Source organism: Urocampus carinirostris, chromosome 8 (genome assembly GCF_059441175.1).
Source record: "Urocampus carinirostris isolate Australia breed hairy pipefish chromosome 8, RoL_Ucar_1.0, whole genome shotgun sequence".
Classification (NCBI taxonomy): domain Eukaryota; kingdom Metazoa; phylum Chordata; class Actinopteri; order Syngnathiformes; family Syngnathidae; genus Urocampus; species Urocampus carinirostris.
Window position 1 is genome coordinate 27,916,484 of NC_142356.1, and position 72,089 is coordinate 27,988,572.

Below are 72,089 nucleotides of genomic sequence, written 5' to 3' on the forward strand. Positions count from 1 at the left end.
TTGGCCCTCCAACATACCTGATTCATTTCATCTGTGCTTTTCTTTGTTAATTTTACCGTTCCAGAAAAGAAGAATGGTTATGGGCCAAACCAACTTAAAATATGGCAGGGGAGAATTCTCCCGAATGGTAGAACTCACCTAATCTTCTACGATGTTGGTCTTATGATGATTATGGCCAAATAGCTCACTAGAGAATAAATACATGAGTATGTTTAGAGAGTGCAAGTGACAGATACATGTCCAAAATATTTTTTCTTATTCGGCCAGCCCAAACCCAACTTTGACATGAGCTGCCCCTTCGGGAAATCTCCCGTTCTTCCCGATGTGTTACTCCGGCATCATGCATATCTATGAGGTTCAAAAACGTAAAATAAAAGGGTTGGTAACAAGTATGTGTTGATTATGACCAATGGCTTAAAATGTGTTCCCCAAATATCTTCTGAAACCTACATCTTTCCATTCATGTTCATTTACACATCAACAAAACTAATTCTCTTAGTGCTCATTTGTGTCGAATGAAACATTTATTTACCTCCAAAAACATTCTTAGAATAATATATTGAGGCAGGTGTCCTGAAAAGTAGCCAATTTTCGAACTCAGGGAGTGAATGAAAGGGAACACCTTTAAATGTTTATGGAAATACTTTTGAATAAATAGACTGAGTTCTTAAAGTTAATATTGACATGATGACGTAACTGATAGACAAATGATCTTTTAGGTAGCGTTATGCATTACATAAACCGGAAGTAAATTGACACCAACACCACTGAAGCCACAAATTGTCAGGAACGTAAAATAGAATTTCGTGCTCAGTTAAAACACAGTTGGATCGGCAGTTTTGTTTAACAGTCAGATGGTGAGATGAGAAGATCCAAATGCAGGACACAAGGGATGTGGTCTAACCACACTAGGGGGGGGGACGTTTATTTGAACAGCAGACAAATACTTAGCAAGAAGGGGTGTAGGACAGGAATAGCAGATAAGGAGATCTTGAAAGGGAGGCTTGCAAGGGACACCAGTGAGGTTGTCTTGGGGTGAAATAAAATCTTGAGAAGATTTGGGATTATATCTAAAGAAAATGGCCTCCTGGGTAGATGATTGTGCGACAAGAAGGGAGGCGGAGGAGGAGATGGTGTGGTCTTGGAGTGGCGAAACTGGAACACTTCCCTCTTTTGGAGAAAAGAAGGACTGCAGGCAATGATACTAATATGTAGACAAAATGGCGTATACCAGGAGGGCAGGCTATGACAAAAACTTGAAGAAGTGGAAACAATCTACTCCACACCAGGCAAGTAATGCTCAAACTCAAGGACTTCTAACTGCTAACTTATAAGCGACGTGTGAAAAAGTTTGGAGACTAAAAACAACGGAAGGAATAGAAGAGTAAAAGAGTCAAGTGATTATATCAAGAATAAAATAATTACACTTAAATATATGAATAATCACAGTGCATTAATTCCGACTAAATAAATGAATGAAATATAAATGACTGAAAGAATAAAAAGGTTTTTGATGAAGAACCCTTGCAACAATGCCAATATATGCCGTGACCCATTTAAATATTCCAACAGTTTCAAATCATGAAAGCATGTGACATTTGTTAGGGCCTTCCCATAAAAATATGAACTTTACCCAGCTTTAATAATGTGCGTGATAAAGTGCAGCACGTCGACAGAGACCAAATTTCCAATGAAGTGTTGCGTTTGGGTGGCTTGAAAACATTGAGTATATTTTAAATACTGGTCAGATACATATATTGTCAGGACCAGAACGGAAACAAGACCCACTCGCGTGACATTTACCACAAGTTTTATTGAAGAAATGAGGAAGAGGTGCGCCCACGATCCGGTGTTCGCTCTCGTACTCGGCTTGTGATCCAAACACAGAAATGGATCTTTCGTAGAAAGCGATGACAGTGTCAGGGGCGGAAAACTGGTTGGTAGCCGGGACTGGGAGAGTAAGACGTGGTCGGGGTCGCAATATGAGTCAGAACGCAGGAACGGGAAAGCAGACGTGGTAGGAATCAAAAACGGATCGTAATTCCGGACGGGAGAGCAGACGTGGTCGAGATCAAAACAGGTCGTAGCGGGAGACAAACAGGAGCAAAAAACGGGACAGGCGTGAGCCAGGGTCGAAAAAGGGCTTGCCGTGTAAAAACGGAGATTTACAGACGGACTGACAAAAGGGGACAGATAGGAGTGGATTTTTAAAAAGGGACAGGGAGCCAATCAGAGTCTGAGGCAGTTGGCACCAAAGGAGCGGGCACAGGTGATTCACATCGGTAATCATGATATATTTAGGTAATATCTGGTGTTCAGGAACCCCAGCAAATGATTGCAATTCCCTTTATTAAGCAACAATAAACCTTAAACACAAAGATAATTTTGTAAACTATTTTATTTTACTTACCAAATAAACAACACAAACAATTTTATCAGCATATTTTTTAGTTATTTCTCCTCTTGCAGTATATTTAGTGTTGTTTGTTGATTGTAGAAGTGCAGGATTTCAAACCCCTATCTGTTCTTCAGATGATTTTACTCTGTGGCAGAAACTTACACAATTTAGTTCAATTTGGAACAAAGATGTCGGAGAATCAGTTTGCATTGTCATCTTCATCTCATCTCATCTCATTAGCTGCACCGCTTATCCTCAGTAGGGTCGCGGGGTGCTGGAGCCCATCCCAGCAATTATCGGGCAGTGGGCAGGTGACACCCTGAACTGGTTGCCAGCCAATCGCAGGGAACACAGGGACAGACAACTCGCTCGGTCATTCACACCTAGGGACAATTTGGACCAGCCAATCCACCTGAAATGCATGTCTTTGGAATGTGGGAGGAAACCGGAGTGCCCGGAAGAAACCCACGCAAGCACGGGGAGAACATGCAAACTCCACACAGGAAGTCCGGTAGCTGGATTTCAACCCACACAGGAGGTTCCCAAGACCTAATAGATAGTTCTTATCACGTTATTTACATCCAGGCAACTCGAGTAAGGAACTGTGCCGCACACGCGCTAACCACTGCGCCGCCGTGCTGCCCATTGTCATCCTATACTTTGTATTTTCTTTCCTCAGATGAAAACGCTATCACGGTCTGCTTTAGTGTGGAAAGGGCCAAGCAGAACTTTTTGAATATCTAATGATTAGATATTACACTTCCTTATAATCAATGGAAGTGAACTATGTACATTTTCACGAAAATCAGTTTAGCCGTTTCGGAGCCTATGAGTCACATACCAGCTCCACCACACACACTCACACAAACCGGGATTAAAAAAAGTAGTTTGGATTACCACCTGTGATCGAGACGATCTGGATTAGAGCCTGACTACAAAAAAACATCTTATTTTTTTTAAATTGTGATTTATTTCACCGTTTTCATATGGTGCACAGAATTTGATATGTATAATATTTATATGGGGCAGCACGGCGGCGCAGTGGTTAGCGCTTGTGCGGCACAGTTAATGTCTCGGGAACCTGTCGTGGGTTCAAATCCAGCTCCAGACTTCCTGTGCGGAGTTTGTATGTTCTCCCCGTGCTTGCGTGGGTTTCCTCCGGGCACTCCGGTTTCCTCCCACATTCCAAAAACATGCATTTCAGGTGAATTGGCCGGTCCAAATTGTCCCTAGGTGTGAATGAGCGAATGAGCTGTCTGTCCCTGTGTGCCCTGCGACTGGCTGGCAACCAGTTCAGGGTGTCCCCTGCCCACTGCCCGGAGATGGCTGGGATGGGCTCCAGCCCCCCCCCCCCGCGACCCTAATGAGGAGAAGCGGTACGGCTAATGAGATGAGATGAGATAATATTTATATGCGTAACGATGTTTGAGCTGTGTCAAAATTCCTGAATTAGAATTGTTCCCTGAAGGCAGCGCGCGTTGACCACGCCCCTCCTCCACTCCCGGGACTCAGGTAACTTTCCTCAGGACTCGCTTCATTCGTGGGTTCCTTTTAGTTAGCTAGGCCGACGGGCAACTGCCATGGCTGAATCCCAGCTTGTGTGCATGGAAGACGGCCGAATCGGGGTCCCGGTGCCGGAAACCCGACCGGAGTTCTATTACAGCGAGGAGCAGCGCGCCGCTGTCGAGGAACTGCTCAAAAACGGCGACGGCGCCTTCAAAATGCGCCTAAAAGACGACAACATGACAGACTTTTTATCCGCCAGGGAGGTAAAAATTTTGAACAACAACTTTAAACTCTACCAGGAGAACGGAGAAGGCGACAGCGCGGCTGCGAATGAGGCTGGGTCCTCTCCGTCGTCCGACTCCGGTGTCCACTCCACCTACTGGCCGCAGATGTCCGACACTGAGGTGCCACCACTGGACATTGGCTGGCCCAGCTGGAACTTCTTCAAGGGGGTGACCAGGGTGGCCATCCACACGCATCCCCCCAAGGACAACGGGCCTCATATTAAGGAGGTGGTGCGCAGGCTCATCCAGGGAGCCACAAAGGTGAGTTTTACTTAGAGAATGGGTCCCCAAACATTTTATCTTAAAGGCCTTTTAACTTTTCCTTTCTCTGATGAAAGGTCTGGGTCAGTTTGTAACGGTGAAAGTGTACTTAAATGTAAAAAAAATTGTCATGGTACCTGAGACGAATGTTAATTTCTTTGTGCGTTCACGTGTTACTATGATGATTCTATTCTAGTCTAAGCATACGAAAATTATTTTCGGTACCATGACTAAAGATAGTGTGATAAGGTGCTAACACCCAATGCCTTTTCTTGCGTCATCTATATCCCTGATAGTCCATTGGAAATATGTTAGTGCCTTCACTGCTGCGAGCTGTGTTCAAATCCCATTATAACCGATTCAGCGCACTCAGACTTAATTTTTTTTTTTTTACATTCAAGAAATATTCATCAAAACGCTCTCTGGTATTGTTCATGGGGCCGGACATAAGATGGAAGCGGGCCGTATCTGGCACACAAGCCGCAGTGTGGCGATTACTGATCGTTATAATTTTATCTAAAGCTTCACAATCCGCATTGCAAATCTTCTGAAACTAATTCATTTATTTTAACAAGATGTGTTTCTTGCGAAAATCCCTTCATCAGAATCTATTCAACACCGATACTATATATCTCAATAATCAGTCCTGTATTCAAAGTGTTTTTCTCGTTAGAAAACAAATCAAACAAAATAAACTAAACAAAAAACCTAGGGATCTAGAATACCAATAACAGTATAGGTATCTATGCCCATAATAGCTCAAGGGTAGTTTCAAGTGGCCCATTTAGTTGATAGTTCTTATCACGTACCCTACATCCAGGCAACCCGAGTAAGGCAGTCATATTGGATGGGTGTAAGTTTACCCAATTATATTTTTCTGATTAACATTCGAAATATAGCGATCAATGGCAGTCAAAATTAACCTCAACAATCTTAACTGTGGGAGGTAGTCACACTATAAGAGCACTGGAAGAGCAGCTTCAGCGATAGACTGCTGTCAAAGTCTTGTTCCACAGATGGACTGAGGAGATAATTTCTTCCTCATGCCATGAGGCTCTTTAACTCCACCTGGGGGAGTAAAAGCCCACATTAAACCCCACCCCCACATTTGTATTTTACCCTATTTTTATTACAGTGTGTATTTCATGTAGCACTATTTAAATACTCTATATCAACATGTTATATTGGGTATTTATGTATTTTATTTCTTTCATTTTATTATTATTTTATTTTCAACACAAGGATACTGCTGGAAGTGTGAATTTCCCTTCGGGCATGAATAAAGTGTCTCTGTCTGTCCATCTATCCATCTATCCATCTATCTATCTATGAATAAGTGGGATATTATTTTTATATGTGCCACGGTTCTGGCTTTAGCATTATTATTTTACATTTTATGTATGAAACTGTGAAATTAATTGTGCTGAAGAATTACATTTTGTCTGGAGATAAAGTTTGACAGCTTTGTTGAATTTTGCCTTGAACTATATGGCGTGGCTCGCACTAAAAAATAAATAACTAAATATTGATATTTTGCTTTCATGGCTCTTTGAGTTAAAAAGGTTCCCGACCCTTGGTATCTGGTATCAGTATTGATGACTACTTGAGATTTGGGTAATTTTCTGGTTAAAAAAAAATTTGCCTAAAAATGACAATTAATATTTACTCAAAAATAGATAAAGGTAGCCAGCAGATTTTTCAAATACATGTCTAATGGTTTATTATTTGCAAATGTATTATTCACAATTATTATCAATTGCGATCAATGTTGACAATAATTAAAAGTAATTTTGATAATGGGTGCAACAATTATTTCGTTAAAATCTAACTAATTTTAGACTGAATAAAAATGTTTTGTTTACTTAATATATTTTGTTTCTAGATATTCTGAGAACCTTCTTAAGAGTGAACATTCGGCAATATCTGCTCTCATCTATGTTAAATTGTTTTTTTGTTCATTTTGAATCAAAATAAACACTTTGTTGTAGTCAAAACAAAATCCTCCCAAGTCACCATTTGGTATATTTTTTCCAAACCTATAATATTGGTCTACATGTATTTCTCTTGCAAATTAATATAATATATATAAAATACTTAAGTTTGAACATGGAATGTTTGTGATTTGGAAGGAAAAAAATAAACATTTATGGGGTATCCTAAAAAGCTGACCATTTTGAATAGGGAAGTTCTTGCTCCAATATTTTTTAATGATTGACATTTTTGCATAATTCCGTCTGTTACCTCCTTAACGTTCCTGTACAATTAACCTAAAATCCAAATCCAAGACGTGCCCACAGTAAATCGAATGCTGTTCTTGAACCATTTGGAGAATAACCACTGTGGTACTAACATTGACTAATCTGAGTTGGAAAACACAATTAAATGTTTGCAGAGTGTAGCATGGGGATCCTAGCTGGAAAACTAGTGAGACAATAGCGTGAAGCCTTACCTAGTACCATGCCACATTTGATCACAATCAGACAAAACAAAACATTATATTTTACATATTTTTCTAAGAATAGGTATGGCACTTCTAAAAGTGGCCATTTGGAGACGACCACTTGACTACACTAAAACATTTGCAAATTTATATTTTACTTTAGCCATTTTTTTAGACATTGTAAAATAGTTGTAAGTGTTTGACTTCTCTTTCCAGAAGTCAAATCAATGAACGTGTACACTAGTGTGTAATAATGGTACATGAAAATGAATCATTGATTGCCTCATGCACTTTTATTTTCGGCTGTGATTTGAATACACAACCTGAAAATAGCATACAATTATGTTGAAAATTTCCTTTGCAAATCAATGTGGCAATCATCATTCGATTTGATTACTACTGGCTAAAGATATTCGGACCTATTGGAGGCGAAATCTGTTTTATCAAACATGCTTGTACTGGCTAACGTCGGCTGTGGATTGTGAAAAAAAGCCTGCTTTTGGCAGAGAAAGGTGTCAATCGAACAGGGAGAGCTATCCATTTTGGGAATGATTTTACACGTCCATTAATTTACAAAGGGGAGTTTTGGAGCAAAACAAACGAATTTCATAAAGCAACGTCCAATGAAGCAGAAACGGTTTTGGGCTGATTTCTATTTATTGTGTGTTTTGGAGTAGATATTTTACACTGTTTGATTCAATGGATAGTTTTCATGTATCTCGTTTTAGACTGAGCGTGATGTTTCTGGGATGAGTATTATTAGGAATCATATCTTGAATCTAAAGAGTTTAAGCTTTCCAATGATATCAATCATGACATATTTCAGTGACCTTGTACAGACACGTACTTGTTTATCAAAAGCCAAGCGGCCCGCCGTTGGAACTTTAAGGGGTTAAGGACCTAAGGTATCTAAACTACAATTGTATGTTTTTACAATTTTAATTGGAAAGTTTTGGAGTAGAAGGTTTGAAATTAAAATGATTATATTTGGTCTGATAAATTTACAAAAGCGTTACGAAAGAGATTAATTCCATTTCCATGGTTGCGTTTCATTTTGGGACAAAATCGTGTAAGTCTATGTTGCCGTCTTGATAAGCTTCAATTTAAAATCTTCCAATGAGCTTAATCTATTTGCAGAGGGTGTTTTTTATGAATGAGCGGGTTTAGGTAAATAAACACTTGAGCCATTTGCAATCGCACCCCGGACCAAGAAAGCGCTTGTTGAACATCTACACGGATGCTCATCCTGGAAGCATTTTTTCACTGTTGTTGTTCTTTAATTTTTAACGAAGGTTTAGTTATGTGCATTTTTTATTAATTGGAACTTGGTCCCAGGGTTAATTAAGAAAAAAAAAAGAAGATATTCTTCCATGGGGTGGTAAGGATGATATTGTACTGCAGGCATGTATGGCAAGTAGGCCAAGTGTGGCTTTCTTCATGAGTACATCTGGATCTCGGATAAAATCCACCTTTTTAATGCACACCGTGTTTCTACCACTAGGGGCAAAATCGCTGTAGCCCCTTTTTTTTACCTTTAACGCTGGTGAGAAAAAATGTCAGTAGGACCATTTCCGTGTTCCAAGCCAATTAGACACATCCTATAAAGATACCTATATGAGTGTGACGTCTGCCTTTTACAATTTCCGAAAAACATTTTCAAGCATATAGTTAGCACAAGTTGAGAAAAAAAATATCAACAATTCGCATGGCTATGGTTTCTAGATTGACATCCATAAAGCAAAAATGGAGGACAAATAATTACCTCTCAATAGCTGAAGGTAACTATTTCCGTATCCTTCCCGTTTGCAGTACTTAAGAACTCTGTTTGAACCTTGCTTTAGCTAACTGCGATGTTAAGTGGCATATTTGTTCATATAGGGTTGAGAAATTATTTCATATATATATATATATATATATATATATATATATATATATTATTCATTCATATATTTTATGCAATCATTAAACGTCACACAATACAATGAACAATAAGCTTCTATCTGGAGATCAGGTTTCATGGCTTTTTTTTTTTTTTGTCTTAAAATATATGGTGTGGCTCATACTGGAAAAAAATCTAAATATTTTGCTTTAATGCAGGTGTCAGAAACCTATGGCCCGTGAGCCAAATATGACTATTTTAATGAGTACATGTGGCATGGAGATAAAATGAACTTGTGCAATTATTCAATGTATTGTTATCGTTATTATTGACACACACACGATGCTGAGACAGTGTTGATGCTCAAATGGTTTGGTCCAGTAAATATAAAACACAATTTTAATAAGGGTTTACAGTCAGGGTGTCACACCAACAGATCCCAATGTGGCTGTAAATTGCTTAATAATACTTTATATCAGGGGTCAGGGACTTGTGGCTCTTTAGTCCATATAGCTCAGAGACAAAATTGTTTCCGCGCATATATGCTCCATGCCGCTTCAAATATGAATGAGGAAAGTCAATTTTGGTGCATGCGAAGCCAAACCAACGTTTCAGGGTGCACTCTTTTTCTCGCCCAGCACCGTTTGCACTGAAGGTATATATGTTACTATCTTCGTTTGCAGTATTTCTTGACATTTTTACAAAATAGAAACTGCGGGACTGGTCTATTTATATTCATATGGGACACAGGCTCTGGCATTATCAGTATTTCATAGTATTTATCAAACATCACGCAGTGAAATAAAATGTGCTTGTATAATTAACTTTTGTCTGGTTTGGTGGTTTCGTTGATTTTCTTCTAAAAAATTATGGTGTGGCTCTATAAAAATATATATATATATTGTTTTGCTTTTATGGGTGTTCGGGTAGAAAAGGTTCCCAACCCACATTGTATCGGATCAATCAGCATTCCAATTGGAGGTTGTCTTTGTAATCAACTCTTTTGTAATTGTTTTTCTGAAGACCAATTCAAATATGTACTTGTTGTGAAACTGGTGTTTGTAAGTTCTTCACAAAAGAATGCGGGCTCTGATTTACGGCTGCCAACTAAGCACTGACGAGACCTTAAAAAAGAAACTGCAACTTTAGTCTCATTACATTTTAATTGACTTCAAAAGAACTAGACTCGTTTAACTTGCAGGGAAGTTATGTAACAAAACATGTTTGGTTTCAAAGTAGAAAGCTTTTTTTGATTACCATTATTGTCATTTCTAGTGTTGTTTTTCTACAAAGGGAGATACCAATAAAAGCTTATCGGTCCGTACAAGCTGTTGCATGAATACATCCTCATTGGCAGAGGTTGTCAACTTACTGACAATACACTGGGGAAAACCAGTTATTGGCACAAAGTTTGCTGCATGTGCTGATGCTGGCTTAGGTTTGTGCCATTGAATTATTTATTTGTTTTCCTTCCTGATCTGAGACTGTCGCTAGCATGTGGGTGCCTTTTAAGACGTTTACCATGTTAACCTTGCCACCACTTATGGAAACAATGAAGTTGATTTGCCCTGATGAGTGGGATGCTATGAACACAAATGTAATAGCCTTGTATACAATCAAACACACAACCAAAAATGAATTTATTCAATAGATACCCAGGTGACAAAAAAATGAAGACACAATTTGTGCTGAAACATGTATTTATTTTTTTACATTAACCCCTCAGTTTTTAAGCGTTGTTGTAGAATACTAGCTGATTGTAATGCAGAACACAATGTCATTCCTTGAAGAAGTGAGACTGGGTCATAGTAAGGTATTTTTTTATCCTTTTTCTTTGTTTTGTTTTTTTATGGACGGGCGTAAAGGAAGCTGTTTGAAATGACCCATGTGGATAAGTTATAGGAATGTGTTTGTATTTGATAATTGAATCGTGTAATCAATAATTGTTTAATTACTACGTTGGGCAAGCCTTGGAAGCATCTACAGTGCACACACAAAATTGAGCAAGCATGTGTCATTTGAGGAAGACCACACAAGCCCTGACTTGGGAGCTTGGTGTTGGTTTAAATGGCTCCAACAAGATGTTGACAAGACAAAATGAAAGAATAGTACAGCAAGGTAAATTTGCTGCTGGACTGGTTGATCGACATGAATGCCTGGTGTTTTAATTCAACCACAGTTTTGTTGAATGGCATAACAAGAATAGCGTGTTTGGTTTTTTGGGGTGTTCATCTTACCCAATGCATTGTTTGTCATTAAAATATTTTTTGGGGGTATTGTGATAAAAGAATGTGATTAAGGCACTCATCCTTACAAGCTTCGGTGAGCAGGCAAAAAGCAGCAAGTCAAGTTACATTTATTTTCAGAGCTCTTTATCACAAAGTTTTAAAGGGTTGCTTACAGCATCCCCTGATCTTAAACCAACATGAGAGCAAAAAAATCCCAAAACCCATCAAGAATAAAATAAAAAACTTTGAGAAGGGCACACACATTAGGTAACCCCCATTCCAGGATGAGCTGCAATAGATATTGCACGGACAGCAGTAAACGAGACATGATCTACATAAACAATAAATATAAGTTATATCTCAAATACTGTAAAAGTCCAACACAACCATGCAAGGCCTTCCATCTGAATTGGCTTGTCAATTGCAGTTGACTCCAGATGATAGTTCCAGGTGCTGGTCCGCTGACTCAGAATGCATAACTTGTGCAACATGCGAGCCCATCCTTCTCTCTTGCTCAGCCACCAGCCAGGTAGCAGGAAAAGACAAAAATGAAATCAACATAATTTACAACCTGTAGAATAAATATAAATCTTAAGGCTAGATTTAAACACTTATACTGGGGCAGCAAAACTTGAAGGCTGTGCATTTCACAGCACCAAGGCACGAACGGAGAACCCAATGCAAGTGAAGACGCTTAATTTACTCTCAATAAAGAGCATCAAAGTAATGAAGCCAAATGTATGCAACAACCCCAAAGTACACTTTTTTTTAATTCAGTACAACTTGCCAACTAAAACCATGGGCATGGGAGAAAACAAACACATTAAAAACCAAAGGAAAACACTGGAAAACTGGAACACCCAGACTATACTCAGGCTCCACCATACTCAATTAAGCCAAGACTAACTGAATATTTGAATGTTAAAAAGAATCAAAACAATCCATGACAACCACCACAAATTGTTTTAAACATCTGGCTTTTTCTTCAGCATTCTTTTTTTTTTCAATGCTATAGTTCGTTTATTTTTACTAGTTTAAAAAAAAAAAGCAAAAGCAAAAATCCCATACTCAGCACCTTGTTTAACAATTTCAGCAACATGTTATTTAACAAATACATTTTTTTAAAATTATTTTAGAATTTACTCCCTAAGATTTTGCACTCAAAAAGTTAACCAATAGGTATAGCCACATGGTATCTTTCACTTATCTTTGTTTTAAAACCAAACATGAACAAAAAGGGGTAATGAGCTCTGGACAAATAATTAGCATTTACCGGCTTTGTTATTCAAAATTAAATAAAAGGCTTCCAGTTTTTCTTAAAAAAAAAAGACAATTAACTACTGTGACTGCTCTCGGGTGGCCCATTATTCAGTAAATTCCTACGGACCCCAAATGACATTTACTGTACAACAAAACTCTTTGTTGGCTTTGTGTGGACTTTTCTTTCCTTTTTTTCTCACTCAGAGCTCAATTCAGTCACCATACTACCCAGCATTGGGGAAGAAAACGAGGCACGTTGAGTATGATAGTTTTATTTTTTTCAACTGCTGTTGTCAAATTTCATTATCAGCTGTGCTATATGGAACAAATCGAGCAGGCTCTATATACACGTTTCTCAGCTTTTTTTAATGTATGTACCAACTCTAAATACAACTTTAAATAGGATATTTAACATGTTAACTACAAAAAAATGTTATTTTTCTTCATTTTTGTTTCTGGGTGCCTTTCTTTTCTTTTTTTTTTCTTTTTTTTTTTGCATGATTATTATTATTTAATTTTTTGATAATTTTTAATATATTTTGGGAAACAAACTCATCATTTTCAAATATGACTTTATTTAAATAAAAGACATGTTTAAAGAGTTTTGTTTCACTAAAATAATCTAAATTGGAAATAAAATTATAAAAAGAATCCTTAAAACAAGAAAATGTGTTTCTTGGTATGCTCTTTTTTTCACTTTATGAAAATATTTACCCTTTTTTTCTAAAATGAAACACCGATGTCAAGCCAACTGTTGTTTTCTTTTCAACTTCCAAATTTATTAAAATAAGGGAAATGATAATTAGAATCAGTCTTTTATTTTATGAGAAAACTGACAAATATTTGTTTTTAAATGAGGGCATTTACCAGCTTATCATATTTTTTCTGTGTAAGTTTAAGGAAAATAAGAAACGAAATTCTGCATTGATTCACATTTAAAAATATATTCTACAGTTTCAAGTACTCCTTGATGTGACTCAAAAGTACTCCCAGGTAAATGCTACCCCACTTTTGAGAATCAATGATCTAGTGTAACAACTACTATTTTCAATCACTTCCTTTGGGAAAAAGTTGCTTAAACACCCAGTAAAAGGCTTCTTGGTTTCTTCTAGGGCTTTTGAGACTGCTTGTTTATTGTTCTGGCATAATGCAGTGGCTGGAGTGAACCTTCTTTGTGTAAAAAAGCCAGAAGCTGAGTTGAATAGAAGATCGTTTTCGGTCGTAACTCCTCTGAGGGAGGCGGTAAACAAGCTCCAGGAGCACAAGGGCGTAAAAACCCGTGCTGGCTTTTGCCACTTTAAATTCTAGCAGAGTGCCCAGCGAGCAAAAGTCAAAGAAGTTTCCGGCTTGAATGAAGTTGGCCAGTCAGACACTAATGCGGGTTACTCGCTTCCAGGCGAAACGTGTCAGTTGGAAGATGGAGTGAGTCAAGTGGTGTTGTGCAAACGGGAAATGGAAAGTCCTGCTCAACAGAGCTGGCCTACTCAAACTCACTCCAAGGTTTTCCTTTGAGTTTACTGGGCACCAATTATTTCTGGTTAAAGGTTGGTTGTGTCCTTTGAGGTGTTCTCAACAAGTTGAAAGTAGAATTTATCTCTATTAGTATGTGTAAACAATTTCCAACTGAGTTCAAAGAGCTCTTGTATTTTTTTTCACCCCACCGATTTGCTTTTATCTTACCTTTAGGAAAGTTGCTCGGCTTCAAAACAAACTAGATAGGAGGATTGGGGGGATAGTAACTTCATGCTCTTCCCTGCAGTTGTTTTCTTTTTATTTGTGTTAGTGTAGCATTAAAATGGTAAAAGTAAGAAACGAGGCCTATTTCAATTATTGTCCAAATTCCATCCTAAAACCCCATGAAAGATGAAAGAAGAAGAGTTCATACAAGCGCATCTGCAAAATGCAGGTACTTACACATGCATCGTTAACAAGCTGACTAAGACTGCAATTATGGCTTTAAGCCAGGAGATGGTTTTAAGGGATTCAAAAGACCTTTTTTTAAATTTGGTATAGAACGTGTGGTGTTCCTCGCCACAATCATGTAGATATGTTCCAACATATTCCACGCGCCATGGATCTCGAGAAATACATTTCAAAAGTAAACAGTTTGACCATACATCCCCTAGAGATGTAGTGTCACCGAATGACAATGAGAAGCAAAACAAACTGCGCGTCCCGTTGAAAAACCCGGCAATTGTAGTAATCAACAGATGCATAATGTTCATTTCAGCTTGGAGTTATTGGAATTCTACTTACAGTGTTGCTGGGGCACTTCTGACCGTTAAGTCCGAGTTGATCATGAAAGAGTAAGTTTACATGCCGTTGTGTACAGCGTGCGTTCCTTTTTTGATTTAGCCTTATTTTGGGTATTTGATTTTTACTTTTACTCTCGAGTTTTTGCCGCTTGTCCTGATATTAATATAATATTGTACAGATAGCTCCCTGTGCACCTGCGGGCTCTGAAGGCTTCCAATTTTGTTTGGTCTAGGTTTGCTCTATTAACAGTCTGCTAGCTGGCAAGCCTGCCGTGCTCATTGTCTTTTCTCCCGGCCGGTTTGTGTTTGTTGCCCCGTTAATGTTGTGATGTTGACTCATTGTTATCCTGGCTGCTTACTGCATGTTTTCGGTCAGCCACCTTCCCGTTTTTTTTTTCCGCCGATCGGTCTCAGTCCGTCCTCTATGGCAGCCGGCTAGCCTGCTGTGTCCCGGGTCCTTCAGCCCCTATTAGCTCTGTGTGTGTTATTTTTGTCAGTTCACCACATTTTGGCTGCTTGTGACACAAGCCTAGGCATTCTTGACAAAAACTACCAAAATTTGGTTCAAAACACTCAGAACCTTTTGAACTAGTTAACATGTAAACTAATACTGTGACTGGCTTGCTAAGGTGCTGGTGTGCTTAACATGACATCAGAACTCTGGAAGCCAAAATAAGCAAAGCAATGAATAGAACTATTATGATATAAAACACGGTTTAGAGCCTGCATAATTCCCTGCATCAATTTTTAACAAATGTGTTAATGGTTTATTAGCTAGAAAGGTGTACATAATCATATAACTTGTTCTATTGAGTGTCAGCATGCTGTGGATATTTTTTTGAACTTGTTAAGTTCTTGCTCTTCGGTTCATTAAAAGAAAAGAACACAGTTGCATAGTTTTTAGACAGGAAGGTGATTCCATGTAACTGATTGTTTAAGGGAATGCTTTCTGAGAGATTGTAGAATATTGCAAGTTTTTCCGTCTATTCCTATTTCACAATGTAGGGGTTTAATGAAGCAAGTCTAACATACATGCCTCTTATTCATTTGTTATTATTAAATGCTTGTCATAATCATCCTGTACCTTGTCAACTTGTGCGATTATTAAACTCCACCGGGACTCAGTCTTGCATTAGAGCGATCATGACTGGTTTTGATAATTTCAATTGCTCATATGTATAGCTATCGCGAGTAACTAACAGGAGCATGTATACATGATCCCTTCTAATGTAATGTACATTGCAACCACCAAATTGTTCCACTGACCATTTTTGGGCTTTGGATGACTTCTTTAGGTGTTCCAATTACTTCTATTTTACAAACTGCTAGAGGTTATGAAGAATTGTTGCCGTCTGTCATGGGACGTTTGCTGCCTTGTGTACCCCCATGTATAGTTTTAGCTTATCTCATGTATGCAACTGATGTTTAATAATATGAAAAAAACAAGTGTTCCCATGATGTCAAACCAACACAAAGCCCTTAATTTATTCAGGTTGTCTGCCCTCTCCATTGATACTATGTAAATATTGGAATGTTCATATACCTAAAGTTAAATGTCATAGTAAAGTGAAAACAAAACTGTTGAGACGCCACAGAAGAGTGGTGTGAACAAACCTGCCTAATGTGAATTAGTTTCAAAATTGTCAGAAAAACAACCTTAGTTGGCCTGCACCCGTCATTCAAACGCTTGTTTGTACAGCGTGTGCTCAAATGGCTGTCAATGTGACAAGACAATTGGTATGTGTTGCCGTGTTAAAAAAAGAAGAAAATACTTATGCTTTTGTAGCCTGATTTTCACTTTATTTTTCCATTTAAAAACAGATTGCTTCCTGTTTACATATTAGCCAGATAAAATCTTTAAAGACTGGCTGATTGTGGACTGGTTATAGATCTCGCTATTAAAGCAGTTAACCAGATAGCCTACAATAAAGGTGGTGTCCGTAAGTTCAAAACAGTCCACTTGATAACGCCATCATCTGGCTAAATCCTCTTTGCAGCCTCTGTCAAGCTTCTTGTATGGCGCATGCACGTACATGTCTCTCCTAGATGCGTGTAATTAAAATATTATTTTTTCCTCTTTTTGGGGGTTTGGGTTGGCATTTTTTTGGGGGGTGGCAGTAGCTCAGGAGGTAGAGCGATCGTCTTAGGATTAAGGGATCCCAGTTCGAATCCCGGCTTGTGTCCTTGGGTAAGACACTGAACCCCCAATAACCAGGTTAGCGCCTTACATGGCTGCACAGATCACGGCCGCTATTGGGAAATGTGAAGCACAATGTAAAGTGCTTTGGGAAGTCATTGACTTGAAAAGCACTATATAAATGCAGATCATTTCATTTCATTTCATTTTGACTGTACTTGTACTTCAAACGGTCCTTTTCCTACTTTCACCAATTTCATCCCACAATAAGCTAAAACAACTACATGTAAAATCACTTTTTTTTTTTTTTTTTTTAGAAGTCATCCTCACTAGGGTCGCGAAGGCACTGGAGCTCATCCCATTTATCTTTGAGCAGGGGACAGCTGGGATGTGCTCCAGCGCCTTTACGACCCTAGTAAGGATAAGTGGCACAGAACGCATGAATATTCGTCAGGGTAGCATGAAAATTGTAAAAGTAAGAAAAGGCCTTCTTCTAGCATAGTCCAAATGCCAACACAACCCCCCAAAAAATTAAAAAAGAAGAGTTTATTCAAATTGGAAAAGAAATGCATGAACTTGCACGAGCATCGTGAGTGAGCTGACCAAGGCTACGATCGTGACTTTAAGCCAGAAGACATCGGCAGAGAGTAACAAAGTTCCACATTCTGTAAAGCTCCTTAGACTTACTAACAATTGTCACAGATCCACTCCATGCCCAGCAAAAAAAATGGATAAATGAAATATTAGTTTAAGAGATAAGAAATTTACCCTGTTCTGGCTTTAATTCTCACAGGTCGGTGTCGGGTCATTCTCGATTTTTTTTTTACACCCTATCCATGGCAATTACAATTATCATCATTAGGAAATATTTTGGATTTACTTTCACTCTAAATGCAGTGTTGTGTCTTTCCTAATCACAGGTGATCGGCATTGTTATGGACCTACTCACAGACCTTCAAATCCTGCAGGACCTCATGGATGCCGCCTGGCTCCGTTCAGTGCCCGTTTATATCCTGCTGGACAACCATGGTGTGCCGCACTTCCTGGATATGTGCTCGCGCCTCCAGATCGGCGCCCAGCACTTGCGGGTAAGATTTTCCCACCAGGGTGAGGAATTTTATCCGTGTGCACATTGAGGAATCACTTTAAAACATAAGTGGCTGACATCCACATCACTGTTGGGAATGGTCCATTTGTTTTTGATTTTTCATACGTTCTGTTATGACAGGATTTGAATATTTGTGAGTCGATCACATAAATTGCTCGGGGGTTTTGAAGCTCCACATGGGAACGAATGCATTTTCCCACCTGTTGTTTTGTGTGAGTTTTTTTCACTAGATAATTAAGTATTTTGTTTAACAATTCTATTTTGGCAGAATAAGAAAATTGATAGATGTCAAAACTTAGTTTGCAGTTTCCTGTACTTAACAGCCATTTATATAAAAGATGTATGTCATACATGTACAAATTACATTACAATATGTTTAAAACTAGACTATTCTGCAGTTTTTATGTTAAGGCATTTGTGTGTTTGTGAAATCAATTGTCACTGCTTAGGCTTGCAGTCATATGATCTTTATATTCCACCTAATGTGGCTGTTTTACAAGAACACATTCGAGATTAAATGGTAATATGTTGTGTTTTATACAGGCTCTAAACCGTGTTTTATATCATAATAGCTCTATTCATTGCTTTATTTTTGCATTTATTAGAGTATAACAGGCACACATTTATAACAGGTAGCACTATTTTTTGATAAATAATTGAAATTAAATTTGGTTTTACCAATTCACAGCCCAAACTAAACATTGTAAGTGACAAACGTTAGGCTGAGGCGGCCGGTGTTGTGCCAAAAATGGGCCCCTCGACATGAAATTGTCCCCCCTCGCGCAATTAACTACTAGTAATTGTGTTTATTGGACGCCATTTTGTTGATGAATGTGTTTTCCTTCTCCCCAAATGGTCATTGAACGCATTTGGTTCCAGCACTAAGTGCGACTTAATTTCAGTTTATATAAGTTGCTATTGTTTATTGAAGCCCCAGTCTGGCTGAAATCTAGATCCTCTCTTTTTGTATGAGGATGGTAGAAAATGATTTTAATTATTCTTCCGCTTGTGTTTGATACTGTGCCAGGTCTGAGCAGTTTCAGCTATTATGATAATGAGGCTAATGATAGGTTTTGCCTGAATGAGAGTTGTTTGTTTCTTGTATGGTTGTTTAATAACTGAATGCAGTCACAGTAGATTGACTGCATATTTCATGGCTGGATATCAAATACCAACATGTTTAAAGCCTTTGCATGCACTAATGTATCCAAGCATACTTTGTGAGTTTTCAACAATTGTGAATGTCGTGACGTTTTTGTTTCGTGATCTGCTATTTCCATGAACTGTTTTGTGACTCGGGAAGTGACATCATAATGGACTGCGTTGGAAGAGGAATTTGATTTGCATATGTGCATTGTTGCCAGTGTACACCTGCCGCTCTTGTTTGTTCTTAAAGCCACTTGCTGTGCTTCCCCAACGCAAAGGTGTGCTCACTTTACTCGCCAAAGAAATGCTGGACGACATCCCAACCAACCACAGGCTAACATTTTAAGTTGTTTGAACTTGGGACAGAATGATTCAATGACACGTGTTGTTCTTAGGAAGGAACTTAGACCTTTCAAATAAAATCATTTTGATGTTTCGCAATCTAAGTTGTGATATATTTGTAACGTCCCAACCTATGCTATTTTTCAGAACATTCGTGCCAGAACACTTAATGGGGTGGGCTTCAACTTGTCCTTTGGCAGACTCCCCGGCTCCCTGTGCTCCAAGTACATGTTGGTGGATGGAGACAAGGTTGTATTTGGATCTTACAGGTGAGAAACCGATTTCCTCCATTATAAGTTTATTCTATTTTAAAATTGGACAAGTGCACCGGGTATTTTATAGGATGCCAGTTCCTTATTTTAACTATTATTGTCAAATGTTTTCTGTTGTTATGACTATGGCATCATTGTCACGATTGGCCAATCGTGTCGCTGTTCTTTCATACCCTCACTCCTGAGGGCTGATCTGCATTTTGTAACCTTGAAGATTTGATAAAAAGAGGGGACTCAGAGGAGGCCTTTAGGACGAATGCCCTTCTCCTAGTCCTCCTTGCAAGTTCAAAATCCATTTAGTTTTCGCAGTGATCAGTTTAAATTTAACACCCTATGTTGGAAGTCATTTCTGATTGGCTGTTTTTTTTTGTCTTATAGTTTACCGAGCAAAAAAGGGCAACCTGCTATATACAGTACTTTTTTTAATTAACAATTTGACGTTTAAGATTTTGGAGGCTTGTCCATCATCAGTGGACCCACAACAACATCCTGACTGGACATTGACTGGGAACACAAAGCAAATTTACCATTTTGATGAGCTACCACAATTTTATAATATGGCCCTCTAAAATACAAAGCATATATTTTTAAATTACAGATTGTCAAGTCACATTCAAGTCGCATTTATTTATATAGCCTTTAATCACAGAAATGTCTCAAAGGACTGCACAGGATTACAATTACACAATTACCTGATCTTAAGCCAAGACACAAACCTTTAACCCCCTCCTCCAAGAAAATGTAATCTAATAAAAACCAGAACATTACATAAGCAATAAAGCTCACTCAGCACTATGCAAATAAAGAAGTTCAAACAAACACGTTTTCGCAGTAATTGCAGCAGAGATCAATTCCACGGCATTGCCACACCCAACGACGCAACAAGACTCGATGATCAAGTTTGCAGGTGATCAAGCACTACCTTGAAAAGCGTCATTAGCACTCAGTGATTGATGCAGATAATTTAAGACAGGGATCGGTTCCACCTCCGTAGGGATCGGTTCCACCTCCGCTGTCAAAGTGAAAGCTGGGCCTTATTCGTTAAGCTCAAAAGCGAAATCACAACACTTGTAAAAATCGCTCGTTAAATGGTGGCGTGTGATGCCAATGTCAGCAATCCAGGTACATTTCACTGCTCACGAGCCTGAGCAATGACTATTTTACTGCTGCTAAAAGTGCAATAGACAAAGAAATGGAATGAAAATGCGCGTGCTAAATAATTACTGTACGTCTGCAAAGGTGATATAGTAACCTTTGTGTGCAACCAAATGATTGATGTTTTCTAGGTATTTGCATCATGTTTTTCTCATGTTTTAACTTGAGCAAGGGAGGGAAAATTAAATTCTAGAAAGAGGAGGCACATTTTCCATTGGTAACAAATTCTCGAAACCAGATGTGCGACAAAAACTTCTGTCATTTGATTATTTTAAGGTGCCCATATTTGAGGGATTTCTCACACGTGCTGGTTGTTTTCATTTTTCGAGGATGGACATTTTTAAATTAAGGGACTGTTTCAAATACAGTCCAAATATCAACCTAACCCACAACAAATGAAAAGAAGAAGGTTGATAGACGTTGCAATGATATCAGCCAGAAGATGGCGACAGTGAATGGAATATGTTTTACAGTTAACGACACCACCTTTTGTACATTTGTATGTTTTAAGGCTATAAAATCCCTTCATAATACACTTTCCTGAGACTGGCATTAAAACTCTTTCAGATTTTCTTTTTGTTTTGACACACCGGGTGTTCAGTTTCTATTTTAAATACACTTATGTAAATAACGCAGGCAAAATTCTACTACTGCAAATATGTTTAAAAAATAATAACAATGCAGTTGTTAGATCGACAGTACGAGTAATAGTTATATTATGTATATATTTTACCCAAATTAGTTGAGATGTTAGCTTCATGGCGGCTGAGTTGTTAGCGCGTCCGCGGCATTGTTTTATGGTCATGGAATCAAATCCAGCTACCAGCATTCTTGTGCGGAGTTTGCATGTTCTCCCCGTGCTTGCGAGGGTTTTCTCCGGGCATTGCCGTTTCCTCCAACATTCCACAAACATTCATGTCAGGTTAATTGCAGTGTCTGAAATAACGTCTGCCTGGACGCCCGGGGCAAGCATCTTTTACGTCGGGAGTACAACTTACACAACGTCTCTGTCCGGGTGGCCGACAACATTTTTAAGAAAGAAAAAAAAAAAATTTCGTTTTTATTTATTTATTTTTTCAAATCAAACGTTTGTTTTATTACGATTTCGAAATCTTTGTTCGGTTTGGAAATTTCGGAATTTCGGTTCGGCAATTTGCATGCTCGGCAGCCAATCAGAAGCCTGTATCGACTAACTTCGTGCTTCCGGACTTTCCCGAGTGTTATAAGGTTGTGCATTTGCATATCATTTTCTAAAGAAGATGCACAGAAAACACAAGAAAAAATGGATAAGTGGTTAGGATTCAAGCCAAAACGTCAGCCCCAAAAGGAAGATTCAAAATAAGCTAACAAAATGTATGACGCTACAAAACGTAAACATACATTAAAAGCATTGTGGAAAGAGGAGTTCACGTGGGTTGTAACAGACGACGCAACACAAACATTGCATGAATGATGATGAGTAAATAAAGGTACATACGGTAGGCAGAAGGGAAAACAGTAATGTCATATTCATGCAATGAATGTTATAAATAGATTTATAATAAACTTAATTTTAAAGTGTTGTTCTGTTATATATTCTGATTATCAAGCCTTAATACTTTGCAACAATGTTTTGGGGGTTTTTTTGCGATTAGTCGTCTTATTGTGTTTCAAGTTGTGAAAAATGGGGCAGGCATCTTTATGGCTGGGCAGGCAACTTTTCAGTGTTGTCTGCCCTGGTGTCCGGTAACTTTTTGTCTTGTTAATTGGCCAGACCGAATTGTCCCTAGGTGTGAATGAGCGAGTGACTTGTGTGCTCTGAGACTGGCTGGCAACCAGTTAAGGGTGTCCCCTGAAGTTAGCTTGGATGGGCTCCAGCACCCCCGCGACCCTACTTGGGATAAGCGGTGCAGATGATGGATGGATAATTTTTTAAGGGTTGACTGTGGCCAATTTGTTGTAATATAGCGTTTATAAACGCATTCACATTTCTATCCTATTGCATTTGTTTGCAGCGTAACGGCCAAATGCTGCTTCACCATGTATGCTTTAAACTCAGGGCTCCATTTATTTGTTTATTTATTTATCTAATAATTATTTAAATGATTAAATAATCCAATATACATTGAAGCTGAAGAACAAACTCTATATACGGGCTCAAGGAAATAAAAGTGCTGTACTTAACTAACTTTATCACAAATAATTTCTATCTTGCCAAATTATATTATGAAAAAAAATCTTGCAACTTTATTGCATTACTGATTCAAACAAGGTTGGAAAAGATTTTTGGATACTATCCATTGTTTTACTTCAGAGGATATTTTGTCGCCATCCTGTGGACGTTTATTGGGAAATAATATTTGGTGAAAAAATGCTTTTGCCTTTATTATGCACAGTGCTTCTCAATTATTTTCTGTCTTGCCCCCCTCCCTAAGAAAAAGAAAACCTCTGTCGCGCAGTTGTGAAACCTTAAAGAGTAAACCGTGATACAGCGAGGGATTAATGTATACCGTGATACAGCGAGGGATTAATGTATCAGAATAGTGGATGATCTAGATTCGACTAGAATTCGATACTTTTCAAATTCCTTCGCTTTTAATTGAATGTTTTCTTTTACGGGCAATGACGTCACAATTAACGCATACCTCCCCATGCGGCAGCTACTCGTGGACGACATCACGCATGGATCGCAACACCATCACAGTGATGACAGGCCAGGTGGTGGAGTTCTTTGACCAGGACTTTCGCGAGCTCTACGCCGTGTCGGAGAAGCTGGACCTCTTTCGTGAGTTCCACGTGAGCCCGCCTACCAAAACGAGCACCAACATGAGCGCCAGCGTCCGCGCCAAAGTGGGTCCTAAGCGGCCCCCCCTGCCCGCCACCACGTCTCGATTTCAAGTCAGCTTGGGCGACGCCCGCAAAGTCAACAACATTGAGGTCCCAGCTCACAAATACTACAACCCCAAGTACTTCCTCATGTTCCCCGATGTGCCTCACCCAGCCCGGTCCCTGCAGGGGCCTACACGACCCTCCGAGCTCCATCGGCTTACCGTGCCCCAAGACCCGGTCACCAGCAGCGAGAAACTGGACCGCCTGAGCCCGCTTCCATCTGAGCCCCCCGTGGAGTTCTTCAAGAAAGCCAACGGGGTCCCGCATGAAAGGAAGAGACTGACACTCAAGCAGAAGATCACCAAAAGGTTGTCGGCAAGTAAGCTTTCGATCAACAGCGGCAGGTCCAGCCCCGCCCCTGGCGAGACCGCCACGCACCTGGAGAGCCAGGACCACCTGGACGTCAGGGTCAAGCAGCCCCCCAACAGATTGAAGCTCCTCAAGAAGCCATCCACACTTGGCCCCAGGTCCCAATCGCTTCAGGCCGTCGACACCGTGCCGGACAACATAAGTGAGTACACTGCATAACGAAAGTCTGCACGCCCCTCTTTCAATGCTAGTTGAAAAAGAAATATTTTTTCAAAGGGGAACTACGAATAAATGAGATCACGTAGTCACACACGTGTACACACCCTCCTGTGTCATGGTTCATGTTGCAAATGCACTTATCATTCAAAATTTTGGGGTCACCCAAAAACATTTCTGTTTTACATTTTATTTATCAATGTCTGTGTTCTTTTGCCCATAATAATATATTTCTTGTGATTGCCAGTCTCAGATTTGGCTGGTGTTTTGTGGGTGCTGGTTAACCAAGGCGCAAGTTGAGGACCTATAAGGCTTCTATTCCTCAAACTAGAGAATCTAACGTACTTGCCATCTTGCTACATCTCTTTCAACTCTAATTAGAGCCTTTTTTGTGCTGTTCTCTGAAGGGGAGTAGTACACAACGTTGTAGGAGATCATCAGTTTCCTGGTAATTTTTCACGTGGAATAACCTTCATTTCTTGGAGTTTCACGTGCCAGTTTTCTTTTTCTGGCCAATCTGAAAATGTAATCACACGCTCCAGATACTCGACTATCTCAAAGGAAGATAGTTTTTATAGCTTCTGTTACCAGCTAACGTTGCTGAACTGTTGTCGTCCGTTTCAATTGCACAAGAGCCTTTGAATCATCCCTTAGCCAGTTGTAACGCAATTCATGGCTCGACTGTTTTTAAGATCTGGAAATTTGAGGACTGCTTCACAGGGATATGAAGTTCTGTCTTTCGTACTTTCAGACTGGAGGACAGCATGCTCAAGAGCAGAACGAGAGAAGCTTTTCTACACTTTTCTCTCCAGTCGACTGGTCTTCTGACTGGACTTTCTCAAAAGAGCATCGGGGATTTGTGGCCCACTTAGAACACTGCAGCTCAAGACTTTCTGGTCAGGTGTAGACTAGATTTCAAAAAATTTTGCGCTTGTGGTCAGAAATGGAAATATAGAGAAAACAAAAGGCGGATTGCATTAAAACCCAGAAGGGACCTGACCCCAGCGTGTGAAGTAAACACCGTGAAGCTGCATACATATCTGTTAGCTGCCAAGTGTATTTGAATAATCCTTGAGTGTATATGCTTTATAATGTTTCTAAAAAGCTTTGTTTTTTCCACCACGACTTTGATTTAGGTCCTGTAAATGTTTACATTATCTAATCTCAATTATTTGAATAAACCGTGCTAATTAGTTTGCTGTTTGTGTGTGTATGTTCTTTTTGTACTTGTCACGTGCGTTTTTGTTTTGGTGGTTTGTTTTTTCTCTTATACAAACGATGATTATGAAATTCAATGTAGAAATAAAACAACTCTAAGAAATGATCATTGTCTGTGACTCCTGAATAGTTTCGAGTACTAAGTAAAGTAAATCAGTATTGTGATTTACTGGTTTTCGACACTGCCATGACAAGTTGTTGGAGGGTGTGCACATTTTTGCAAACACATTTTCCACCAGTGGTTGGTTACATTTAGTTCCCATTTGAAATTATTTGAAGAGTTGTGTTCATTATTAATGTAAAAACTGGATTTATATTAGCCATTTCTGTTCCTCACAATGTGTTGTTTTTGTTTATGTAATTTTGTGTTTGTGTTCTCCTCCTGTTTGCATGTTCTTTCCGTGCTTGCGTGGGTTTTCTCCGGGCACTCCGGTTTCCTCCCACATTCCAAAAACATGCATGTCAGGTTAATTGGCCGTTCCAAATTGTCCCTAGGAGTGAATGAGTGAGTGAGGTGAGTGTCCCTGTGTGCCCTTTGACTGGCTGGCAAGCAGTTCAAAGATAGCTGGGATGGGCTCCAGCCCCCCTGCGACCCTACTGAGGATAAGCGTTGCATATAATGGATGGAAGAAATATTGCAAGTCTTCTAACTATTTGTTTTTGAACGTCATCACAATCTTGAAATGACTTAAGACAGTCTTGTACATAAATCTGCAATATTTTATTTTGGTGTATTCATTCACATCAACACTATTTCCGGATTGACATCGATGTGTTTTAACTAAAAATATTTTTTTGTTATCAATTTTTTCCCCGCAGGTATGAAGAGTCAGCGTCGATCCAAGCAAGTCTGCAAAGTGTCCTGATGTCTTGTTTTGGAGAAAAAATCTACTTCTTTTCTTTTTCTTTTGTTTTTTAAATCCTTTGTATGTTTGAAACCGTTTACAAGCACTAAATTCACTTTTGTTGTATCGCTGAACAAAGAATCGGACTTCCCGGGCATTGGTTGCAAACTGAATGGCTCACCATGCCAAGGGGCCAGTAAAAATACTGTATGTGCCAGTGCCTACCAGTGCCTTCATCATGAAATTAAAGGAAAAAAATGTAATTTTAGACCATATATCAAAAAAGGACTTTCAGGTATTTTGAAATGAACAGCAATTCTTAAGGAAGGTTGTGTCCACTCAAATAATATGTGCAAAATTGTAATATTGATATTTGGGGAGAATTTTGTCGGTGTGTTTAATTTTAATGGAAAAACGCTAGTTTGTGTAAAAAAAAAAAAAACGTTTTGTTTTTTCCTAGATTGTAGTTTTCTGTGGCCACTGGAGGGCATCAAAGAGCAAGTATTTTATTTCAAGTCATGTTTGTATTCGTTCTTGAATGCTGAACTTTGGCCATGGCTATATTGTGTATTATTTAGCACCTCCTAGTGGTAAAACATGGTTTTGAATAAAATGCAAAATTATATGAATGTGCATTTATTCTTAAATACTCGTAGGTCAAAAATATTCTATTTATTTTATTTAACATGAGGCTCACCTTGCGTGAGCTTACATGACTGTCCGCCATCTTGCTGCTAAGGGTACCCATAAAAAAAACAAAAAGCCTGTGAAATGCTGGACAAAATATGACAAGAAAAAATGGTGTGGTTTGGTCATTTTGAGTCTCCGTGGTTTGTATTCTTTGCGCTTCAAAGCACTCGATGTCGGTTGCATTAGACAATACAGCAATATCCAGATGTCTAGTATTACACAGTGTCCTTTTAAGACTAATAAAGGCACTAGGTTTGTATACAGCGTGTCCCAAAAACGAATATACTTTATTTCCTCTATTTCAGAGAGAGAGAATATGAAAGTGCAAAGATTTTTTTTTTATATGAACACAAGCCCAGTATCCATTTTTACTCCTAAATCAAATCTGAAATAGATTTAAAAAAAAGGCTATTGGCAATTTAACCCTAAGGAGGTATATATAATTTTTTACATGTTCTCTTTTTGATGGATCTAATTATCCTTGAATAAAATTCATAGACAAAACACTCTACAGAGGGCATCTCAAACAAAGCAAATGTGTACACGTAGCTAGGGTCTGTCGGAACATTTTGAGTGGATGGGACTTAAAAAAAAATCGGAAATTATAGTTTTAACACTATGAATGTGTGGACATTCTTTGGTCAAAATACCTCGAGTGTAGATAGTTATTTCTAACCCCAGGGGTTAAAGTCAATGTGTGTACCGGTATAGATTTTTGGGGGGACGCCCTATTTTTATATTAACAACTTTCCAATGTGTCACCTATTTGAAGTGCAAATGCTGCCCTACTTACGAACGAGATAGGTTCCGGATGATTGTTCATAAGTTGAATTTGTTTATAAGTTTCTTCAGTGCTATTGTATGTTTAAGGTTTGTATAAGTAACCTGTATTATTTTGTACTAAAAAAACATTTAATAAAATAATATGATTTATAAAGATAAATAAAGTTGAGTTTAACTTACTTTTGGAAGATTAGCTTAAACATTTAGGCGACTTCCTGCTGTGGTTAAAAGTGGCCAAAAAAAGCGTTCCGACCATTTTCTCAACCGCATCAAACTTTCTTATTCCACTTTTGTTTCAAAAGAAACATCTCACCTCTTCCTTATACATTACACCAACCATATTGAATGGATGCCCGAGGTATTAAACAATGAAAACGTCAAAGTTTTTAGCGTGCTAGCGATACAGTACATGTCGTTATGTTTACACACGAACCAGGAAGTACAAGCCGGATTTCTTCTTTGGTGTGGTTGCTGGCTGACCTGTCACAGCGCCACATGGCGGAAAGAAGTACTGCAGTACTGTCCTCTACTCCGAAAAAGGTACACACATTGCAAAATCTAACTTACAGCAATGTCGGGATATTTTTCGGCATCCTGAAACAAATGTTTTCTATTTACCGTTTTTCATAAGTCGAATGCTCGTAAGTAGGATGGCGTCTGTACAGCAAATTTGGTTTGAAAACTTGACACTGGAAGCGCACATGTCACCTAAAAATATTTAATACACACATGTATACATTTTTCAATGTATTTCTTACTAAACCAGTGTAAAAAATAAAAAGGGAGAAGTACAGTCATAACACGCTACAGCTTTTTGCACCTAGTAAGAGGAAGTGATGACTAGTTAACGTCTTCAAATATCTACCCTCATTTGTCACCAAACTTTCCCAATACTGTTCAATTATTTTAAAAGGCTGAAGAATTGAACCGCATCCAAACCTTTCTGGGCTTCCTCTCAGTACCAAAAAACAAAGTCCACATCTTCAGTGACTGTAAAACCTTTCATGTGCCCAGAACATGGGAGGACCTCAACATTCCCAAAGGAAATGTCTCTATCTTGAGACAAAATGTCCGTCGGTGTGGGTCTGATTCAGTCTTGTTGGTTCTGGTTCTGCTTGATTAACTTCTTCTTGCGCTGGGACACCAGGTCATAGAACGGGTCCTTAGTGATGCTCGCCCTTTGAAAAATGGTACACAATTCTATTTTTTATGTCTGGGCACCGGCAGCTAACCAAAGGCCTGTTGGGTACCTGATGGCACTGATCCACGAGTCTCTTTCACTGGCACTGGTGGCGCAGATGGTGTACGACTGGTGCTTTCCCTCCACCACTCGACCGTCCGTCTCCGTCTTGCAAGCTTTGATCTTCTGACCTCGACTGTTGGGGTTGTACAGCTCCAGGCAGTACTATATAAAGAAGTCAATACTTGAAGCAGACGCCAACCCAAATACGTTCTTTTGAGTAGGATTGGTTGAAATACATCATCTGCCTTTCTGTTATAATTATTGATAGGACCTATCACATAATCTACATATGGGTACCCTAAGTAATGGTAATGGTGATCAAAGCTCTACTTGGGCTATCATTAGACCAGGTTTGGGGAACCTACAGCTCTTCACATCTGGTTCTGAGAATTTAAATATTGTAAATTTTCTCTGTAATTGTCACAAAGTTGTGAAGTTAGAGTGAATGTGAAGCCCAAATATTATTATAAAGACTATAAGTCCGGTACAGTATACAGTATGTAGGGCACTGTTTTAACCGCAGTTTATGGACTCAGTTTTGACTGTACATCACTGAGGAATCCTTTATATGGAAGCTCATTAAACAATGTATGTTTACTGTTAAGACACTTTATGAAGAAAAATCACAGAACAAACTGTAAACACAAAAACACCAGCCAAGTAGTAGGATGGACAAAGCTATCCACACACTCCCATCTTTCTGCCCAGCGATGTCTGCGTCGAAGATAAAAATTTTGATGACCTTCTATTTCGCGGTATTTTGTGACATTTTTTTTCAAAACTTTGCACGCGCTTTGTTTTGAAATCATTATTTACGACCAAATTACTTTAAGAAACTGCTATATGGAGAAAAAACGTAAGTAGTATATTTATATTGATAAGGGAAACGGGCTATGGAATTATTATTACTTTATCAATTTAATGATGCAGTCTGGTCACTTTGAGTCTCCGTACTTTGTGTTCTTCCCAGTTTTTAGCATTTGTTTTCGTTTCAGGAACATCTAGTTATATTTGTCACTGTGGCCCTTTAAATTATACGATTTGCAACTAATACTCTTTTTTCTTTACCAATAAATGTTCAAATCAATATTATGAGCCCTTTTACACATTGACTGCACCAATAAATGAAGCGAAATGAATCCATCTCCTCGGAGAGGCCTACTTGAGATTTGCACAATTTTGTTATGCTCACAGGTTTGCGTGGAAAAGGGACATCTCTGACGCAAAGGTTCTCCAGAGGGATAATGCCTCTTGGTTCTTTATCCTGCCAAAAAAAAGAAAGAAAAAAATCAAGAACATGCCACCCAGCAGGATGGAAAAAGGATGAAAAATCTCAGCACACCCTGCCATAAAAAAAACGTGGTCCTGGTTGAGGGTTACCCTAATATCTGGACAATTTTAACCCTGCTTGTCTGTGTTCCCTACGACTGGCTGGCAACCAATTCAGGGTGTCCCCTGCCCACTGCTCGAGATGGCTGGGATGGGCTCCTGAATGTGAGTTACTTTAAAAGAGTGTTCTAAGGATATATGTGAATGGCGAAGGATAGTTAAAAATGACGCATATGATACAGAGGGGGTAAACCAGTGTATGCCGTCAGGCCCTTTTGCTTTTTGGTGGTTGCGTGACACAGAAACTCACCCCTTGTTGTACTGCGGGTTTTATGTTCTGTGTCAGGTAGGGAAGAGCAAACGGGAATGAATGTTTCGTGAATGTGTGTGTGTTCTTGGCTCTAGCCACCTCCCACGAGGGGGATATGGCTTCGATATATAGATGGATAGATTTAGACTTTTCAGAACTGTATGTATGTTTTTGTATTCATACATTTTCATTTATTTTATAACTTTGTCATGATTTTCAGTACATCTTTCACTTTTTAGAACTGCTTTATACTATTTTGTACTTGTATTTTCCAGCTCTCCCCTTATAGTTTTTCATACCTTTCAGTACTTCTCAGTACTTTTTTATAATTGTCACAATTTTCTATACTGTTTCCATGCATTTCAGTACTATTTAGTACTTTTTTGCATTTTATTCTATATTTCGATAATTTTTCATATGTTACAAGTGTTTTTTTCTACCATGTGGCCGGAAACAAAAATGAGTTTGACACCCATAGTGTAATATGTAGAGAAGCATTTCAATAAAGGGGTGTTTAGGCTTGTGCTGCAGTTTGTCTGCAAACAGGAAATGTGTGCAGAGAGGTCTTACTGTGGTAAACTCAAAGTAGTAAAGACAGTTATCGGTCAGGATGAACCAGCGCCTCTTCCATGTTTTCACTCGACCACCTTTAAGAGAAGACAAAAAGAAAAAAAAGAAAAAATTAAAAAGAAAACTCTGGTACAATGGAGACCAAGTAAGTGCAAAAGGATGCAAATAAAGTACAATGAAAGCAAATAAAGTGCAATAAAATTTAAAAAAAAAGTGCAAAATAAGTAAAAAAGAAGTCCAGAAAAGTGTCATGGTTGCCAATTGAGCCCCGCCAGTTTGGCGCCAGCTGCGGCTCATTGACTGATTGGCTCCCCTCCTATTTAAGCTCAGTGCTCTCACTCACCTTTTGTCAGTCCGTCAACTCGGACTGACACCAGCTCGGTAGCCTAGATGGTAGGGCGCCCGCTCTGAGACTGGGAGGTCGCTGGTTCAAGCCTCGGCCGAGTCATACCTAAGACTTACAACATTGGTACTCATTGCCTCCCTGCTTGGCGCTCAGCATTAAGGGTTGGAATTGGGGGGTTTGGTCACCTAATGACTAAAATGGCTGTGCCCTGTTTGGCTGCGGATGCATCGGCTCGCTACAGTTTAACTGTACGGGTCAGGTGTATTGACATTTCGTTCTGTGTGCATTGTTACAAAGAATGACAATAAAAGTAAATTCTTCTTCTTCTATTCTAACTAATCTCTGCACCCGCAAAACGTGTCTTTTGACTCTGCCCGGTATCCTGTTTGTGTATCCTGTCCGGTAATCGATCCCGTCTATTTCAGCCTGTTTTGATATTGGTCTCCAGTCTCCAGTGTCTGGTACCGTTCCCGTCTATCTCGTTGTGTCTGATCTCTGTCTCCTGTCTCCTATATCTGTTATAAATCCTGTCAGTCCCATTCTGTCCGGTATAGACACCATCTGTCCGGTATCGGCTTGTGTAACTGGTATCGATCTCGTTGGTCTCTGGCTTCTATCTTTCTTCTTCCGCCCAGCGATTGCAGAATCACTGGCGTTTGTGTTATTGTGCATGACCGCCCCATTTCCCGTAAAATAAAGCGTGTGTCAGAAACGTTACGCATCTGGGTCCTCTGCCTTTTCCGGTTCTTGACAAAAAGTGCAAAAGGAAGCCGAAGAAGAGCAATGAAAGTAGAAAAAAGTGCAACACGAGAAAAAAAGTGCAAATGAAGTGCCAAATAAGCAAAAAAGTAGTCCAAAAAAGTGAAAAAGGAAGCAGAGGTGCATTGAAAGTAAATGATGTAGTGCAAAATGTTGTGCAAAATAAGTGGAAAAAGTAGCTAAAAAAGGTGCAAAAGGAAGCAGAAGTGCAACACAAGAAAAAAAATGTAAAGAAGTACAAAAGAGAAGTTCAAAAGAGGTGCAAAAGAAGTGCTAAAGAAGTAATATAAAGGAAAAATAAGTGCAAAAGAGTGCAAAAGTAGTGTAAAAGAAGTGCAAAAAAGTGTAAAAGAAGTGCAAAAGAGGCGCAAAAGGAAGCAGAAGAAGTGCAATTAAAGCAAAAGAAGTGCAAGAAAAGAGAAAAAGTGCAAAAGGAAAGTAAAAAAAGTGCCAAAAAATGTTCTAATAAAAGTGCTATAGAAGTGTAAAAGGAGTGATAAGAAAGCAAATGAAGTGCTGAAGAAGTACAAAAAGTAAATTGTAAAAGAAGTGCAAAAGAAGCGCAAAAAGAAGCAGAAGTGCAATCAAAGCAAAAGAAGCGCAACAAAAGAAAAAAAGTGTAAAAGGATTATAATAGAAGTTAAAAAGAAATGCCAAAGGAAGCAGAAGAGCGATAAAAGCAAAAGCAGTGCACGAAAAGAAAACGTGTGCAAAAAAAAGTGTAAAAAAAAAAAGTGTAAAGGAAGTGCAAAAGGAATCAAAAGAAGCGTTTCTGTACCGAGTTTAAGGAGCCAACCCTCCCGATCGGGGTTGAAAAAAGTGTGCGTCAGGTCGTTGCCGTCGTCCTCTGGAATCTTGAAAGGCTCCTTGCGGATGCTCTCGTACAGTTTCTGAGACACAAATTACAAGAAAATGGCGTTTAATAAGACATTTATTATCGTATACAATCGCAACAAAATAAAACATATAATACATATAACAAATGTGAATTGCTGTTTATTGTTATTGCAAACGCCTTCGTTGTACTACTTATCTGAAGCACTTACAACTCAGGCCAGTCTACAAGCACTACCCTGTAATTTATTTTGTTTATCATGGAGTGCCATGTCCAACCTCTTTTATCAATATTCACTGCATTATTCTCGTTGACCATGAAGACAATTCTAATTCCACACAGGCACTGGTTAATGAGACATATTTTCCAAATGAATTCTATAGAATATATAATGAAATATTCTAGAGTAATCATTGAATAAACATTTTAAAATATAATTCAATTATTGTGTAAAATATTATATTGTATTGTAATCAAAATTCAAGTATAAGTAAATACATAGGTAAACTTGTGTATCATTTAGGATTAAGTATAGCTAAGTATAATAAATTAAACAAAACAAAATGATATGCAAGTAAATACTGCTATTAAACATAAACCTCTTGTTCCTACTAAGTTGAATGCAAATATAACGTTTAAACGATAAAGTACTTGATATACTTAAAATACATTTTCAAAATAAATTTGGAATATCTTGTAAATGTAATCCAAGAAACAATCAATCCAATGAATGACTTTGTAAATACAATATAATTGAAAATGAAAAAATATAAAAGATAGTTTAAAGGAAATAGAATAAACATGACTTTACCTGACTAGAAAAACAACAACAACAAAAAGAATAAATAAATAAAAAACCCACAGAACAATTGGGTAATTTACGTCGCCATATGCCAAAACTTTAAAATCCCGGAAAAATCATTTAAATGAAAATAGGTAATGAAAAAAAACCCTATAAAAGCTATTTTTAAAGCTTAATTTTCTTATTGGGGGATGTAGCACCAAGGTAAGGGAAAAAAGTAAACAGATACATCCTTTATAGCGGGTGTCTCTAACTTGGTAAATGCGGGCACCAGGGGTGCCCCCTTAAAACAGCTGAGATGCCCTCGGACCTGTTCTGGATGGCTTACCAGTGCTGGGTCATTCTGATTTTCTAGTAAAAAAATGTTTTTGTGCTTGCTTGAGTCTATTTAACCCTACCTCCAAGTTTTAACCTTGTAACAAGGTAGTAACAACATAGTAACAACATGATAAGTAGTTATTTCTAATATCCATATAGAACTGGGTGACCGTTGAACTAATTAATTACAAAAATTGCTCTCAGTTTGAAAAAGGTCGGAGACCCCTTTACAGGTACGATAACCACAGATCCTTATTCACATGTGGGACGATTTAAGAATTAAAATTGTCTTAATTCCAATCAATAACAACGTAGTGAACATCGTTTACAATGGGATTAGATGTGGCAATCCGTAATAAACTTGTTATAAAGACTTGAAAGGGAAAAACTAGCAGTGTTGGGCACGTTACTTGAAGTAATGAGTTATAGTTACTCACTACTTCTTCCCAAAAGTAACTGAATTATTCTATCGTAAAATTAACTAGTTACCAAACTTGTGGTTCAAATAATTTGACATTTTCGGAGAAGTATTCGAGTCACTTCAATAGAGAAAAACAACAAGTAGTTGTGTTATAGAACCTTTTAACATTTATTGCACCTCCCCAGCAACATATGTATTGTATACATGAAGTGCAACAAATATAAACAGTCAACAATATAATAAAACAACAATCAGCAGTATATAGTATAAAGTGAGTTTAATATATCAAATCTAACTCCAAAGGTCTGTCGAAGAGATGGGAATTCCGACTCTAGAGAACTGGCTTTTATGACTTGGCCTACTAAAAAGGGCCCTGCTCTTTCGGCTGTTCAGGTTGTTTTTGTTGTTTGATCCATATATTACCTTTTGTAGTGTGTTATTATGAATAACTTAAAAAGGAGGAAAATAAAGCGATATTAACACTTAATCGTTCGCACTGAAAACGTAGAAAACATAAATTAAAATAATTATAAAGCGACAGAGAAAACGACAATGTACAAAGCCATTTTAAACTTTTTTTAAATTAAAAAAATTCAAAGTCAACAGTACAGAATCCCTAGAGAAAAATTCATTTTGACCAATCACAATAGAAAGATAGCTTCTTGAAGGGAACCGGCTCTCAATTGGCAGGTAGCCGGCTCCCACTTCCAAGAGACGGCTCACAAAGCTGTTTCATTCGCAAACAACGCGAGTTGGTTGCCGCACCCGCCGCCATCCGCCTTTTCTTTCGACGATTTAGTGTTTGTCACATTTGTAATCGCTACCTTACTTTATGGTGGTCGCTGTTTTAAATCATGCCATAATCCCAAAAGACTTGATGTAACGAACTTGGAAAACCACTTTATTCCAAATTACGAACCGCTTTTGACCGCAGTAACGGCATTGTAACTGCGTAAAAGATAACTAGTTACTGAAAAAATAACGCTGTTACATAACAGCAATGTTCATAATTGCGTTATTCCCAACACTGAAAATAAGATAAGAATGTCGGGACAGATAAGCAAGCCTACGGTATTTACAAGGTAAAACTCAGAGACTTAGCTTAAGCTGTAACAATACTAGATAAGTGTGCGAGTTTACCGATAGCAGCTCGACGGGGAGGTCGCTGCCGTTGTTGATGCCCCGATTCATGCACACGAATCGCTCAAGCGTGGTCTTGTCTTTCACGTTGGGGTTGTGCAGGCTGGTGTTCAACATGATGATGGCGAACGACAGAATGTAGCACGTGTCTGTGCGAGGCAGATGAGAAGTCAATCAGACTTGCTCTCACATAATATCATACCCTCATGCAACTATACTCTCATACAGAGACAGTCATACCCATGTACAAACACTAATATACACTCTTATACACACAAATATACTCTTTCACTACTATTATACTCTCATACACGTTCTACCATACTCTCACACACACACTAGTTTTCTCTCATATACACACTTCTATGCTCTCACACACATACTACTATACTCTCAATATGCGTGTGTATAGCAGTGTGTATGGTATGGTAGTATGTGCGTGAGAATTTATTAGTGTATATGAGAGAGTGGTACTATAATACACTACTATACTCTCATACACACACTACTGTACTCTCTTACACAGGATTGTACTCGCATACACATACCACAATACTCACACATATTAATTTACTCTCATACACATACCACAATACTCACACATATCAATTTATTGTCTCACACATATCAATATATTCTCATGCAGTACTCACGCTGCTATACTCTCACTTGTTTTACTATACTCTCTCACACATATTACTATACTCTCATAGGCTCAATTCCATGCTTTCACACACATACTACTGTACTCTCAATATGTGTGAAAGAGTATGGTAGTGAGAATATAGTAGTATGTGTGAGAGAGTTTGTTAGTGTAACTAAAACAGTAGTACTATATTATACTAATATAATCTCATAAACACACTACTATACTCTCTCACACATATGAAGAGTATAGAAGTAAGTGAGTGAAAGCGTAGTAGACAGATAGATAGATAGACAGATAGATAGACAGATAGACAGATAGACAGATAGACAGATAGACAGATAGACAGATAGATAGATAGATAGATAGATAGATAGATAGATAGATAGATAGATAGATAGATAGATAGATAGATAGATAGATAGATAGATAGATAGATAGATAGATAGATAGATAGATAGATAGATAGATAGATAGATAGATAGATAGATAGATAGATAGATAGATACTTTATTCATCCCCGAAGGGAAATTCACACAGTAGTAGTAGTGTGTGTCTGGGGGTATAACAGTATGTGCGTGAGAGTATTCTATATTATACTATGCTCCCTTTATACTTTATACTATACTTTATAATCTCTCAAACACTACACACACTACTGTAGTCTCTCACACATAGGACTATACTCTCATACAAATACCACAGTACTTTCTCACACATGTTACTTTCTCCCTTACACATAAAAATATACTATCATAATCACTCTACTATATTCTCTCACACATATTACTATACTTTTATTGACATTTTTCTATGCTTTCACACACATAATACCATACTCTTTGAGAGAAAATAGTGGTATGTGTATGACAGTATATTAAAATATGTGTGATAATGGATTAGTGTGATAATGAGAGTCTAATGGTATGTGTGAGAGAGTATAATTGTGTGTATGAGAGAGAGTATAAAGGGTGAAAGAGAATAGGAGTGGGCATGAGAGCATAGTATAGTAGTATATGTGAGAGTATAGTAGTGCGCATGAGAGTATAATAGTTTGTATGAAAGTGGATTGCAGTGTTTGTGCATGGGTATAGTTGTACATTTGTGAGAGTGTGATGTTAATGTGAGAACAAGTATGATTTTCTTTTAAAATGGCCTCTCATACATGCTGACACAGAAGACGAACCCTAACATGGGAAAAGTCAAAGTCTTGAAGGAAAAAAAACAACTATGCCGACTCAACAGGCGACTAATTATGAACAAGTCCCTGTTGCTTTCAATTGGAGTTACTTACAGTAAATTGGACAATTGTAGCGTATAGCGACGTTTTTCAACCAGTGGACCGAGGCACCCTAGTGTGCACGGCAGGACATTTCTCATATCTATCTGGGCAAAAAATAATGCCATTTTTCTATGTCCTTGCTTTGACAAAGTGAGTAACTATAACGTTCATCCCTATTAATAAGTGTTTTTGTTATTTTTACTAACTTTCTACCAAATTTGCTGCTTTCTGCTCATGAAAAAGTACTGGGAATATTTTATTATTTATTTGGTGCTGCCCACTGGAAGATAATTTTTACTTTGATATTTCACGTATATTTGTTATTTGTTTAGAAAAAAATAAAAAATAAAAATAAATATATATATATATATATATATATATATATATATATTACATATATATATACATCTGTTGTAAAATAAAATCCAAAATTAAAGCAAAATTCTATACTAAAATAAAAACTTATATTGGTTCCTCAGACAACTGATTAACAACAAATTACCCTAAATTAAGGCAACATGATAGTTTTAGCTTAAAAAAAACATAAAATTGAGGTTGTGGATTAATTTATAAATGTTTTTGCACATTTTAATTATTTTCTTATTTTAAATTGCTGTTTTTTGCGAAAAAAAATAAATAGAAAAACAGTAAAATTACAAATTACAGTCAAATTCTTGAGAAAAATCAATAACCTGTTTTACATCCTGAGCCACAGTACCCGCAAATGCTAAGAAAAACTGTTAATACAGACATGATCATTTAAACTGAACAAAAAACTGGTGCCAGGAATGAATATTTAGGTGTTTTTGACCCGAGGATGTGCCTCAAGATATTTCTATAAAGAAGGTGTGCCTTGGCTCAAAACATGTTCAATATCACTGGCATGGAGGCCATATGTAGGTGTGTTATTTTTTCACACTAGCCACCCCTTTCAAAACACGTCCAAATCCAAGTCGAAGATATAATTCAAAAATTATGAGAAATAAACTTAGAATGCAAACTTACCGGTGGACTGGAAAACTTTTGCGTTGCATTGGCAGTATCGTGTTGCAAAGGCCTCCATCATGCGGTCGATCTTCTGGGCCTCCCCGGGAAGACGGAAACTCCACAGGAATTGTCTGTTCAAAGGAAGTAGAGCTACATTCATTGCCATTCTGAGCAATGATGGTCTCTGTATATCACTGGGGATGTTGTGGATGTTATTGTATTTGCAAAGGGAGTCGAAGGGAAAATATGAGGGATAAAGGGACACTTAAAAACAAAAGGCGAACTGGAGCCCGTGAAGCCGCTGCGTTTGGACGCGCCGCCATCTTGGATCCCTCGTGGACTGAGCAATTAGGGAATAAAACACTGGACCGTGTGTACAGTAAGATCAAACATCCAGTTGGATCCCCCATCTCTGTTTGTCCCTCACCCCCCTCATTGGAGTCCAATTTCGTTGTCACAATATATCCCATGTTGTAACAATGACAATAAAGGCATATTCTATTCTATTATATTCTATTCTATTGACAGCTATAGACGTCCAAATTTGAAGCTTGACAGAGTAAACAAAAAAAAAGAAGCAAACCTGAGCGCCTGGACCAAGTTGAGGTCGGAAAACTCGTGAAGTTCCACAAAGGCCTGCAAGGTCTGCAAGTGGAGCTGGTCTCTGGAAAAAAAAAAGTCCTAAATTCAGTACAGTACCTTTAAGAACCAAGTGAGCCTAATGTGTCTCTACAAGACTGACGTTTCTGACTGGAACTGCCCTCATACCACCACCAAATAATCCATTTTTGGTTTTCGGTTGAAGTTACTCAATATTTTTGTTTACAAGTAATTTCTTCAAATTCAATTTGAAATCACCTTTCTCCCAGGAACTCTCCAATGGCAGTTTTGTTGAGGCCCTCTTCCCTGTAGAGAAAATCAGCGATACAGGTGGGACTCCTCTCCAAAAGCTTGTTCTCCACCAGGTAATTGATACCCTAAACCACATGCACAAATACAAGTACGCCTCATTTGAAATACAAAAAAAAAAATAGATAAAAATATTCTTTCACAAGTTTGGATTTTAAAGATCCCTTAAAAGGAACAAAAAGTATCTTTAAATTACTGTTAAATGGACAATGTGTATCATTCAGCGACTTCTAGTTGTAAATACTAATTTCATTCATTTTATTAAACAATGTTGATTCAAGTAATAAGCAAAAAAAACTTGAAGAGGTGACAATTGTACGCCATCTTAATGCTACAGGTACCTGAAAATCCCCCAAAATCTCACAAAATAAAATCTAGAAGAAAAGTAGTGCAGTTTGGTGAATTGGTAAGTCTCCGAAGTTTATATTTTTCCTTGTGCTTTTAAGCACGACCTCATACAGCAACATATAAAGGGCAAATACCCCACACTCCCTCTAAGAACCAAATATTGGACTATGTATGTTTTTTGTCATTTCTTTTTTAGAATTTTTAGAGTCTACATACAAAGTTCACACACAAGATACTCAAAATGTATTATTTCAGGTAGGGGGAAAAAAAATAAAAATCAATTTAAATCATGACCAAACTATGCATCTATCCAATGAATAATCATAAGATAATATGTCCAAACAGTCAGAACATTTACACTTGCATGTTTATACACCATACTTTCATATTCATCCATCCATCATAACTTCACTGCTTATCCACAATAGGGTTGCAGGGGTGCTGGAGCTCATCCCAGCTATCTGCCCAGAGGAGACCCACCCAAGCACAGGGAGAACATGCAAACTCCACAGAGAAGGGCTGCTAGCTGGATTTAATCCCATAACATCAGGACTGAGCCGCAGACGCGCGAACCACTCATCTGCCGTGCTGCTCTATACCTTTATATTGATCAACGTAAATTACAGACTACATTAAAAGAAGAAACAACTTTACTTTTTAATAAACCGGACTAGATTTTAAGCCACGAACAAAGACAGGCATCAAATGTAATCAAACTCTGACCAAAATTGGACCTTCGACATCAGTGTGAAGACATTTCCTCAATCGGATTACATATTTTTAACAAGTGGTTGAAGTTCAATTAATCAGTGATTTGTCAGATATCAGAGCCTTGGCAGATGTTTTAGAGCAGGGGTGTCAAACTCATTTCAGCTGAAAAAAAATCTCACAGGGGCCGGATGAGGTATAATTAAGACAAAGGGAAAAGAAAGAGAGAAAAGAAAGGGAGAAAGAGAGAGAAGGAAATGTACAGATAAAAAGAGATAGAGAACAAGGAACACAGAGTTAGAGAGGAGGGAGGCAAAAACGACAGAAAAAGTAAAAAGAGTGAGAGAAATACAGAAAAAAAATAGAAAGAGGAAGAAAGAGAGGTAGAGATAGAGAAAAAGAGAGAGAGTGCGCAAGAGAGAGAGAGCACAATAGAGAGAGAGGGATACAAAAAGAAGGAAAAAGAGAATGAAAGAGACAGAATGACAAAGAAATAAAGAAGTGAGGGGAGTGAGAAAGAGAGAGAGAAAGATCAAAATTGTGAAAGAAGAGAAAACAACAGAGAAACAGAGAGGAAAACCATGTGCATGAGAAAAACAGAGAGAAAGAAAGGGAGTAAAAGAAAAGAGATACAGTGAGAAAATAGAAGGAAAAGGTGGAAGAGGGAGAAAAAACATAGAAATGAATACCAAAAGAGAAAGCATTAGAGAGAGAGAGAGAGAGAGAGAGAGAGAGAGAGAGAGAGAGAGAGAGAGAGAGAGAGAGAGAGAGAGAGAGAGAGAAAGGGAGAGAGTGACAGAGAGAGAAAGAGAGAGAGTGAGAGAGAGATATACTGCAGTTGCTTTGCAAGTGGTGCCCAAAATCGGATGCTGTTCTGCTTTCACATGTGACAGTAGTGCAAATAAACAATTTTTTCTTATTCCATAAATATTGTGTTAAATATTGTATGCAAATATTACTGTAACACATCCAGAAATTGGAAAATAACAGAGTTTTTCTTTCTTTCTGCACCTGTTAGATTAAATTTCTTAGCATGCAAGCAATGCCACAAAATTTCTGGTGTGAAGGAAACCATACACGGCGTCCACGTGCTAAACAGGAAGTCCTAAACACATGCGACCCCATTTCACAAAAAGCACACCATAAACCCCATTTTTTTTGACGCTCACCTTCTTGGGGTCCATGTTGAATTTCTTTTTCCCGTTGGAGAATCTTTTCCTTCCCATGTTTTTGCTGCGAGAAAAAACAAAAAAGGTGTAGAGTGAAATCCGGCGCACTTTTTGGCAAGCTTTCCCAACATCCAATGACAGTCATCTCAATTCAAGTCAAGTTTATTTCTATTCTCAAAGGGCTGCACAGACCACAGTTCTGTACAACTCTTTGAGACTCCTTGTGATGAAGGGCTAGACAAATAAACAGGACCTGACTTGACTTCCTTGTCGGTGTAGTTCATGATAGATATGCTGGACATGATAGTTGTGTTATGCCTAGCTAAATAAAGCAGGCATGCAACTAATAATTATTTAATTAATCGATGAACCGGTCGATTAGTTACCTTTTTTCGATTACTCTACGAAACCGATTTTTTAAAAACACATTTTTATTTACTTTTTTTTATCTACATATAGATGTTTTGGACAGAAAGAAAATAGTGCACAAAAAACTGAATATTCTATAATATAAAATAGTAAAACACAATACAAAGTTTTTGTAAATAGCTCAATAAAAAATCAAAAATACATGATATACACCTGCAAATATTTAAGATACTTTTTTTTATAAAGAGCAACAAAAGGCAACATGGGAGAATACAAGTACTTCATCAAGAGGACCTTGTGTTTTTTTAAAACATTTTTATTGTTTACCTTTTTAATTTGTGTCATTACACTTAAAGGAGAAGCCCTCCAATTTCATCACACTTTTATTAGGACATTTAAGGCCATTCATTCACTCAATTGTTTGTTTGTTTTTTCGTTCATTCATCTATCCGTTTAAGCATCAAAATATGGTCTTGAGGCGCTCTCTGTCGAACCAAAGTGCTACTACAAGTTTGTCGTCAGACCGAGAGTAAATCGCACTACAAAATGTGGTCTCGAGTCTCTCTCGGCTAGATCAAAGTGGTACTACAAGCATGTCCCCTCTTATTTGCATTGAATTAACGTGCTGAGTGATGCTTAAACACAGTGAACTGATGATAAAATTTGTATCCAGCACCTTTAATAATCAATTTTAATCGGCTTTATCGATTCATTGTTGCAGCCCTAAAAAAAAGGAAAAATCTAATCCAGGAAATACATTTTTAACTAGCTCAACGGGTTACATTTTGAATGACGTTTTAAGGCCGATTCACAATTAATTGAGCAACCCACCAACCTTTCTTCAGTCTCGGCCAATTCAAAGTTGAGGATCTCAGCCATCACGCTGTCAATCTCCTCCCTGAGTTTCTGCTCATAAGCACAAAAAGTCTGAATTGATTGAAATCGTTCATGTCAAGAAAGCGGCGCTGTACCTGTATCTCATCCACAAGTCCTTTCTTGTGCATCTTGATGCTCTCCAGTTCCGACATTTCAGCCGCTGTGAGGTCAGATAGAACTGCAAGACAATATTAGAGTCTATTTTATTCATTCTTTTAAGAAATCAACTCATTTAGAGCCACTCCGATTAAAATGGAAGAAAAAAATGTCCTGAGAAAAAACTGACCTTGAAATATTGGTGAGGAGAAAATTTCAACTGCCATCACACTAAAGCATGCAAAAGCTTTATGCGTGACATAACATCGTGAGACATGTATATACTATTTACATACGAGATTAATTTGTAGCCGGATTGTGCTTGTATCTTGAATTTTTTGTATCTAGAACAAATTATCCCCATATGAAAGAACAGAAACCCAATTCATCTGTTCCCGGTCTCCCAAAAGCATCCAAGGTAACCCTAAACATCTTCCTGATCTCTGAGAAAACACATTTAAATAGTAGTTGAAAATAAACATACGGAAATAACATAAGATAATAAAACTTTGACTTTAAAGTCCTGCCCCTTGCTAAAGGAGTAGGGAAGGTATTGGGTACCTGGCAACTGGGTTTAGTTTTTCTCTGCATATGTCTTTTTTTTGCATTGTGAAAACACGTTTTATTAAACAAAGTTTTCATCCATAATAAAAATAGGTTTTTAATATGTTTTTTTAGTGGCAGGACAAGAAATACAGTAAAAACTCAAGTTGAAACTCCAATTAAAAACAAAGACATCTAAAACGTTTCTCTACAGGACATGCAAAAGAGTTAATATATCAGGAGTTTCTTTGGGTATTAGATGTTGTAGGAGTCATTAGGTTTAAAATGCCTTTATTCTTTTCTTTTTTTTTACGAATTTCCATTCTATCAGGTAAGGTTCTGTTTTCTTGTTTTGATTGAATATGTCTTTCATTCCAAAAAGAATGGAACGGGGTAGGCAGTAAAAAGTTTGTGCTTTGGAATATGTTTAGGTATTACAGTAGCATATCATTGTATTGTACAGCAGTTTTGTGCAAATCTTTTATTGATTCCCTCTGTTAAAGGTGGAGTGCGTCTTTTGATGCGTCCTTAGAAAAAGTTAAAAAAGCTATTAGGTATGTGCTAACAATGCTCAACTGTTCTAAGAGAGCTTATGCTTTATTTTACACTGTGTCTATCTGCTTTTATCTTACTTTGACGAAGCCCTTTAGCTTTTTGTTATGTTTAGATTTTTTAGAGTAGCAATACAATGGTGAAATTAAGAAACCCTGCTTCAAATATCGAGATGCCTCGCTACTTTGCACTTCTGTTGTCGCTGGTTCACGGCCTCGCAAATTTTTAATTGAATTAGATTGTCTTTATTGTCATTCGTCTCAATGAAGCGTGCATTTTTGTTATGCAGCAGACAACACACAGCTAAGCTATCACAAAGGCGTGTGTGTGTATGTTGGGTAGGCGTCACTGTCTTTGTGTCTTGTGTATGCTGTCATTCATAGAGCAGGGCGGGTGCAGAAGTCATTGGGTCCACCAAAAATAAACTGAGAATCACGGCGACAGCTAGGATTTTAGCGGCTTATTAAATAGAATAAAATTCCATTGATTGAATCAGACTCAGTTAGAAAAGCGCAAAGATGGTGAACACTAGCAGGTGCTCAGTGGATTGTTTTCGGATCGGGAAGAGACTGAGGCGGTGTCAGGAGAAAAAGTAATAGCAACGCTGCAGGTCCAACCAACTGCGGCTAGCCTATACAACAATTCTTCTAAATCGCCTCTGCCGATCCCGTATCTTATCAATGCCAGATCCATTACCCATGAAACGGATGCTGTTACATCTGGAACACTTGTATTTTAATCATTAAGTAGACCTGCAAGGATACCAGATGCTAGGATGCAGCTAGCTGGCTGCTCTCTAAATCGTTTATAATAACAATAAAGAACATTCATTTAACTGTTTTTCTTTGTAGAACTATAGCCGTTATTTTGGTATATGCAGATTTTCACGTTTTGCGGGGGGCTTTGGTCCCCGTTAACCGCAATAACAGAGGGATTACTGTCCTGTCCAAACACCAACCCAATCCTCAAGAAAGTTGGAAAAAAAGAGTTTATTTATGCGTGCATCTTGCATCATGAATGAGCTGATTGAGGAGGCAATGATGATACAAACTAGGAGATGGCGGCAGCAAGTTGAGAAGTTTCAAATTCCGTACAGCTCCATTAATTAATGGTTGATATTCTTGTTTTTTGTGCTATGTCCAAATAAATAGCCACAAACAATGTCACTCAGTAAGAACCAAAGCTTCACGTGATGAGCACTGTACTTCCTTTTGTCAAATGCTCGCTTCTCATGAACGACCACATGAAGCGTCAAACGCCCTTCCTGTGTGCTGCTTGTGCAAGAAAAGAGTGCAAACACGCACAAACACACTCAAATAAATCGAAGATTTTGCTCACAACAATAGAAAGAAGAAGTGGCGTTTAAAGAGTTCCCACATGGAGGAAATGACAGCACATTTGTCACTAGAACATATTGAGACACTTTCTCATTGAGGAGTATTGGAAAGTGATTCAAAAGGCTTTGCAATCAATTTTAAATTTGACTAAATTTAATTGTCTGTCACAACTAAAAGGAGCGGGATACTTGTTTGATTATTGTCATATTACACTACAAAGGACGTAAATATACATTTACAATATATGTAGTGTATAGGTGTTAAAAGGTTTGATGTGGAAAATTAGAAAAGAAAAAAGGAAAGAAGCAAAACTAATTAATAATAAAATTAAATACAACAATAACATGTTGGTTTTGAATAACATTACCACTCTTGTGGCCCTCCCTCATCAAGGTTTCTTATTTTCCTTCATGTAGAAGTTTTGAGTTTTTCCTTGCCCGCATGTCGGTCTAAGATCAGGGTGTGTGTAATTGTGACCTGTGCAGTCCTTTGAGAAATTCTGTGATCAAGGCCTATACAAATAATTCTGACTTTGAATGGACACAAGCCCTATTAAATAGAAAAAACATTTTTTTAATGCAAATAAAACTATTTACAATAATAAGCAAATGTGGTAAAATGTAAAATATTTCAAAAGGTATCATTGTAATACAAGCAAAAGGATGAATTATGTATTATGACGATGAAAATAAGAAGGCCAAACTAACAGGAAAAAATATAGAAAACACCTTATAACAAAGAGCAGGAAAAACAACAACAACAAACAACATCAAAGTAAACATTTCAAACAGGAGGGAAAACAATCCCAACAAAGATAATAAAAAATAAATGTGTCTTACCCATTTGGCCGTCAGTCATGAGCTTCACCAAAATAAAAGTGCAATTTGGTGATGTGTTCAAGTATCAGACTGAGCTGGTGCGGATGCCGCATCAGCACAAAGCCACCCATATGACGCACTCACTAAACAGGAAGTAATTTTTTTCAAAATAAAACGAAAGACTTGAACATGATGTGCCACTGTTCTTGTGGCATTCTTCTACCCATTTTTTTTCAAATCATATGACGTTGTGCATGTTGCAGCAGCCCCCTTTGTACTTCCTGTTTGTTCTCTTAGAAACAAAGCAAGATGCTCATAGTTTTTTTGTATATTTCTCATTTAAAAAATCTGCAGGCCTTTAATGTTTCGAAAGGTGATCGTCAGGGTACCAACTCCTGTGGTGTGTCTTGGGCAAGTACAGCCTGGTGGCGCCCATTACTCTACAGGCCATTTTGGGGGGGTTGGGGTGTGGGGGTTGAGGTTTTGCTCCCCCACATGAAACCTATATTACTATTATTGTAAATTATAACTATAACCTTATCCGTATCCTTATCCTCCTTGTTTTATAACCTTATCTTCTCTGTTCCTTTATCTTCTTGGCTTTTTTACCTCACTGTGAATGTGAATGTGTGTTACTGGAGTGTCATGCCCAATTTCGTTGTCACAATATGTTAACCCATTTTGTAACAATGTCAATAAAGGTATAGTCTATATTATATTCTATTCTATTCTATTCTGTTTTCCTTGGCGACCAATGGCATGAGATTATCCGTGCTCTGACTCAGATACAGCACCTTATGGTCGCCGTTGTTATCAGCGTTAAGTGTCATCCTGCTCTTCAGAGATGAGCCGGATCTCGTCGTGCTAGATCCTAAATCACTGAGGAAAAACGATTTTGTTTCAATAACGACATATAAATGACAGTGTCCATTGTATTTTGTAGTGCAACCGAAAATGAGTGATCAAAAGAACAAGAATACAGACTACAGAGACTCAAAGCGACAAAAACACACAATTTTACTTCTCATTGTTTTGCTTCGCCTTTTGCAAGGTTTTTGGCTACCCTTATAAGCAAGACGACGGACAATTATGTCAGCCCCCTTTGCGTGCAGTTCATGTTACGTAAATAAATGCCTTTTTCTCGGCATAAGAGTATTTTAACATAGTGTGTTTGGATGAGAGTTCAACTACTTTTTTTAATGAATTTTTTTTTACATGAATAAAGTTTATTCTTTTTTTTTACAATTAGGAGGCATTAAAAAATACACATTGACGCACGCTACAAAGTAGGAATTCAAACGCACTTTCATTTTTTGAAGTGGACTAATGATTTGATACAGTGATGGCAAAATTCCAAAGTAAATATTATGATCATGTGGTGCACCCATATGCAGGGAAGCAAAAAATAATGCAGATGTCTTCAAAAAGATGTTTAACAACAAAACCCAGGTATAAAGTAACAAACCAAAGAAAGGCCAGAAAACAAACCATAACAATAGGAATGACCCCAACAGCCTATGCTGTCCAAGCAGTCAATATTAAGACTATGGAGAATGAGAGCCAAGTGTGGGCCATTGAACGCAGGTGTGCGCGGTTCTGCTACACCGCCCGGGCTTGCGCTCTCTGGGAGAGGGTGTACCAGATCCTGACAGTTACGTCAGAAGGTGACTCAAAAAATGCAGTGGTTTCAGAAAACTAGTAGCACATCTTCAAATAGTCTTTACAAGATGTTTGAAAATAGGGTAAAATCGGCAGCTGAGTGGTTAGCGCGTACGCGGCACAGTCCTGAAGTCATGGAATCAAAACCAGGCACCAGCCTTCCTGTTCGGGGTTAGCATGTTCTCCCCGTGCTGGCGTGGGTTTCCTCCGGTCACTCCAGTTTCCTCCCACATGCATTTCAAGTTAATTGGACGGTCCAAATTGTTCCTAGGTGTGAATGAGCAGGTGAGTTATTTGACTGTGTGGCAACCAGTTCAGGGTGTACCCTGCCTACTGTCCAAAGACAGCTGGGATGGCTCCAGCACCCCTGTGACCCCATTGAGGATAAACGGTCTAGATAACGGACAGATGGATGGATAATTACAGTAATTATGTATACTAAAACGCATCAACTGCTAAATGACGGTGGTTGCAAGTGAATACTGGCTACCGTCATTCATATTTATTAATTTTCATCGTATCTAATCGCAATACCTGAGCTCAGAACAGTCACAAGAGGGCAGCCGATACCAGTATCATCTGCACAGATACCAGCCAAGAAGGAAGTTGAACACAAGCGACTGCAGCCACACACACACACACACACACACACACACACGTTAACGTTAAAAAAGTAAAAAATGAGAAGTGCGTGAGTGTTAGTGTGTTACAACTTCCTGTGGTGTCAGACGGCAGCTTATCGTTTGTGTGTTTGTGTTAAGTGCAAAGCGATCAGCATGCAGGCCATCAAGTGTGTGGTGGTTGGAGATGGGTAGGATTAATTATCATTTCATTAAATCAATAAGTCATACTATTTCTTGTTTAAATGTATTTACAACTCTTTTATTTCTCTACTTATAAACACTTATTCAGTTCTGATTTACAAGTGTCGAGCTTGATTAAGGCTTAATGTGCGAATGTTTTGGGACGCTTGAGTGCATGGTGTTACCAAGGTACTAGTTTGGACTTTTGTATTTTGATGCTGTTCGTTGCTACTGTGAGGTAAGTTTTGGGCCGACTTCCTTTTCTTGACACAGCGTCGGCTTTGTAAGACATCGAGCTCGGTTGAGTTAACTGTGAAAAATTAGTGAGCGGATGGCATGTCAGTGAAAATACGTGTCATGAAATGGAGCTAAACGTTTTTAGAGATGTAAGATTTCTGGGTCTTTTCTTGTTCACTCGTATTTAAATTGGCATAATAAAATATGTCCTATTTTTGGAGCTTAAGAAAAATGGCAAAGTAATTGACTGAATACAATCAACACATTAATATACCCACTATAAGCTGAGTAAATTATTAAAGGTTTCCCTACCTGACCAATCAGGTGACCGACAGACCGACTGACCTATTGACACACTCACTGACTGACCGACCAACTGACCGGTTGAGTGACTCTCTGACTGACTGATTCGCAGACTGAAATCCATGTTATATACATTAACATGTTAAAGATTACACAAATAACTTTTCTGGCTAGCCATGCGCCTACATGACGAACTGCCCAAGTAACTACATGGCACAACTTTGTTAACTACCTAGTAAAATAACTAGGACTAAGAGCCTTGCTAACTGACCAATTGGGTGACTTACAAACAGCATTGCTACATAACCGATTAATGGACTAACTAAAGGGCTTTCTGACTGACAAATTTACTGACTAGTTAAGATTCTGCCTGACTGATTGCCTATTAAACTACCAAGTAAAGGAACTAAACTGTAAGGTGTCTTACTAACTGACATACCAACCTTCCAAATTCACTGAACAACCAACTGACTAACAGCCTAGCTGGTTACTGATTGATGAACTTAGTAAAGGTCTTTCTGACTGACTAACTTACGAACTGCTTAAGAGTCTGCTTGATGTACCCTCTAATTATTTAACTAATAGGAAATGAAGGCTTAACTGAGAGAATAACTTTTAGATAAGCTAACTCAATTAACTGAACAACTGAATGACAAAGGATGGTACTGGCAAACAACCATATTAATTAATTAAAAAGAACATGTCTTACAAAGAAAACAATTCCCAAACGGGCAAACTAAATACTGAATGTTGAACCCATAAACCAACTGATTCGCTAAGAACCCACTTTACAATGATCAAAATTAAACATAAGACGTAACTAACCAACCACTCAACTTTTTCTGCTGTAGAACAAATTAATTTGATACTAAACCTTGACCTCCCATTAAAAAAGACCGATGCTATTAGCAATTACCAAGTACAGTTACTTGTTTCTGCAAAAACAGTAAATTCTCAATGGTGGACGTTCACGAGGTCTAGTTCACCAATTGAATGTGAAATCAATTTCCACATCCTGTGCATTTGGTGACATTTGAAAAGACAAAACAGAGCAATTATTGTAGCTTGTGTCAGGTGTGGCAGCTAAGCCCATTACTTCCTGTTTTCACATACTTCACTTCCTCTTTGCACTAATACATGACTTTTTTGATGTTATATAAGTGTGTGTGTTTTCCAGGGCTGTTGGAAAAACATGTCTGCTCATCAGCTACACAACCAACGCCTTCCCGGGGGAATACATTCCCACTGTGTGAGTACACACACAAGTATCACACACGCTGAGTACATAGTTTAGGTTCCAAAACGGGTCAAAGTTGTCATGACAACGCAAAAGAATAACGATGGGTTTTGTTCTTTTCCTGTGGCGCATTTCAGCTTCGACAACTACTCGGCCAACGTGATGGTGGACAGCAAGCCGGTCAATTTGGGCCTGTGGGACACGGCCGGCCAAGAGGACTATGACAGACTTAGGCCGCTGTCCTACCCTCAGACGGTAAATTAGACTATATGTGCGTAGGAACACAATGCATATCGCTTAGCGTGTTTGTGTGGGCAGGATGTCTTTCTGATTTGTTTCTCCTTGGTGAGTCCGGCCTCGCATGAAAACGTCAGAGCTAAGGTGAGCTAAAGTGCTACATGATGATATTGACTACCACAATCATGTTTTGTCATGAGGTGTAAAAAAACGGCTTTATACTAACTTGAAACCCTAACTTGGGACCCAAACCTCAAATCATCAAACCTACTAGTGGTACCCTGAGGTACGCCACCACTGCCCGTCCACCCCCATCATCCTGGTGGGCACCAAGCTGGACCTGCGGGACGAGAAAGACACGGTGGACAAGCTAAAGGACAAGAAACTTGCGCCCATCACGTACCCGCAAGGACTAGCGCTGGCCAAGGAGATAGGTGTGGTTGCAAGTTCTTGTTTGAACATGTTATAAATTGAACTCCCTGGTCTAAAACCCTGAAAGGTACCTTTAAACTTTAATTTACATTTACAACTTAAAACTGTCATTTTTTAAATTTTCCTCTGATTTAAATTGTGATCAAAAAACTTAACTTGAAACCATAACCTGAAACTTTTTCTTGAAACACTGAGTTGAAAGCTTACTAAATTCAAACCCCACTCTAAACCTGAAACGAGACTTTGAAAAATAATTTGAAACACTTATCTATGAACGAAACATGAAATTGAAGTCCCAATTGCTCCTTGAAATTATATCATCCTACTTAACCTTTGCATAAACCATAATGTTGAACTTTAAAGTTGATCTAATACCCTTAAAAAAACTCGGGATTTTTTTGCCAACCTATAAAAAAACGTTACATTGACTTGAACCCTTAAATTCCCCTATTAAGAACCCAACTCAAAAACTTGACCATTGCTTTCATGCCATAATTAAAACCTTACTCTGAGCTGAAACCTAAATTTAAAATAATTAAAGGCTTGAAACCCTGTAGTGAGTCTATAAATGGTGCTTGAAACCCTGATTGGGAAGGCCTAATACCAAACACCATTAATAACCTTTACACTGACATTAACTCTTAAATTCCCCTACCAACAATCCAATTCAAAAACTTGATCATTGCTTTCGTGCCTTAATCAAAACTTTACTCAGAGCTGAAACCCAAATTTCAAATAATTGTAAAAGCTTGAAACCCTGTATTGAGTCTATAAATGTTGCTTAAAACCTTGATTGGGAAGGCCTAGTATCAAATACCATCAATAACCCAACTTGAAAATCCATCTTTTATTTAAAACTCATTTGAATGCTAAACATAGTCTTCAAAACCCTACCTTTGTTTAAGGCCCTACTTTGAAGCCCCAGCACAGATATAACTCGAAATTTAACCTTTGCTTGAATTTTATAATAAACCTCGACTTGAAATTCCCACCTCCTTTGAACTCGAACTCAAAACCCTACCCAAGGCCGAGAACCGTACTCTTAAGCGATTGTGTTGAGTATTGGTGTGTTGCAGATGCCATCAAGTACTTGGAGTGCTCTGCGCTGACTCAGCGAGGTCTGAAGACTGTATTCGACGAAGCCATTCGAGCAGTTCTTTGTCCTCAGCCCACCAAAGTAAAAAAGAAGCCTTGCTCGCTCCTCTGATTGTAGGTGACACACTTGCATGTACTGTGGTTGGAAATCCCCACACCTTATCACACAGCTACGTCTAATTTTCAACTATGGTGGTTTCCTGACTACTTGAGTCAGTTAGGAGTGGAAAATACCAAGAAATTAAGATTTTTACTTAAGTCCATGAATATATGCACATGCACGCACAAAAAAAGAAGAAAAAAGAGCAACAATACTATCATAAATGGTCTCGGATAAGATAGAAAGAGCTACTTTAAAAAAAAAAGAAAACGTAGATAAAAATGATTTTAAAAAAATAAAAAAGAGGCAATAATACTTTGGAGGCCTTTCTCAATAATATTCGGCCTGAAAAATACCCATTTTCCATTACTCCGCCCCCAAAAAACATACTTATTTTATTTATAGGAAATAATTCCATTGTTACTAAGGGGCCGGTCACACAGTCGTTTGCTGCTGAATCACGGCTAAAATTTTGCGTTTTTTTTTTTGCCCGTGGTTGCCCGCGATGGAAAATGCGCAAAATTGGCCAACCCGCTGTTCATCGGTGGTATGCCCGCAAAACAGACGCTGGCGACTGTTCCGCTTCCTCATCGCGTCATTTCCGCGTCATTTTCTCGTGTGGACCACGGGTATAAAAGCTCCCGAGCCGGTGTTGTGCCCAAATCCGACTCCTACGCAAAAAAAAAACCCCACCCCCACCCCCTCGCGTGAACGCGCATTCTGCTGCAATCGCTTTTGTTGGAAGCGTGCATTGACGTTGGTGACTTTTTCATCCGCGTTAACAAACGCATTTTGTAGAATACGATCGCACTTTATTGTTTAAATAAACGCGTTATATATAATAGGATCTCCCAATTGTTATAATTTGCTCGCTTTATTGTTTTAATAAGCGTTTTATATAGAATACGATTGCTTTTGTTGGAAGCGCAGCAGAATGCGCGTTCACGCGAGGGGGGGAGGATTTTATATACGGTGTGCATTACCGTTCGATTACGTCCACAACAAAAACAAAGACGGAATGGTTTAAGTTGTATTACATTCCCAACAAATGCAAGACGAAGTGGTTTTGGTTATATGTTCGCCATTACATTCCCTAAAAGTGATATAAAAGTGAGATAAAACGAGGTAAAAGTGGTTGTAGTAGCGAGGGGATGCAAATCTCGGCAGGGATGCATTTCTCGGCATAACACCGGGCTGTAGAAATCCGCTCAAGACACAGTCCCGTGAAGATCAAGATTTCAAGCTATGGCACCGAAGAAGCCAATGTGTTATTATTGTAATAGTTTTTCATTTTTATTTTATTATCTTGTTATGAAATGAAAAGAAATGTCAAGAAATAAAAATGGATTAAGACGAGGTCACTACGGTGACGAATCCATGTTCACCCAGGCAAGCACGGGGAGAACTTGCAAACTCCACACAGGAGGATTCGATCCCATGACCTCAAAACTGTGCCGCGGACGAGCTAACCACTCAGCCACCATATTGCCTTTTTTTCAACTAACAAACAGTACTTTTAATCCGTAACTATTTCATAGTATTGCCACATGCATAAGATATCTTTTGAAAACTGTTGATACCTCCACATGGCATTTTAGAACTTTAGCAAATCCTCACTTACGTCTGAATGAAAGGCTTTCGTCACTATGTTCTGTCATTTTGCAATAACAACTGTTTTTGTCATTTAATTACTAGTCAATATCAGTGAGAGAATACACATTAGTTTATTGGACATACCTACAGAAAATACTTTTTGTTTTAGGGCACAAAGGCGGTGCTGTCCTCAACAGCTTGGTGGACATCTAGTGGAACTTTGGAATACGCACAAAAAAACATCAACCTGTGTCAAGAAACTGCATCACAGTCACATATTTCTAATGATCGATGACTGAATAAATGTTAGATAAAAAAATAAGACTTCTAGTTGTGATTGACAAATAAAGCTTAATTGCAGTAGTAGTAATATTAAGAATATTCATCATTATCATCATTAGCTAGAGAAGTGAGATGAATTGTCAACAAGTCGCCTCTCATTCATTACAATTCACGCCGGCCATCTGCTTCCAGTGTAAGTCACCTGCTGAAGTTATCAAGAGTATCATTAGCCAATACTTGTGTGTGAGTGTGTGTCTTTAAGAAATGTATCACTGATTAAAAGTTGTCAGTTTTTAAGAAAACATGTTAAGATCATAACAGAAATTTCACATATTGAACATTTTGGATGAGAAGATATTGACCTTAAAGAGACAGTGTCTATTATTTGATCACTTGATGTTGCACTATGGAATATTTCTAAGAAACATATTATCAAAAGTAGTTAAGATTGCTTGTTTATTGTAAGACTATTTACTTTGACATTTCAGTGTCGACGTTTCTGGCATGAACCAGACAGGATCAGGACCCAAACGCGTGACGTTATTCACCCAAGCCTTTTATTTTACGGGAAATGGGTAGTCATGCGCGTTAGACAGCAGTCTGGCGTGACATAATAAGAAGCCAGAGGCCAACGAGATCGATACCAATTGCCCGAGTAGATATCGAACAGATGGGGTCGATACCGGACAGGACGGGACAGACAGGATAGATGATGAAACAGGATATCAAAAATAAACAGGACAAATAGACGGGAATGAAAACTGGAGTGAAAAATAGACAGGACAAAAATAGATGGGAACGAAACTGGAAACTGATATTAAACAGGACAAAAATGAACAGGAACAATACTGGACAGGGAATACCAAACAGGAAACAGGACAGAGTCAAAACCCACGTTTTGTGAGGCAGAGGTTCGTTGATGGACCGACAAAGGAAAAATGAGAGCACTGAGCTTAAACAGACGGAAAGCCAATCTGTCAATGAGTCGCAGCTGGCGCCACATGGGCAGGGTCAATTGGGCGCCATAGCAACCGTGACAGTTTCAGCCGATTATTTATGTTTTTGCAAACATCCATCCATCCATCCATTATCTGCACGGCTTATCGTCAGTAGGGTCGCAGGGGTGCTTTAGCTCATCCCTGCCATCTTCGGGCAGTGGGCAGGGGACACCCTGAACTGGTTGCCAGCCAGTCCCAGGGCACACAGGGACAGACAATTCGCTCGCTCATTCACACCTGGGGACAATTTTGACCGGCCAATTAAACTGACATGCTTGTTTTTGGAATGTGGGAGAAAACCGGAGTGCCCGGAGGAAACCGGAGTGCCCGGAGGAAACCTACGCAGGCACAGGGAAAACTTGCAAACTCTGCACAGGAAGGTTGGTAGGTGGATTTGAACCCATGACCTTTAGAACAGTGCCGCACACACGCTAACCACTGCGTCGCCGTGCTGCTCGTTTTTGCAAACAGTTTTTCTTAAAAACATATATATATATATATATATATATATATATATATATATATATATATATATATATATATATATATATATATATATATATAAACTGGCGTGCCCGGAGGAAACCCACCAAAGCACGGGGAGAACATGCAAAGTACACACGGGAAGGCTGCAATACCTGGACCTCTGCACCGACATAATCTTTGTCTTAAAACGAGAGAATCCCAAAAATATGCAGCTCCAAAATTCAAAATAATATTTTGTTTAATGTAAAATATTTTTTTTTCTCAAAAGAATGCAATATTTTTAAAAGGGTTATTTCACCTTTTCTAGAAGCATCGATTAAAATGAATCTTTTTGGTAAAATATTGAATGTTCAGGTATCGCAATTACAAAATAAACAGAGGCTTAAAAAATGAAACCAATGACGACCTTTCATTTGAAAGTATTGATGCAGTCAAGCAGTTTGCAAAGCACGCGGCTGCCCATATTGATTTCGAATTCACTGGTCGTATGTTTTGCGGGTGGCTAGGTCGATAACATATAGCACATGACAGGGGTGTGCGTTTGTGTGTGTTTGTGTACACCTAGGATTGTTTGGACATGCGTGTTTGTGTGTCGGGATGTTGGGAGGGATCACGGGAACGCGGCTGATGTTGACGAAGGCTCACTGATGCGTCTCCACAATGAGCGCAACGCATCATCCCCTACAAGAGCTCTTTCTTGACAGGGACTCTAGAAGAAAAGGTAAGGGACGGTTATTATGAATATTTATTTTTTTAGTTTAATAAAGATAACTTGGAAGTAACAAAAAGACTTAGATCAACTCAAAAGGTTAATTCTTTTTTTTTTTTAAGAAAAATGTTGTATATTTTGGTTGATATTTTCTTCATTACACATTATCTGTATTTTATTTTTCTTTTAGGGACAAAAATGTTTATGCTATTGATCCCTGATCTGAAATCATGATTTATTTATAAAAATGCATTCAAATTATATAAAGTATATCACATCATTATAATCTACAGTATATCACATAAAAGCCAATGTTAGACTGCATAGACTTTTAACTTCTTAAACAATTAAATTTAATGCCTGTTTATAAGGGTATGTTCTTTCAATTTTCTTTCCATTCAATTTAATCCTATTGTGAGGCTTTAAATTTTATTTTGAATGAGAAAATATTGTATGCTTTGAAATAACAGTATTTTCTGTGTACGTATGTGAATGCTGTATATGTAAATGGTATAAGTATGGTGCATGCATGTGTATATACTGTACTGCATTACTTTATTTGTGCGTGTTTTATCATTAGTGTTACTATTATTTTATCTAATATATGTGAATAAATATAATATTATTAGCATTGTTTAAAACTAATAATGAGCATATTAAGAAATATAGGAAGAACATAATAATAATAATAGCTATTACTGTTGGGGAGTAATAATTTTAACATTTATTGGCATTTATATATATATATATATATATATATATACATATATATATATATATATATATATATTATATATATATATATATATATACTCTATATATATATATATATATATATATATCCATATCTCCATCTCTCCATCTCTCTCGCTCTCTCTCTCTCTCTCTCCCTATATATGTATATATATATCTCATCTCATCTCATTAGCCGTACCGCTTATCCTCATTAGGGTCGCGGGGTATATATATATATATATATATATATATATATATATATATATATATATATATATATATATATATATATATGTGTGTGTGTGTATATACATATTTCATTGGTAAATTACAATTATTTTCCAAGAAAATGCATGTTGAAAATAGCATGTCTTGCCTTTGTGACTTCATTGAAGGAACACCAGCACCCTAGCAAGCCAGTTGTCATACTGTTTTATGTGTTAATTATATGAAGAGCCTGCGGGTGTTTTGAGTAAAGTTTTGGTAGTGTTTAGGGGGAATGCCTAGGGGTTGTGTCCCGGGTGGATGCAATGGTACAACAAAGAGCAAGCAACCAAAAAAGTGGCTCATTGTCAGAAAAAACGAAAAAACAGATGGAGCCGTCATTGAGGGACTAACCAGGACAAATCAACGATAGGTGGCCGCAGCCTCAGTAGAAAAAAACAGGATTGAGCAGCCTGGCAAAGTGGGAACCAACAATGAAAGGTGGGAATGGCTATGGCAACAAACATAAAGCCAACCAGGCACAAACAAACCAAAGAAAAGGGCAAAACCTGCGCTAATGCCAGGCTAGTCATTCAAAAACCACACAGCTAGCAGTCAGGCTAACCGGTAACCAGAAACAATGAAGCTGGCTGAGAAAGGAACAAGGGGCAAGGTAAAACTGGCACTACTTCTGGGCTAGCAGGCCAAACAACACACGGTGGGGGGCAATGAACGCCAACCAGGGTGCAAACAAAACAGGAAACCCCACAACGCTAACAGGATCTAGCTGGACAATATTATACCAACACACACAGCAAAAAACAGAAACAAAACGCTACAATTGCCTACTTCCAAGCAGAAATGAGCAGTACCCAATCGCTGTTCACTACAATCCCTGTCTGCTTTGGAGCTGTTTTTCAGATTTGAATAGTTTACGTTCTGTGACTTATTATAAAAGAAAACAAGTTCTGTTTGAGGATATCTTTAATCACATGCCTGTCATTGTTATTGAAGGAAGAAAACACTCGATAAATAATCGCCCCAACTCTATCCTTCAGCTGCTGCCCCCAACAGAACAGCGATTGATTATTTGGGAATTTATGATCTTCAGGGGCCGCATTTACCCACCTAGGTCGACTCTCCCAGTTCAAATTGAATGGACAATTGGCTGATTGCGTGTGTGTGGTGCGCAGTAAGTGACGCGCCACTGAACAGTCAGGGCGATCGTTTCAAGAAGGGCCGGTGACTTGTCAGTCCAAGAAAGTTCTCGTCTGTCTAGACCCAATAGAAATACAGCATTTCCGTTTATGTACATTTTCCAGACGTGCGTTGTAGCACGTGTACGTCGTAGATTTATTGACTTCCATTACAGTAGTACCTCTTCTTACGAGCTTAATTTCTTCCAGGATCGTACGCGTGGTTCGAATAACTTGTGTAACGTGTACATTTTCTTGTTATGAATCGAATACAAACTAATTGGTCCACATGCGTCTTCTCAAAAGCATACAAGTGAACACTAAAACACTTGAGTCTTGCTCCACACCCGGTTGGCGTTCTCTGGGTGAAGGTGGCATGCTCGATCCTGACATTACCTCGCCCTTAAGGGCAGGTTGCCAAAAGCCCCCCCCCAAAAAAACAAAAAGCATGGAGGCTGCACCAAACAGTTCTTCCCTCATGGAATAGGAGAGCTGAAGGTCATTCAAGGCCCCCGCCAAAACAGGACCAGATTCGTCCGACCCTAACCTCGTCGCTCGGACAGGATAGATAGATATATAGATAGATACTTTATTCATCGCCGAAGGGAAATTCACATTTCCAGCAGCATCCCTGAGCTGAGAACAATACAATAATAAAGCAAAAAGAATACAATATACAAATACCCAATGTGACGTGCTAATGCCCACTGTAGCGTGTTATATAGAATAACTAAATAGTGCTACACAGAATACATATTGCAATAAGATTCGGTAATATGCAATGTAGGTGGTGTGGTTTACTGTGGGCTTTACTCTGCCGGGTAGAGTTAAAGAGCCTCATGGCATGAGGAAGAAAAGATCTCTTCAGTCTGTCCGTAGTACAAGACAGTGACAGCAGTCTGTCGCTGAAACTGCTCTACTGTCTGGAGATAATGCTGTGTAGTGGATGCGATGGATTGTCCATGATTGACCGCAGCTTTTCCAGTGCCCGTCTCTCAGCTACTGTCGTTAGGCTGTCCAGCTCTTTGCCCACAACAGAGCTCGCTTTACTAGCCAGTTTATTGAGACGAGAGGCATCCTTCTTCTTGACGCTGCCTCCCCAACACGCTGTCACATAGAAGAGGGCGCTTGCCACTACTGTCTCATAGAATATTTTCAGGAGCTTTTTGCTGATTTTGAAGGAGGCCAACCTTCTGAGGAAGTAAAGTCGGCTTTGCCCTTTCTTACATAGAGCTTCTGTGTTGGCAGTCCAGTCCAGTTTGTTGTCCAGCTGCACACCCAGGTATTTGTAGTTCTGGACAAATTCTACACATTCTCCTTTGATAGTTACAGGAACCGGGTAAGTTCTGGTTCTCCTGAAGTCCACCACCATCTCCCTGGTCTTGGTGGTGTTCAGGTGCAGGTGGTTTGCGTCGCTCCATCGGACAAAGTCCTGAATCAATTTCCTGTACTCCTCCTCCTGCCCATTTCTGATACATACCACGATCGCAGTGTCGTCGGCAAACTTTTGCACATGGCAGGACTCAGAGTTGTACTTAAAGTCCGATGTATATAGAGTGAATAGGAACGGAGAGAGCACGGTCCTTTGCGGAGATCCTGTGCTGCTAACCACAGTGTCCGATGTACAGCCCCCCTGTTTCACATACTGTCAGGTAGTCAGTAATCCATTCTACAAGGTGTGAGCTAACTCCCATCTCTGTCAGTTTCCTACTCAGTAGCAGAGGCTGTATGGTATTGAAGGCACTGGAGAAGTCCAAAAATGTAATCCTCACAGCCCCCTTAGCCCTATCCAGGTAAGAGAGGGATCGGTGTAACATGTATACTATAGCATCCTCCACTCTCACCTTTTCCTGGTAAGCAAATTGCAGTGGGTCGATAGCGTGACGGACCTGTAGCCTCAGGTGGTGCAGCAGCAACCGCTCCATGGTTTTCATCACATGTGATGTCAGGGCGACCGTCCTGAAGTCGTTGAGTTCCTCAGGTCTTGATTTCTTTGGGACTGGGATGATGCAGGATGTTTTCCACAGCTGAGGGACCCTCCCCTGTTCAAGGCTCAGGTTGAAGATGCGCTGTAGAGGGTCTCCCAGCTCAGACGCACAGGCATTCAGCAGTCGGGGGGATACTCCTTCTGGACCAGCAGCCTTGCTGGTTCGCAGCCTTCTCAGCTCTGGAGCCAGGAGGAGCAGAAGAACTCTTCCATTGAAGCCGGGACAGGGTACAGAAGTGGCTAAGGGACTTTCTCCCTCCCACCAGGGCAGGGATGTGAAAGCTACCAGCAAGTTCTTACCCATCGAGAATAAGATTTATTAACAAAAGAACAAGAACAAACAATGTAATAGTTTGCATGATCTGAACTGAACGAGCAGTCACTCAAGCGATCTCTAGTGGTAGCCTCTGGGACTGCTCATGACCTGGATTTTCCTCTGTATAGCAAGCAAGATTTTTGTTAAAAAAAAAAACTCATATAACAGAATTCTTTAGGTGTGCTTGTATAAAGAGGTACCACTGTACAGCGTTTCTGTCAGGACATTTGTGGACGTTGCCGATTCATCAACTTCCAATATCTGCATGCACCACTTGGCGACCAATTGTCCTGAGCGTCTCATTGAGATTCTTTTGCCTGTCATCGCCGCTCGCCGTATAAATCCACCAGGCCACTGCCGGATTATTGATTAGCTTCCAGCTATGTTTAGTGACACGGGCATCGTCTTGAACAATGAGCCAAAGTCTTGGAGTCATTCGACCATCGCCTCAAGCAATCGGTGAAGCGGCTTTCCCTCATTTATCTCTTTGCACGGTCTGTGTCCTGAACCTTGGTTGCCATGGCAACGCCTGAAGGGAATTTTGTCATGATCTGGTGTGGCCGGAGAAGCAGATCCCATAAATGAAGACACAAAATAAGATTTGACAAGACGAGTTACTAAGAGAAGAATATTTGGTATCGGATAGTGTTGAACAGGGGTCACCAACCTTTTTGAAGCAGAGAGCTACTTTTTGTTACCGATTGGCGCGAAGTGCTACCATTTTGATAAACCTTTTAAAATAAAAACTTGTGTTATTACTATGTTGTTACTGTGTTATTACCAGGTTGTAATTTTTAGAAGTTAGGACAACCAATCAAACATAATGTCTATTAGAAACTAAATTTACAAGAAAATTGTATGGACCCATCACTGGTCAGCTATTTTTAGAACATGTTTGCGGGCTACCCGGATGTTCATGGAGGGGCCACCTTGGAGATCCCTGCTGTAGAGAAACAGAACAACTTCATTTCAAACATTGGGTGGGTGGTTGGGTGGATCTCTCAACCACCAGGGGTTGTAGGAGCACCACTTCCTGTGATGTGTTTTGGGCAAGTACAGCCTGGTGGCGCCCATCCAAAACAAGTCAAAAAACAAAAACTAGGTTAATGTAACATGGCCAGAAAAAAAAGTAGGATGAAGCATATTCTTATTTCATACTACCCCTTTGACTTCCTTAATAATTGTGTCTCACAGCTTGATCTCCTGCGTATTTACATACAACAAACACCTCACAAATATCAATATTTACATAGGTTCATATTAACTAAAGAAATGATGATAACAATAAATAAAAGCAATACACCATAATTCCTATTCTACTATATTCCGCTCTGTACAAAAAGTAGACCAAAAAAACTCACATAAAGGAAGGTAACAAAATTTAGCACAAAATTTAGCACAAAAAGGGGTACCAGATATGCTATTTTGGTTCCACCTCCTATTCAATCTGTTATCTTCTGTGGATGCACAGTCACTTAATCATCCTCATCATCATCATTATCCTCACATCACTATTTATTTACCATCATTATCATGAGTGTTGTCTCCATACATTTTCAGCATTCTATACAATAGGAGTATATATTATAATAACAATAACTCTTATTTGTGCTCAAGGTGACAACATGGTGTGTGTTGTCCCTCATACAAGGTATCTATGAACCTGTAACTGGATGAAGCCTGCCCCCAGGCAGAAGGATCACCCATTGCTAAGTGTCCTGTTCTGTGCATTAAAGACAAGACATGGGAGCTTGAGCCAGACGCAGGTTGTGTTGAGGGGGGAGAGCCACACCACCAAGACAAAATTCCACAAAACCGCCAAACCCAATCTCCAAGTAAAGCTAATTATTCAGCTCATTGTATTTTACTGTGTGACGGTTGATGATTTGCTAAAATCACTGAAACAATAACCCAGTTACGCAAGAGTGTCGAGTCACTTTTGCCCTCAAAATAATTTTAAAAACAAGGTGCGAGCAAAGCTTTTTGTAAAAATGTCACAAAATACAGCAAACGGTGATACTAATGTATTGACCTTCAGTGCAGATGCCGCTAGGCGAGGAGTGCGCACACCCTTTGTATAGCTCTGCCCTTTCCTAAAGCTCACCCAATCAAATTACTCTAGCTGCTTTGACAGAGCTTTTGGGTGTTAAAATGTATTCTTTGGCTTTTCATAATTAAGTGTCTCAAAAAATAACATAGATTGTTAAATGATCTTCCATACAAAGGATAATTTCGGGATTTACATCCAAAACAGGGTCTGTCGGTGTGACATCTCGACTGTAAATTGTAGTATAACAGTGTCCTATATATATTGGAATGAACCCTTTGAATAGTCAGTATTTTCGGGAACAATCGGCTCGCATGTAATTATAAATAAATAATTGCACAAGTATTTTATCTCCAAGCCATATGTACTTATAAAAACAAGCCCTAGATGGCTAGTGAGCCATAGGTTCCCGACCCCTGCACTAGAGGGTGCTAAATTGGTACAGGTATATGCATTACATCGAGATATCACGATTTTGTGTTTTTTTTATTAATAATAAAAACATATTGGACATTGAAAACATGAAAATGAATGAATAGGCACAATTTGTTATGAAGAAATGGAAAGAGCATTCCAACCTGTGTTTGAACAGCATGGCAGCGGCAGGAGCCCAAAACAATTGCTCGTCCGTTCACTGCAGTTTGTAAAAGTTGTTTTTCCTCCAAATGGCGGAACATTTTGCTGGGACTGGGCCGGCAACCAATTATTGTCCATTATGAGCGGCGGGAAGAGTGTGCCTGCGTACATCTTAGCGACCATTAGTGAGCTTCGCTTTGCTTATGTTATCGGCGGCACGCTGACATAATTAGCGCATTAGCATTCAACCCGGCTTTGCTTCATCCATCTATCTCTTCACATACATAAGATAAACATTTTGATTCCAAAATGTACCCGTATCTTAATCCTACCATGAAATATTTCCCTTTTCCGTGAGTCCCTATTTTCAAAGGCAGCTCCACCTCATCTTGAAACTGGACATTCATACCAGAACTTCTTACTCAATTTAAAAGCCAACCTTGCCCTTCAGGTCTAGTTTGATACTTAATACTTAAAAGCACTACTTCGAAACCAAAAGCTGAATTGGATTTAAAATTTGAGACGTCGTAAAGCCCTCATCTCCCTAGAGGCTGTTTTTGTTTTTGTTTTTTTAATCTTTTTTTGACCCTAAAATCAACCCAGTCCCAAAACCAACGTGTATAATACAAAACATCCTTTAATATTACTTTGAAACATGTCCTAAAACTGAAAAGCTTTGTTTTAAATGACACATTTAGTTTAGTGAAGCTAATTGAAACTAAAAGGAAACAAATATATTCCAATAGGATCAGATAAATGAGGCAATAGTTTCTTTGAACAAACATTGACTTTAGATATTTGCAGATTTATTTAACAACACACTTCTATGAAACCCAAAATATAACATATATACATGTAAATATTTTTAAATGATAGCCTGTTGCATGCACGCACTTTAAGATGTAGATAGTCAATCATATTGAGCGCACATGCATTGTGGGACATGTAGTATTTCTGCGTGTAAAAGATATATATATATATATATATATATATATATATATATATATATATATATATATATATATATATATATATATATATATATATATATATATATATATATATATATATATAATTACCTGAGCCATATCCCCATTGTTGGAGGTAGCTAGAGTCAACAACACATTCCTATTTCTGAGTCTTTTTGGGAGATTGATACAGAGGAGGGGATTCCCAGCCCCCTTGCTCAACCCAACTGATGTGTTAGGTGACCAAACCCCCCAACTACAACCCCTAATGCCGAGCGCCAAGCAGGAAGGCAACGAGTACCAATGCTGTAATTCTTAGGTATGACTTTGCCGAGGCTTGAACCAGCAACCTCCCAGTTTCCAGGCAGGCGCCCTACCCCCAAGGCCACCAAGCTGGCTCAAATGATATGCAGAAAAATGACATGTTTATGAAAAGACGCCCTGTGCATCACATTTGCATTGTGGAAAATGTAACATTAGTACGTGTGAAAGATCTACATGCTGCCATCTTGCTGCAATATGTGGACCACTTCTAATCATGACTTAAGTTTTGGGGCTGTAGAAAACCTTTTCAGGGCCAGACCTTGACTTTGACATATGTGTTTTTGACCAAATTTAGACAATTTTTGTCTAAGCTCATTAAAGAGTATAATCTTGTTCTGAAAGCTTCAGTTCCAGGTTTTCTGTAATTAAAACCGTATCACAAAGTTTTTCAGATGCTGTCCAACAGTCTCCTCTGACTCCCCAATGGAGCACCTTCCGATGGCCTACAAACCAGAGCCCCAGTCTACCTGGAGTGCCCACTCCAGTGCCAGCCCGCCCCCACTTTTTAACATCACCCAGTATTATACTGGGGAGGAAGGTGAAGAAAAACCAATAGGGTCAGGGGGGCCCCTTCCGGGCCCAACTGGGGTCCTGATCCCCCTTATCTATGGTGTGGTGTGTGCCGTGGGCCTAGCTGGAAACACCCTGGTGATCCACGTGGTGGTTAACCACAGCCGGGGTCCGTCCTCCACAAACATCTATATCCTCAATTTGGCAGTGGCCGACGAGCTTTTCATGCTGGGCCTCCCGTTCCTAGCGGCCCAGAATGCACTTCTCTCCTGGCCCTTCGGCTCGCTCCTGTGCCGGGTGGTGATGACAGTGGACGCCATCAACCAGTTCACCAGTATCTTCTGCCTAGCCGTCATGTCGGTGGATCGCTACCTGGCTGTGGCGCAGCCGGCACGAGCCAGCCGCTGGCGGCGCCCCCCAGTGGCCAAAGCGGTGAGCGCGGCGCTGTGGTTGGGGTCCTTCGTGGTGGTCCTTCCGGTGGTGGCGTTTGCCGACGTGAGGCGGGGGGATGGAGACTGCGGCATCGTATGGCCGGAGCCGGCTGAGTTGTGGAAGACGGTGTTTATCGTGTACACCTTCGCTGTGGGATTCTGCGGCCCCCTGATGGTCATCTCCTTGTGCTACTTGCTCATTGTCATAAAGGTAAGTAGAGATACCAAACTCAGGTACAGACTTTATATTCTGAGGCAGGCCAGATAAGTAAAAGAATTTCAACTCCAAACGTTTAGCTCTCTTTTTCAGTATTATGCTTTCTCATTCAGCCTACTTTAGTAACCTACCCTACATATTATAATTACAGGTGACAACACTATATTTTCTAAACACAACACATTTATTCACAAACAATGGGAACATTTATTTTCAAGTTCAATTTTCATGTTTAGCATTAAATGTGTTAACGTGTTCATTTTAACAGTAGAATGAATGTAGTTTTACACCTGAACCAACTCATCATGCTGTTAAAACTCAAGGGGGCGCTACAAAAAGTAGGTTAGCCTTAATTGTTGTACTGGTTTGAAATAAAAAATAAATAAATAAATATAACTTTTAGCAGTGCATGGGCATATTGCAAATGTCTATTTTGTGGTACTGAATGGTTCAGTCTGCATGCTGGTCATTAATATTTACACATTTACTGGCGGGCTCAGGAGTTAGAGCACTCGTCTTGGGATCAAGAGATCGCAGGTTCGAATCCTGGCTCCTCCGTGTTACATGTCGAAGTGTTCCTGGGTAAGACACTGAACCCCTAATGCCCCCAATAAGCAGGTTGGCGCCTCGCATGGCTGCACGGCCGCTATTGGTGTGTGTGAATACATAAATGTGAAGCACATCGTAAAGCACTTTGGGAAGTCTTCATTGACTTGAGAAGCGCTATATAAATGCAGATCATATCATTTCATTTTCATAGCCTCTGGAGAGAGCATTTGGTATGTAGCGCTTTTAAAGTCACTGAAGACTTCCCAAACTTCTTTACAATGTACTTTACACTTACCCATCCCCTCACGCACACACACACACACACTCACCTCATCGGCGGCATCAAGGGTTCAGTGTCTTGTCCAAAGAAACCGCAACATTTAAGTCGAAGGAGCCAGAACAAGCTCTACCTCCTGAGAAACTACCACCCCATGATGAATAGCATTGCCCAGAAACTTTGGCAAAAACGTTTTTTTTTGAGGGCGCAATGAGGTAGACGGCAGCAAGGAAAGTAGCTCTGACAAAAATCACTAAAGAGTAATGTAATACTTACTTGGAGAAAGACAGAAAGGGTACAAATTGTGACTGATATTAAAGAGAAATTCTTCAACAAAACATGGTCAAGAAGGGGAAACTTGTTGAGGAAAAGGGCGCTAAGGAGAAAAAGATCGAGGGAGCAGAAGGAATGTCATCGGTCGACAAGGGACGTGACTCGGCCATCCTCCATGAAATCCGTAAATTACGGCAAGAACACACTGAAGCAGCCAGTGAGAACAAGATTGCGATAGCAAGACTGGAAAAAAGCATCGAAGAGCTTCTGGAGCGCACTGTGTTGCTGGAGCGGAGGGTGGAAAGCATGGAGGAGCTACATGCTAACACGGAAGAGCGAACGTCAAGACTAGAACAATTAACAGTCTCCTTGCTCCAACAAACCGCCAAACTAGCATCAAAGTGTGAGGACTTGGAGTCGAGATCACGACGGAACAACATTAGAATACATGGCATTCCGGAGGGTGCCGAGAGGAACGACACAATCGGCTTCATAACAAACTTTATTAAATCGAACATTCCGACAACAGGACATATGGATTTGCGCATTGAGAGGGCACACCGCTCACTGGTGAACAAGTCTCAAGGTAAAGCACTGCCACGGGCAATTATCGTACGTTTCACCGACTACATAGTGAAAGAATCCGTAATGAAAGAAGCATGGAAGCGGAAGACAACGTACGAAGGCAAGACCGTTTACTTCAACCAAGATTACACCACAGAAATCCAAAAAAAGAGGAAACAAGTAAGGGACGTTATCAAAAAGTTAAAGGAAAAGAACGTAAAGGCACAATCCCCATATCCCGCCCAGCTGAAGATGTTTTTGGACTCAGGAATAAGAACATTCTCTACACTGATGGAGGCAGCAACATTGCTAAAAGAAATGGGGATCGAAGTGGAAGAGGACAACACGGAAACACTGCAAAAGATGTTGTCAAAGAACATTTGGACCACAGTGACCGGAATTGAGAGGAAGACAAAGGAACACCCCCATCATAGAAGGTGACTTACAAGCTCTCATGGAGCAAAACGAAGCCAAATTCGGATTTGGGGTGAAAGAGTAAGGACCATATCTGCCCTTTCTATTATAAATTCAACAAGTTAAAGGTAGGAAAATACCAAGTAAAATTGTTATCTTTAAATTAAAACAATATATGTGTATATATATACAGGGATCAGAATGGAGATTTTCATTTTCAGCTGAAAGAGCCAGGGTCCAGGGCGGAGCCCGGTGGGGGGCTCAGGGGGGCGAAGCCCCCCTGAAGTCAACAGCATTTATCTTATTTGCTGTGTGAAAATTGCACTAGAATGAATTAAATCCAACAAAACAGAAACCATGTATTATATATATATATATATATATATATATATATATATATATATATATATATATATATATATATATATATATATATATATATATATATATATATATATATATATATATATATATATATATATAAATTAAAAAAATAATAATATATTGACATTAAAAGCATTCGTAATATTGAACATGATCATGATGATACAAAATAATCTATTTTAATCATGTTTATAACAAATTTTAAATTTTGTTTATCCTGTTCTAAATATTGTATAAACACAAAAGATAATCATTTCATAAATAAATAGATTTATAAATACCTCAGATTGGGATTTTCTGTCACACAGGGGAACCAGTGGTTGACTGCTGCTAGTATTTGAAGTGGAAGGATTTGAAACGGCCAATAATGTTGAACCGGTGGCTGCCGATTTTAAATGCGGATCCGAGTGCATAATTTGATCGCCGGCAAGCTATTTTTGCTTTGTGCTTGTTCATTTTAGCATGATCGATCAGTGCCACACAACCTCGCGTACCATAATTGATCAGATCGACACAGTATAGACACTTTGCTTTCCATGGAACATCACACTTTGCGATGAACTGGCTCAAAGTTTCTGTAACTTCCTCGATCTTTGCGCCGATTTTAACGTTTACTGTGACAGTCTTCTCCAGCCATGACCACTTAAATTTATTCTCGATTCCTTTATCAATCTCGGGGACAAAAGCCTCGTCTTCTTTTCTTAGTATTTTCATATTTACTTTTTCAAACACTCATTTCACCGTTTGAAAAGACCGGAAGGAGCGCCATGTTTGAGAAAGCCAATGCTCTGAACAAAAGCTCCGCTGATTGGTTATCAGCGAACCAATGGTCTAAATGCTAACTTGGGGTGATGAAACAGTCACGTATCATACCTCACCCCCCCCAAAATATTTTCTCATCGAATTTAGACGATTTACGGGAATGACCTTTGGGGTTCAAAAATGACCTTTGGGGTTCAAAAATGACCTTTGGGGTTCAAAAACAGCGGAAATTCTGATCCCTGTATATATATATATATATATATATATATATATATATATATATATATATATATATATATATATATATATATATATATATATATATATATATTGGCATAGAGCTACGCTAAAATATTTAGTTAGTTATAACTATGGACGACGGTACAAAAGTTGTTCACGCACTGAGTGCATATTTCCAGGAGGGTAGCCACAACTCTCCGATTGGACTCTTGGAAGACATGGGTTTTTGTTTTTTGGGTGTGTTTTTTTTCTTTTTGGTGGGGAATTATGTGTGCTTGTCAATATGTTTGTTAGTAATTTGGTTTGTTTTTTCAATGGAGGTGTTAGTAATTAATGTAGTGTTTTTGTATGCTTCAAAAATCAGTGAGACTCAATACAAATCATGAGCAATCTAAATATTGTTTCATATAATGTACATGGGCTAAACCACCCCATCAAGAGAAAGAAGATATTGAATCAACTCAAGACATTGCAGAGCTCAATAGCCTTATTACAAGAGACACATTTGACAGAGATTGAACATAAGAAGCTAAAAAGAGAATGGGTGAACCAGGTGTTCTACGCATCCTATGGTAAAAGGAGGGGAGTAGCAATTTTACTTGGAAAAGGGGTGGCGTTTAAAGTCGAAAAAGAAGTGAAGGACAATCTGGGGCGATATATAATGATTATAGGGTCAATGGCCGGTTGGGAAATATCAATAATGAATGTTTTTGCACCAATTGAGGAAAATGGGACATTTTTTCAAGTATTAGCTAAAGTAATAACCAACTGTGCGAAGGGAATGTTACTTATAGGAGGTGACTTTAACACTGTACAGAATTGCAAAGTGGACAAGTATCCTTCAGTACATGGAACAAATACAAAGAGGTCGAGGATGTTGAATAACATAACTAAAGAATTGGGATTGATAGATCCATGGAGAGAGAAGAATCCCCAAACTAAAGATTATACTTTCTATTCAAACCCGCATGGCAGCTATTCGAGAATTGATTACTTTTACATTTCAAGACAACATATGCATACAGTAGTAGAGTGTGGTATAGAGAATATTACTATAAGTGACCATTCTCCAATTACTTTGAAACTAAATTTAGACAATGAACCCCATTTTAGGTATTGGAGGATGAATGTATCTCTCCTCTCAGATAAAAACGTAGTACAGGAAATAAAACGGTGTATAAAAGAATATTTCCAAATCAATGACAACAATGAGGTTTCTCCATCAATACTATGGGAAGGAGGGAAAGCTGTAATAAGGGGGAAATTAATTGAAATATCGTCCCGACTGAAACAAATACGCTTAAAGAATCAGAAGGAATTGGAGGATAAGATTAAGGAACTAGAAGAAGAACATAAAAAAACACCAAATGAATCCAGATTACAGGTATTAAAAACAACCAGAAGCAAATTAGATGAACTTTTGACAAATAAAGCAGAAGGGGCTCTGCGCTTTGTGAACCAGAGATACTATGAAATGGGCAATAGAGCCAGTCGACTGCTAGCCTTCCAACTTAAAAAGGCCCAAACAGATAGAATTATATCACAAATAAAACATCCTATCTCTAAACAATGTTTAGTAAAACCCAAAGGTATAGCAGAAGCATTTGCAGATTATTATAAAGAATTATACAAGGACTCAGAAAATGACTTAGATAACTACACGGCACAAAACTTTTTAGGAAAACTACATTTACCAACACTAACAGGGGGGGATACATTAGAAATTATTCGCCCCATTACAAAACAGGAAATACAAGATACAATAAATAACTTAAAAATAAATAAATCACCAGGAACGGATGGATTCCCGGGGGTGTTCTACAAAAGCTTTAAGGAAGAATTAACACCAGTACTGCATAAAGTATTTAACTATGCTCTAACAAAAGGAGATCCCCCCCAAATCATGGTCGGAAGCCATCATAACAGTCTTGCACAAAGAAGGAAAAGACCCAATATTGTGTGAAAGCTATAGACCAGTTAGTTTACTTTGTAATGACCTAAAAATTCTTACAAGCATACTGGCAAAAAGAATGCAGAAATTTATAGCGAAATTAATTAGAAATGATCAAACAGGGTTTATTCCGGGAAGGCAGGGTGCAAACAATATTAGGAGGATACTAAACATAATTACGAGCACAAAATCTAAGACCCAACCCTCGATGTTACTGAGCTTGGATGCACAAAAAGCTTTCGATGGGGTGAAATGGAGCTTCTTACATCAATCACTTATAGCTTTTGGCTTCCCTCAAATATTTGTTGAATGGGTGAAAATAATCTATAAAAACCCTAAATCTCGTCTTAGAGTAAATGGTCACTGTTCAGATTTCTTTGATATCAAAAGAGGAGTCCGGCAAGGGGATTGTTTAAGCCCACTCTTGTTTGCAATAAGCATAGAACCACTCGCAGAATCAATTAGACAAAATGAGCAAATAAGGGGGATATTGGATGAAGGAGGAACAGAACATAAAATATCATTGTTTGCAGACGACCTGTTGGTAATGCTGAAGGAACCTTCGTTATCAATACCACCACTGTTGGAGAGCCTTAAAATATATGGAGAAGTAGCTGGGTATTCAAATAATGAGAGCAAATCAATAGCAATGATGATATCAGGAAAATGTCCAACAGAGG

The 72,089-nt window shown here is 38.7% G+C and overlaps 4 protein-coding genes across 5 annotated transcripts in view; 3 read left to right on the plus strand and 1 right to left on the minus strand.

Moving 5' to 3' along the window:
* The first annotated feature begins 3,864 nt into the window (after positions 1 to 3,864).
* On the plus strand, positions 3,865 to 26,752 carry sack1fb (scaffolding CK1 anchoring protein Fb). 2 transcript variants are annotated; one of them, XM_088343143.1, is made up of 5 exons: positions 3,865 to 4,449; positions 17,569 to 17,736; positions 19,392 to 19,513; positions 23,311 to 24,050; positions 26,102 to 26,752. In XM_088343143.1, exons 1-5 carry the CDS (start codon positions 3,979 to 3,981, stop codon positions 26,146 to 26,148), a joined length of 1,548 nt encoding a protein of 515 aa, XP_088199269.1. In that variant the 5' UTR covers positions 3,865 to 3,978; the 3' UTR covers positions 26,149 to 26,752. The 2 variants fall into 2 exon arrangements, with proteins under 2 accessions (XP_088199269.1, XP_088199268.1); XM_088343142.1 differs by lacking the exon at positions 26,102 to 26,752 and adding an exon at positions 24,816 to 25,604.
* Positions 26,753 to 28,014: 1,262 nt separating this feature from the next.
* Positions 28,015 to 46,465, minus strand: cyth4b (cytohesin 4b). Its single transcript, XM_088343144.1, has 13 exons — positions 46,335 to 46,465; positions 43,063 to 43,145; positions 42,927 to 42,997; positions 41,723 to 41,786; positions 39,447 to 39,565; positions 39,172 to 39,252; positions 38,607 to 38,719; positions 35,674 to 35,822; positions 32,936 to 33,047; positions 31,053 to 31,129; positions 30,036 to 30,107; positions 28,851 to 29,005; positions 28,015 to 28,778 (listed from the first exon to the last, which is right to left on the minus strand). Exons 1-13 carry the CDS (start codon positions 46,351 to 46,353, stop codon positions 28,691 to 28,693), a joined length of 1,203 nt encoding a protein of 400 aa, XP_088199270.1. The 5' UTR covers positions 46,354 to 46,465; the 3' UTR covers positions 28,015 to 28,690.
* Positions 46,466 to 48,684: 2,219 nt separating this feature from the next.
* rac2 (Rac family small GTPase 2) lies at positions 48,685 to 54,350 on the plus strand. Its single transcript, XM_088342193.1, has 7 exons — positions 48,685 to 48,783; positions 50,493 to 50,564; positions 50,690 to 50,807; positions 50,871 to 50,933; positions 51,064 to 51,223; positions 52,298 to 52,430; positions 54,179 to 54,350. The coding sequence occupies exons 1-6, from the start codon at positions 48,749 to 48,751 to the stop codon at positions 52,426 to 52,428; spliced, it is 579 nt and encodes a 192-aa protein (XP_088198319.1). The 5' UTR covers positions 48,685 to 48,748; the 3' UTR covers positions 52,429 to 52,430; positions 54,179 to 54,350.
* Positions 54,351 to 56,378: 2,028 nt separating this feature from the next.
* The window catches only part of sstr3b (somatostatin receptor 3b), a 21,561-nt gene continuing 5,850 nt past the window's right edge, over positions 56,379 to 72,089 (plus strand). The window contains exons 1-2 of the mRNA XM_088342194.1: positions 56,379 to 56,496; positions 65,222 to 65,989. Coding sequence (XP_088198320.1) covers positions 65,261 to 65,989 — 729 coding nt within the window. The 5' untranslated portion in view covers positions 56,379 to 56,496; positions 65,222 to 65,260. The remainder of the gene's footprint in view (positions 56,497 to 65,221; positions 65,990 to 72,089) is intronic.

Coding starts and splice junctions, on each gene's coding strand:
- rac2 (XM_088342193.1), top strand. CDS start 48,749: ATGCAGGCCATCAAGTGTGTGGTGGTTGGAGATGG. Junction 50,565..50,689: donor GGGGAATACATTCCCACTGT/GTGAGTACACAC, acceptor GGCGCATTTCAG/CTTCGACAACTACTCGGCCA. Junction 51,224..52,297: donor AGCGCTGGCCAAGGAGATAG/GTGTGGTTGCAA, acceptor GGTGTGTTGCAG/ATGCCATCAAGTACTTGGAG.
- sack1fb (XM_088343142.1), top strand. CDS start 3,979: ATGGCTGAATCCCAGCTTGTGTGCATGGAAGACGGCCGAATCGGGGTC. Junction 17,737..19,391: donor TCGGCGCCCAGCACTTGCGG/GTAAGATTTTCC, acceptor GCTATTTTTCAG/AACATTCGTGCCAGAACACT. Junction 19,514..23,310: donor GTTGTATTTGGATCTTACAG/GTGAGAAACCGA, acceptor CCCATGCGGCAG/CTACTCGTGGACGACATCAC.
- cyth4b (XM_088343144.1), bottom strand. Junction 39,566..41,722: donor TCAACATGGACCCCAAGAAG/GTGAGCGTCAAA, acceptor CATGTGGTTTAG/GGTATCAATTACCTGGTGGA. Junction 28,779..28,850: donor TCGTGGATCAGTGCCATCAG/GTACCCAACAGG, acceptor CATTTTTCAAAG/GGCGAGCATCACTAAGGACC.